At 38.9% G+C, this 72,089-nt stretch overlaps 1 pseudogene; it reads right to left on the bottom strand.

Annotated features, from left to right (window-relative positions):
- Window positions 1-33,693: 33,693 nt before the first annotated feature.
- Window positions 33,694-56,185, bottom strand: LOC127103635 (pentatricopeptide repeat-containing protein At5g27110-like; annotated as a pseudogene).
- Between the last annotated feature and the right edge of the window lie 15,904 nt (window positions 56,186-72,089).

Genomic DNA, 72,089 nt, shown 5'->3' with positions numbered 1-72,089 from the left:
CCACTCAATCACAACAGAAAAACATTTAACCAAAACTCACACAAATCTCACTGCTCCATCGAAATCTCAATTACCTCCTCAACGTGAACAACCAAACAACCGTGCCAAGTTCCATTTTCGTTGTTTACCATTTGTTTTCGTTTTCGGTACGGTTCATGTTTGAGTTTATTCTTTGTTTTTGGTTGTGTTGTTTGCTTTTTTTTATTGGTTTTGCACTTCTCATGTTGTGTTTATTGAGATTTACTTTTTAGTAAGAGGATGGAGTTTGATTTGCTCTAGTTTTGTTTTTTTGATTTAAGTGGAGAAGAAGATGAACAATAGTGTGTGAAGCTCATGTGAGCATGTTGGTTTTGATTCTTGGTTTTTTCATTTTTGTTTTTTCCCATTTGGTTTTTATTATATATTTTTCAATGTCACAAGTTGACAGATTGAGAGTCACGGGGGAGTGGTTGAAGCTTCATGCCTCCCGTCCCCATGTCTCATGTTCGAATCCTGCATACACCATTCCCTTATTATTTTCGTGTTTTATTTTTTTCTTTTCCATGTTCAACATTTCTTTTATATATTTATGGTTTCCTTGCCTTAGCATATGATTATGGAGGGCCATGAGGGAGTGGTTGAGGCTCATGCCTCCCACCCCCATGTCGTGAGTTTAACACCTTGCTGCCCCATTTCTCTTTTTTGAGCTATGTGTCCATTTTTTTCATTTATTTTTTTACTTTTACATTTTTTTACCAAATTAATTTCTATTTATTTGTAATTTTTTTAACATGTATTTATTGCCATTTAGTTCATTTTAAAATTTTATTTTTTATATTTATTTTTTCCATTATTTTATTTCAATTACAGTCATTGTAAATATGCCATATTAATGATTAATATAATGTGATACTTGTGGATTTTCGTTCCATTTTCTTTGAGCCATTTCTTTGCTAAACATCGGATTTTAGTCCTTGGATTCATCATTTCCCATGTCGTTATGCCACAGATTATTTTATTGATACATTGATTGTATTTTGCCGCGTTTTGACCCTTTGCATACGACGTCTCCTTTGTTGTCAATATGCATAAACCGGATTTGAGCACATTACCTAGGGTTTTGCTTGCACTTCTTAACTTCTATTTGCCTTGCACGTCCTTGCATTATGTGAATTTTGATGTTGAACACTTTTTCATTTGGAACTTGGATCATGGTGAATTTTGAGGTGGAAGTTTGGAAATTTCAACATGTTGAAATTTTTTCTAAGTGTCAAGCCATATATCTCAATATTCCACCTTACTTAACTTTTTATGGGAGCTTCAAATGAGAACAGTGTCTTCATAAAAGTTGTATCTATTTCAAAGACCTTCAAAATGGTCATAAATTTCATGTCATTTGGATTTATAATGATAGAGTTATGCATTTTTGAAGTTGGGAAAAATCACTTGTTCAATGGTATAGGTTAAAAATGACCTATAATGTATCCTCATATCACATGCTCATAAAATTTGAATTGGCTCTCACTCCAAACATCAAAGTTAAAGTATACATATTGAATTTGATTGTGCAACTTGTAAATCTTTCATCTCATAAAAATTGAGCAAGTTATGACCTTGGGAAGTTGACTTTGAAATTAGGGTTTAGACAAAATGACATATAATGTTTCAACATAGAAAGTGATTTTCCAAGCAAAACTAGATCTTGGTCTCAACATGAAAGTTGCTTGTAATGTCATTTAGAGTAACGTTTATCTTGGAATCATTTTCATATGGTGAAAATTGTAGGAGATAAGGTCTAGGGAGACCCAGTTTTGATCAGATGAATTCATCTGGCCAACCACCATCAACCAACTTGCTAACCTTCAATTATCTTGACTTTCTCGGCTCAATGTAGATCACATATGCATAATATGATGAAATTTGAAGTGTCCCTTGAGAAATTTGATAAATTGGTGAGATAGCTTGTTGGAGAAGTTACTCAAGATACTCCGACAGACTAGGGTTTCCAAGGCAAATCACCCCCAAACTCTTGAAGAATACTTGATCAATATTACATGTAGAGATCATGGGGATTCATATATGATGCTTGTAACCATTGTGGATCAATATTTAATTGTGCTCTTTTCCATGAGGGTCTCAAACCCTAGATATGAACTTGATAGATCAAAGGGGATCATGCCCTACCTACAAAAAGAGTTAGGCAAATACAAAGACATATTTTTGGTATTTTGGTTAGTAAAATGATAATGTACAAGTATGATACAATCATATAGTGCTTGGTGATCTCTCCCAAAACAAACCCAATGAACGAGGGGTAAGGAGGATGCCAAGATATGATCCCAATGCTAATGCTTATGATGAAATTGCATGAGGGATCTTAGGGTCAAAATTGGGGTCTTACAGCTGCCCCTATTTAAGGACATTCTAACTGAGGAGGTGAAGGTTAAAATCTTCATATCGACTCAGTAGAATGGGCTTAAATAACAACATATAGAAACAAATTTTGGTCCCTAAGAGACCTCATGATTCTTATGACATGAATGTAAAAGCAAATTCTCTGTGGGGAAAGGTTGCCACAAAGGAAAAGAAATTAGAGAGACCGAAATCCGCATGAGTATAATGCATTCCGTAAGGAAAACTCACTGGGGAGACAAAGACTCTGAAGGGATAAAAGGGTTATGCATAGGCCAGGCTACGATTTAAAAACTGCTAGGGGTACTAGAAGAATTCAATAAAAAATGGAAAAACTCAGCCAGGGAAACAACATCTGCAGGGGATTCGATTAAGTCATGATAAAATTGAAGTACTTCAATCATGCAGGAAAAGCGATTTCACTAAGGAAATGCGCACTCAACTCGACTGGAGAAGAAATAAACTTCAACACAGGAGGAGTAGAAATCTACTATCTACTACCTGTTACTGGGTAAGGAGATAATAAAGATCTGTCAGAGAGAACATCCGTCATCGGTTAGGATGAACATATCAAGAATGTCTCGCTGGGAACCGCCAGGAGGGAGTATTCATTACCGGTTACTGGGTAAGAATAGTCTTGCTGAGGAAACTGCAGAAAAATAGGATTTACAACTACCAGTTACTGGGTAGAAGACCAAGGATGAGAATATCCGTCATCGGTTAGGATGAACATATCAAGGATAGACTCAAAGGGAAGAAAATCCTTCATCGGTTATGATGAACATATCAAGGATTGACTTGCTTGGGATGTCAAGGAGGATATCCGTCATCGGTTAAGATGAACATATCAAGGATACACCAACTGAGCAAAAAGTAGGAATTATATCTATTGAATGCTGGATAGAAGACCATCAAAGAGAAAATCCGTCACCGGTTAGGATGAACATATCAAGGATAGACTCTGCGAGGAGAGAAAATTAGAATTACATCTATCAGTTATTGGATAGAATACCAAGAGAGAGTATCTGTCACTAGTTAAAGTGAACATATCAAGGATAAACTCTGCAGGGGAAAGTATGGTTTACAACTACCGGTTACTGGGTAGAATACCACAAAGAGAAGGAAATCCGTCATCGGTCGGGATGAACATATCAAGGATTAACTCTTTGGGGAACAAAAAAATGAATCCACCGGGGACTCCACTGAGGAGAAAAACAGGGGTACTTTCGCCGGGTATTGGGCGAGAAGTAACAAACTGCAAACTAAGAATAATATTACCAGTTACTGGGCAATAAACTCTTAGGAGACTCAAAGCATCTATCTAGGAAAGAGCTAGAAAGAAACGGTCAATCAAGACTCAACCCAATGAGGATATATCTCAAGGGGAGTGGTTCCATCCAGATAATCGACTTGGGAGGAAACTGAAACAATACTCATCCACGAGGATATAGCTTAGTGGGGAAAGGAGAAAGATTAAAGTCTTTCTGCTTAAAGGGCTGACGTTCTACAAATTGAGGGAGGACAGACACCAAATTTGTATGGGGGATAAAGTACCGCCATAACAGAGAATAAGAATCTCAAACAATGAATCAACAAATATGATGATGCAATTATGCAATTATGAAATTATATGAGTGTACATGTATATGTATATGTATATATGATGATTATGCTGACAAAATGATCTCAAAGGATACAAAGGTGTCGCAGAAATTTGAATCATCGGTACAATCCTTGGACAATCCATAAAAGAGGGAGACAACTGTCGGAGAACATAGAGAGATCAACTATCCAAAAGGCTCAACCCTAGTTGAGGAAGGGGGACATTTGCTGAGGAAAGTGAACATTATCGAATCTGTAGGGAATTTTAGGTCAACACCATATCAAATGGGAGATAACCATACAGAGGATAAACACAATGTTTGCTCAGAAACCAGGAGGAAACTCTGACTGGGAGCGAGTCAGATGGGTACTGGTGGGGAAGCCAACACGATATACTGGGGAAATCAACTTATTCTGCTGAGAATCCAACAGAAAATCAACCATGCTGAGGAAACACAAACTCCGTTGGGGACTACAGAAACTCTGTCGGGAATAAAGCAAAAACTCCGCAGAGTACTGAATCCACCAACTCAGCTGGGGTAAGGTAAGAAAGCTCCGCTGGGGATCAAACATTCCGCCGGGGAACTGGATCAACAAACTCGGCTAGGGATACCCGAAGGGTTAGCTGCCTAGGGAACCCTTATTTCTTCACACTTAAGGACTTGCTACTCTTCGAAGTGTTGTTGATACATCTTTTTAATTGCTTTGAAAAATTCTTGCTTTTATATGTTTAAGAAAATGATTTTTGATTAAAAATTTTAATTTCAAAAATGATCATAATAAAATTTAACACTATTCGGCTGAAGTAAATAAGAGTAGAAACAATTGGATAAAAGCTCAACTTTATTTAATAGAATGATAGTCTGTAAACGGCAAGACTCCATAGATCTTTACAAAGTTGAAAATGGTAATTTACATGGAAAAGGGTTACATTGAATACAAATGACTACTAATACTTCCAACAACTCTTGACATCCGTTGTGCTCTTGACCACTGTTGGGGATGACGACTCGACGTCAACCCTTGTGCTCAACAAAATCTTTCCAATGCTGGAAGATCAGCAGACTGCAGTTACTTGCCATAATCCCTAATTTTTGCATAAGTTTCCCCAAGGTGGGGTACTCAACTTATCGGGAAATTCTTTCTGTTTTATGTCTCTAATTTTTGCCTAGATCGCCCTTTTGGGTTTTCAATCCACCGAGACGCGCATTTTTTCCTAAGCCGCCCTTTCAGGTTTTCAACTTAGCGAGCTGTTCTTTCCCTTTTCTTTAGGCGAAGTATTTCTTGACTGCAACTGCATTCACAGGTCGAGTGAACTCTTCACCATCCATAGTTGTAAGAATCAAAGCATCGCCTGAAAAAGGCTCTTTTCACAACATATGAGCCTTCATAATTAGGAGTCCATTTCCCCCTTGAATCTGGTTTAAAAGATAAAATCTTCTTGAGCACAAGGTCACCTTCTCTGAATACCCGAGGTATGACCTTCTTGTCAAAAGCTTTCTTCATTCTTTGTTGATATAACTGACCATGACACATGGCAGTTAATCTCTTCTCTTCCATTAAATTCAAATGGTCAAACCTGGTCTGACACCATTCAGCCTCAGTCAACTTGGCTTCCATGAGCACACGTAATGAAGGAATCTCAACCTCTACGGGGAGCACTTCTTCCATACCATATACAAGAGAGAAAGGGGTTGTTCCTGTTGAAGTGCGGATGGGTGTACGATACCCGTGCAAAGCAAATGAGAGCATCTCATGCCAATCCTTATACTTCACAACCAACTTCTGAATAATCTTCTTGATGTTCTTATTTGCAGCTTCAACAACCTCAATTATCTTGGGTGTGTAGGGAGAAGAATTATGATATGCAATCTTGAAGTCTTTGCACAGAGCTTCCGCCATATTGTTATTCAAGTTCGATCCATTATCAGTAATGATCTTACTTGGCACACCATAACGGCATATGATCCGATTCTTGATAAACCTTACAATAACTTCCTTGGTTACATTTGCATACGATACCGCTTCAACCCATTTTGTGAAGTAGTCAATTGCCACCAAAATGAAACGATGTCCATTTGAAGCTTTGGGCTCAATCATGCCAATCATATCAATTCCCCACATGGAGAAAGGCCATGGGGATGAAAGAATATTCAACAGTGTCGGAGGAACATGAATCTTATCCGCATATATTTGACACTTGTGGCATTTCTGCACAAACTTGCAACAGTCAGATTCCATTGTCAGCTAATAGTAACCTGCTCGTAACATTTTCTTCGCCATTGCATGTCCATTGGAATGAGTACCAAAGGAACCTTCATGCACTTCGGTCATCAACAAGTCTGCTTCGTGTTTATCCACGCATCTGAGTAAAACCATGTCGAAATTTCTCTTGTAAACTATATCACCATTCAAGTAGAAATTTCCGGCTAATCTTCTCAAAGTTTTCTTATCTTTCAAAGATGCCCCAGACGAGTAAATATGACTTTGGAGGAAACATTTGATGTCATAATACCATAGCTTCTCGTCTTTGACTTCTTTAACAGCAAACACATGAGCTGGTCTATCAAGACACATTACAGACAAATTGGGAACCTCATTCCAATACTTCACTATAATCATTGATGCCAACGTTGCAAGACCATCTGCCGTCCGGTTTTAATCTCGAGGGATATGATGAAATTCAACCTTTGTAAAGAAAGTTGAAATCCTCCTCGCATAATCTCTATATGGTATCAAACCGAGTTGATTCGTCTCCCATTCACCTTTGATTTGATTCACAACCAAAGCTGAATCTCCAAAGACATCTAAATATTTGATTCTAAGATTCATGGCCTCTTCAAGCCCCATAATGCAAGCTTCATATTCGGCCATATTGTTTGTACACTTGAAAGTCAATCTAGGTATAAATGGTAGATGCGTGCCTTAAGGTGTAATAATCACTGCTCCAATGCCATTTCCATATTGATTAACAGCTCTATCAAATACCATGCCTCAACGGGAACCAGGTTCTGGCCCTTCTTCAAGCAACAGCTCATCACAATCTTTCATTTTCAAGTACAAGATCTCTTCATCAGGAAAATCATACTGCGCTGACTGATAATCTTCAATTGGTTGGTGAGCCAAGTGGTCAACCAAGATACTACCTTTGATCGCTTTCTAAGATCGGTATTCGATATCATACTCTAATAACAACATCTGCCAATGGGCAATTCTACCAGTTAAAGCAGGCTTCTCAAATATATACTTGATTGGATCCATTTTGGATATCAACCAAGTGGTATGATTCAACATATACTGACGCAGACGCTTAGCAGCCCAAGCCAATGCGCAACAAGTTTTCTCAAGCATAAAATACCGAGTCTCACAGTTGGTGAACTTCTTACTGAGGTAGTAAATTGCAAATTCTTTCTTTCCAGTCTCATCTTGCTGACCAAGAACACAACCCACACTATCTTCAAGCACAGTCAAATACATGATCAACAGTCTTCCTTCGACAGGCGGAGACAAAATCGGAGGTTCAAGCAGATATTCCTTGATACTGTCAAAAGCTTTCTGGCAATCTTCGGTCCAATCACAAGACTGATCTTTCCGAAGAAGCTTGAATATAGGCTCACATGTGGCAGTCATGTGTGAAATGGATATGGAAATATAAATCAAGCGGCCGAGAAAAGCTTTGACTTACTTCTCAGTTTTGGGCGCAAGCATCTCTTGTATTGCTTTGACCTTGGCAGGATCAACCTCAATACCCTTTTCGCTGACAATAAAGCCCAACAACTTACCAGAACGACCACCAAAAGTACACTTATTGGGATTCAAGCGGAGTTTATACTTCCTCAAACACTGGAATAGCTTCAACAAATGCTCAACATGTTCCTCTTCATCAATCGATTTAGCAATCATGTCATCGATATAAACTTCAATCTCTTTATGCATCATATCATGAAAAAGAGTAGTCATTGCTCTTTGGTAAGTTGCACCAGCATTCTTTAAACTGAAAGGCATCACTCTATAATAGAATGTTCCCTAAGGTGTAATGAATATGGTCTTCTCCATATCTTTGGGTGCCATCTTGAACTGATTATATCCGGAAAATCCTTCCATAAACGAAAAGACTTTGAATTTAGCAGTATTGTCTACCAACATATCAATGTGTGGCAGAGGGAAATCATCTTTCAGACTGGCTTTATTCAAATCTCTATAGTCGACACACATGCAGACTTTTCCATCTTTATTTGACACATGCACAATATTGGCCACCCATTGTGGATACTCGGCGGTCACAAGGAAGCCGACATTAATCTGCTTTTGCACTTCTTTCTTAATCTTCACAGCCATATCAGGATGCGTTCTTCTCAACTTGTGCTTGACTGGCTGGCATTCTGGCTTCAACGGAAATCTATGCTCCACAATCTCAGAATCCAAACCAGGCATGTCTTGACAGGACCAAGCAAACACATCTGAATACTCTCGAAGAAGATCAATCAACCCTTTCTTAACATCTGGACACAAGCGAGACCCAATCTTGACTTCCTTCACATCATCCTCGGAACCCATGTTGACTAGCTCAATCTGCTCTTCAAACGACTGAATGATTCTTTCATCATGCTCAAGAAGACGAGACAATTCATCACTCACTTCTTCATCACTTTCCTCCTCGGTCTCAAACGCAGGGAATTCAAAATTTGGAGAAGGAGAAGGGTCATTGTATTCAATGGGGTTAGAAACCAACATGCATAATGATTTGATATTTTGATTTTAGAGAAGTGAATTTGTGACCAAATATTATACAGATGGACAATTATATTGTTTATTTATGTTTTTTGTGATTACCATTTTTAGAATAAAGCAAAAAGTAAAAACAAAACATCATAGATGTGGATGAATAAAATTAATTTTATTAATGATCAATTTGAAAATGCCCAAACAATGTTCACTTCTCCCTTAGGCATAAGAGAAGGATTTTGAAAACATATAAAAACAATTACTTAGATCGATGCAAAATAACAGGAATATCAACAGCAGTCCAATTGTTGCAAGCCTTTCCATGCGTCACAAAATTGGTGTAATCTTCGTCTTCGTCATCCTCTAGCACAACAACTAGGTGTTGTTCATTACCATGAATGAACCTTCCTCTACGGAAGCTAAGTTGCATATTCTCAGATCTTGCAGTTGATGAACCTCGCTGAAAACCCAAACCGGTTCTGCCTTTGTTGTTGGAGACCTCAGCCATGCGCCCCCACTGATCAACATTGCCTTCTTCAACAATCTTCCTTGCATCTTTCAATGAGGACATAGGTGCCCCAACTCTCTTCTCAGCAGCAATAGATAAGGCTTGGATCAGAGTTCCAATCTCATCCTCAGCTTCAACGTAAGAGAAAGATGACAGGTGGCCAACCAACAACGCCTTTTCCCCGCCAACAATTACAAGCTTTCCATTCTTCACAAATTTAAGCTTCTGATGCAACGTGGACGTAACAGCTCCCACCTCATGGATCCATGGCCTTCCCATCAGACAACTGTAGGCCGGGTGGATATCCATTACTTGGAAAGTATTTTGAAAATCACTCAGACCTATCTTAACTAGAAGGTTTACTTCACCAATAACTATTTTGCGCGAATCGTCAAAAGCTTTGACGATTACACTTCTATACCTCATGGGTGCTCCTTGGTACGATAGCTTTGACAAAGTTGACTTTGGCAGCACATTCAGTGACGACCCGGTGTCAACAAAAACATTAGACAAAGCATCCTCTTTTCAATTCATGGAGATATGCAAAGCCAAATTATGATTCCTACCCTCCTCAGGGAGTTCTTTATCACAGAAGCTAAGATTGTTGCAGGAAGTGATGTTAGCTATAATATGATCGAATTGATCCACCGTAACACCGTGTTCTACAAACGCTTGTTCAAGAACTTTTTGTAGTGCTTCTCTGTGCGCTTCAGAATTCATGAGCAGAGACAACACTGAAATCTTTGAGGGGGTTTGGAGAAGCTGCTCCACCACATTGAACTCGCTCTTCTTGATCAGCCGGAGTACCTCATCATCATCATTAGCCTTCAAATCGCTGGATTCACCAGACTTACCTTTTGAAGCACTAATTGGATCTACAACGGGCACTTCCATATTCTTGCCAACAACTGATTCTTCTTTATCTTTTGGGAACACCGACCCAAACACACGACCAATGCGGGTCACCTTGGTAACATCAACAATGCTCACTACAGAGCTGGTCGTAGGCAATGGAACCTCTTAACCATCCTTCAACATTTTAGCATTATACTGATACGACACAACTCTATTATATGAATACGGGACTGGACCCGCTAACCGTATAACTAACGACGATACTGATCTGTTGCTGTTACTGTTACTGTTACTGCTGTCGTATCGAATCACCAATCTTTCTGGTTGTTTAAAAATGGGCACTATGACATTCACATCGTCACCTAAGTGATTGGATTGGAAGATTTGAATCATGCCTTCATCCATCAGCCGCTGGATGTCCCTTTTCACAATAACACAACCCCTCGGGTTAACACTACAAATAACACAACCATCATGGTCATGTTCACAATCACTCACCAAACAAATGTCCTTATGCATCTGCACTAAGGACATTCGGATAAAACGAACATCATACACCTTAAACTCATCAGGACAACCGTCCACCATATTCACAGAAGAATTCCCATGAGCGGGCAATGAATTCGCTTTCACATTCGGCGCACGGTCCTCAAAGGACACCATTCCACTCTTCATCAGCTTCTGAACCTCATATTTGAGCGGATATCAGTTCTCAATGTCATTTCCGGGTGCTCCTTGATGAAAAGCACAATGCAGTTCAGGCTTGTACCATCATGGAAGTGGTTATGGGATTTGTGGCGGGTTTCTTGGTTGGAGTTGTTCTTGAGAACCAAATACGGATAACGTTCTGCGCATGACATAGAAATTGGGTCGAAAGAGACCTTCATCCTCTCGAAGTTTTGTTGATGATGATTGTTGGTATTGTTGTTGTTGTAGGTGTTTGTTCGTTGTTGCGGTTGTTGATGTTGATGTTGTTGTTGTTGAACTGGTGTTGACTGATTATTCAAAAAATACTGGAATGACTGAAGATACTTGGTGGTGGTGTTTATGGGGTAGTTGATTCCTTCTGATCTGAGGCCTCCTCTGCCTCCCACTGGAAATTGCATTGACTTCACTGTCTTTCTTCTTCCCAAAACTGCTGCCATACCTCTTACTCGACGATGCTTCATCTTTTGACAATCGTCCTTCTCGGACACCTTCCTCAAGCCTCATCCCCATGTTTACCATTTCGGTAAAGTCACCGGGGGCAATAGAAATCATACATTCATAATAGAATGAACTCGGGGTCTTCAGAAAGATCTTTGTCATCTCTTTTTCCTCCAAGGGAGAAGTGATATGAGCAGCCAATTCTCTCCATCTTTGCGCGTACTCTTTGAATGTCTCTTTATCTTTCTGAGACATAGACCTTAGCTAGTCTCTATCCGGCTCCATATCTACGTTGTACTTATATTGTTTGACAAAAGCCTCTCCCAAGTCATTGAAAGTGCGAATGCTTGCACTGTCCAACCCCATGTACCAACGAAGCGCAGTACCGGTCAAACTGTCTTGGAAATAATGGATCAACAGTTGATCATTGTCAGTTTAGGTAGACATCTTGCGGGCATACATCACTAGATGACTGAGCGAACATGTGTTCCCTCTGTACTTTTCAAAGTCAGGCACTTTAAATTTCACCGGGATCTTCACAGTTGGCACTAGGCATAACTTGGCAGCACTCTTCCCAAAATAATCTTTACCCCTCAACGTTTTTAATTCCTTGCGCAACTCAAGAAACTGATCTTTCATCTCATCCATTTTCTCATAAACATCCGGACCCTCAAACGGCTCGGAATGATAAATGGTATCTTCTACACGAGGTAAGGTGTGCACAATGGGAGGTGGCACAAACATGACCGAGCTAGATGTCGGCATGGAAGCAAAGGTAGATGCAAAGCCTTCAAGGATGAAGTTTGGCGGTATTCCCCACGGTAATCTGGTAGGCATGGCGGGCGCGAAGTGAGCGGTAGTAGCAGGCATGGTAGAGGTAGCCACCTCTGAAATAACAGTCCTTTGAGGAGGAGGAGTTGCAGGTGTTGGAGAAGATTGACTCTGAGCAGCCAACACTGACTCCATCATAGCAGTCAGTCGAGCAATCTCGTCCTTCAGTTCTCAGTTCTCTTGCTCCAAATGGTCCATGATTCTCGAGTGATTGGCGCGAATGTTATACCGATGAGTCAGCTTGGCTGAAGCACAGAAGAAATACCAATGAGACATATGGCGAAAGAGAAACCTGTTTATGCAAATGATGCATGAAATGCAATGCTTGTTTATTTTTTTTATTTTCAAGGAACTTACTATATCGTTTGCAAATATATACATATTTAACAACAATTGTAACAATTTAATATGACCAAAAATCTCTTTTCATTTATATAATTGGAAGGATTACACTTAGTACAATTACAGAAACCAAATGAAAAATACAAGAGAAAATGAGACTAGTCATCCTAAGGATCCCTAACAACAATATCAGAAGATCTAGATGAAGGCGCGTACTTCCTTCGAATGCGTCGAATCTCGGTCTCAAAAGAAGCCTTCATCTGAGTCTTCTCGAGGACAAGCTGATAAATAATCTTCTTCCAAGCAACGGAAGGCTGAGGCATGCTAGAGGAAGATGAAACCTCCGACTCTCTCTGTCTCTTTGTCACCCGGTCTTCAAGTAGCTCAATAAGTGCATCTTTTTCCTTAGACTCCAATTGTAACTTGTAAGACCACAATTTTGACCCTAAGATCCCCCATGCAATTTCATCATAAGCATTAGCATTGGGATCATGCCTTGGCATCCTCCTTACCCCTCTTTCATTGGGTTTGTTTTAGGAGAGATCACCAAGCACTATGTGATTGTATCATACTTGTATATTATCATTTTACTAACCAAAATACCAAAAATATGTCTTTGCATTAGCTTAACTCTTTTGTAGGTAGGGCATGATCCCATTGATCTATCAAGTTCACATCTAGGGTTTGAGACCCTCATGAACAAAGAGCACAACCAAGGATTTATTGAAGAATGGTTATGAGCCCCAATGTTCTCTACGTGTTATATTTATCAAGCATTCTTCAATAGTTTGAGGGTGATTTGCATTGGAAACCCTAGTTTGACTAGGTATCTTGAGTAACTTCTCCAACAAGCTATCTCACCAATTGATCAAATTTCTCAAGGGACACTTAAAAATTCATCATCTTATGCATATATGATCTACCATAAGCCTAGAAAGTCAATATAATATAAGATTAGCAAGTTGGTTGATGGTGGTTGGCCAAATGGATTCATCTAATCAATATTGGGTCTCCCTAGACCCTATCTCCTACAATTTTCACCATATGAAAATGCTTCCAAGAGAAAACTTACTCTAAATGACATTCCAAACAACTTTCACATTGAGACCTAGAGCTAGTTTTTCTTGGAAAATCATTTTCTATGTTGAAACATTATAGGTCATTTTGTCTAAACCCTAATTTGAAAGTCAACTTCCTAAGGTCATAACTTGCTAAATTTTTATGAGATGAAATATTTCCAAGTTGAAAAATCAAATTTAAGATGTCTACTTCAACGTTTATGTTTGGAGTGGGAGATAACTCAACTTTTTTGAGCATGTGATATGAGGTTACATTATAGGTCACTTTTGACCTATACCATTGATCAAGTGATTTTTTCCAAACTTCAAAAATGCATAACTCTATCATTTCAAATCCAAATGTCATGAAATTTGTGACCATTTTGAATAAATTTGAAAGAGATACAACTTTTATGAAGACACGTTTCTTATTTGAAGCTCATATAAAAAGTTAAGCAAGGTGGAATATTGAGACATATGGCTTGACACTTAGAAAAATTTTGATATGTCAAAATTTCCAAACTTCCACCTCAAGTTTCTTCATGTTACAAGCTCCAAATGAAAAAGTTTTAAACATGAAAGTTGTTCCTCTTTGTAGCGGGGTTTTCGCTACCTTTAGGTTTATTGACTAAACCAAAAGTCAACATACAATTCGAGTCGCCACCGCACTTTTATTTGTCCAAAGGAAAGGCTAAAAAGCGAACAAAAGCCAAGTAAGAAGTTTTTCAAATCAAAAACTAATAAAAATGTCAGAGATCTAGGTAAGGGGGTTGGTTATGAAATGGCAAGGTTTTACGCACCCAAAACATCCTTAGTACTCTAAGGGAACCCTTTTTGCAAATATGTGTTGTAGGTTGGTATTTGTGAAAAGATTTATGCAAAGAGATTGGAGGGATGAGAAGAGAATAGATTATATTTACTAATTTTGTTGTTTGAATGGATGATCCCATTGCCTACGTACCATCACAAAGGAGGATCAAAACCTCGTAGTTCGTGGTAAAAATTTCAAAGATTGGTGAATTGATTTTAATCAAAATCGTTAAGGTATTTTGTTATCAAAGGGAGAAAGCTCAACCTAAACCAACAATCCACCATGTTAGAAAGGCTTCAACATGCTAGTGAGGGGTTAACCCTATAATAAGCATGGAAGGCTTATAATCCAACACTAAGGATGAGGTGAGATTTACATCAACCACTATGATAACTCAAACCTATGACTAATGTTTTTGAAAATATTTTAACAAGTGGCCATTGGAACCTAAAAACAAATTGAAATGGGTTATATTTAAAAGTTAAATTTATTTACGAAATGAGGTCAAAGTTGGATTAAAGTTTATTTACAATGAGTATTTATGAAAATGGTTTTGAAAAGTCAAAGGCCTAAGGCCTAGGTTTCTAATTTGAAATAAAGTCAAAGTTTTGAAAATGATTTTTTGGCTTTGTTAGAGTGGGGAGAAGAGAGAAGGGCTATTCCTAAATCATTACAAAGATAAAAGGGGAGAGACAACCCTTGGAGTTCCTTTTCTTGGGATCATAGAGATGACCCAAGATGCTCCTTTCCTTTGGATTTATCACATAAAACAAGCAATCATTAATTTGAATTCAAGCTCCTAGGATCTCCATTTGGCTTGGCTCATAACTTGGCTACTCATGACAATGGTCCTCTTTTTCCAATCTTAAGATGAGGTTCCTATCACACAGAAGCACACATCAAAAAGCTCACAACATAATAAAGGGAATGGACAAAGAATAAGTTTGAGGAGAAGTCCTTTGAGGTCAACTTTGAGTTTTTGAATTCTAAAGGCATGAGGCCTAGTTGCTCTTCAACACATTTTGCATTCTAAAGGCATGAGTCCTAGTTGCTCTTGAACTCCTTTAAGCATGGGTAAATCCTAATTCTAAGTCCTTTCTCCTTTTGTATTTTGGTTCACATCAAAACAAACACAAATACCACAAAATAGCAATATATTTTATATACAATAATAGGCTCAAATGAGCAAAAGAAAATGGCATAAACATAAAATATGTGCTCAAGTGAGCAAAGTAAAAATCAAGATGAATAATGAGCAAGAAATAAATTACATTAAAAGTAAATGACAAGAATTTAAAAGCTCAAATTAAACTTAGTAGTTAGTAGAGTTATGTTAGCTTGTCATAAGACAATGTAGCGCTATGTTAAGCAATCGTAAGTGGACTAATATAGTAGCCACACCTATCTGAGGCCGGTCAATAAGAATATGGGCAAAGAACACAAGTTAGAGATCATGACTAGTAAGCCAAGCTCCATAAACTTGCCATGCCAAACAAAAGGGGAAGGACCTTGTATTGACTTTTGGGTATTTTCTTGACCAAGAAGTAACCTATCTTTGACATAAAATAAGTCACTTGATCATGGATCAAGTTAAGTTTGGTTTGGATCAAAGAAGATTAAACTTCTATTTGTCAAGACCAACCTCAAGACTTTAACTCACTGGCCATTGAGGGAAAGAAAGGGATGAAGATGAAAGAGAGGGGTAAGAAGTCAACAACCAATCCCAATTGATCAAGGGATAACTCATCCTTTATCAAATTCATTCATCTTTCTAGGTGATGATCCTTAAGGATTCTCAAACCACAAGATCCAATGAATTTGATCAAAGTTGAATCAATTCAACCTTGATCAACACCAAACAGAAGAGAAATGAATATAACAAGTCAAGAAGTTAATAACATTTTTTTGGTATTTTTTGAATTAAAAGAAAATACAAATAAAAAATAAACAAACAAAGTTGAACCTCAAATTCAATTTAAAAAACTTCAATAAGTCCAATTAAATTTTCATAGGTTCTACATAGTCAAACAAACTTTGACTAATTTTCTCGCAAATTTTTAAAGTCAGAAAGTAATTAAAATCAATTTAAAACAAACAAAAATAGCATAATATGAATTAAAATCTCAAATAATCTCAAAACAAACAAGAAATTATTGAGACTATTTTTTATTGACTTATCATGACCCATAGATGCTATAAAAATATTTTTGTATTTTTTAAAAGTCAGAAGGCATTTCAAAATGAATTAAAATCATTAAAAACTAAATAATTCATAAAAAATATCAAATGAAGTCACAAAAATAATCAAAAATCATAATATGAAACTAGATTTTTCAAGAAAAATTTCAAAGTTGGTCTCAAATTTTTCTAACTTCATATGAATTTTTAATGAATTATTGAAAATAGAATGAATTAAAGGAAAATAGAAAGAAAATGAAATAAACGAAAAATGCTGAGCCACCAGATCCAATTTATTAATTGACGTGGCAGTGGTGCACGATCTGGATCTGAGGACACACGATACACTTAAGTCAACAACGCCACATAATGAATTAAAACAAGTAATTAAAACGGAAGCGTGAGATTAGATCGTGAGAGAGAGATCCAAAGGCCATGAGCAACACACGTGGTGGCGGCAGTGGAAACCACCGTCTTCTCTGGCCAGCCAAACAGATTCCGGCTAGAATTGCAGGAAAATGGATCTTATCAAAAATGAAAAACAAGGACATGAAAATGAAGCTCATGTGATGTAGATCATCACTGTACCAGTGGATTTCTTTCATTCTTCCTATATTGAGAGAAAGATGAAGGAGAAAATCATGGTGTCCACCCGGATTGTTCATGAAATGGAAAATTGAATGCACCAAAAGCTTGCCTCAAGTATGAGGACTTCAGAGAACCACCAAAACACAAGAAAACTACATTGAATTAAGAGTTTCAGATCCAAACAGTTTGAGTTGATACCTTCAAAATGATGAGTTTCTGGCCACAAATTCTTTAAGCTATTTGCTCCTCTTTGATCTTTGAATGTAGAGAAGATGATTGGCTAAGGAATCTGGCTTTGAAACTCAACTAATGTTGCTGAATTTCAAGCTCGAAAATATTGAAGAAAGTGAGTGATTCCTTTTGTGAGGGTTATGGTTTCAGTTCTGCAGCATAAGGGATCTCCAAAAGGTTCTCAAATGAAGGAGAAGAAGCCTCTATTTTTAGGTAAATGGATCTGAAATCACACTTTGCTCATGTGCATGGGATTTGAAATTTTGAGTGCATAGGCCTTTGTGGACGTATGAGAGGCCCATGAATGGCTGAAGAAGCTTGCTGAGGTCATAAGGAAGGCATGTGGTCATGCACTTGGAGTGAAGAATGCTTGCATTTCAAGTTTTAACATAAAATATCAAAATTGCACATAAATGAAAATAAATTTGAATATCCCAAATGGTAGATCCAAATGACCAATGTGAGTAATGGTTGGAAACCTTTTGAAATAAGGAACAAAAGTCATGTTGGGCAAAAAATCATTTGACATGTGCAAATTGATTAAAACTGGCTTGGAAAGTCCAAGTATAAAACATATTTAAATCACTTTGAAAAAGTCACCCAAAAGTAAGCTTGATCAAACCCCTTTGTCCTCATGATAATCGAGTCTGTAATCGAGTTTAGAGAACTTTGGAAGGAAGTTTAATCCTTCCGCCATTTTCATTTCTGTTTCGCACTTTATTCGACCCTCCAATTAGAGCAGGTTTTATTGCTTTACCTTTGTCTACTTTATTTTCCCACACTGCCTTTACTTTGTTTACTTTCCCGCACTGCCTTTACTTTGTTTACTTTCCCGCACTACCTTTATTTTGTTTACTTTTCTGCACTCGCACTTTACTTTGTTTATTTCTCGCACTGCAGTACTTTCCTTTATTTCTCACATTGCACTACTTTCCTTTATTTCTTGCACCATACTACTTTTATTTATTTCTTGCACCACACTATTTTTATTTACTTTTCGCACTTGCACTACTCTTATTTACTTTCTTGCACTCGCACTTATTACCTTTTTTATCCGTTTTTATGATAAAAATTAAAATGCATTTTTACTTTACCATGTCTAGCTAAACCTACAAAGGTTAGAATGTAAGGATCGTAATTGAACAGATAATTCGTACAACTGTTCGTAGAAACACTCAAGGGCTATTTTGACTTTCAACTTAAGTTTTCCCGCACTTAATTTTCGTTGGGTAAGATCGAAAGCCGTCTGACGTCTGTTTAAACTTAGTTGTTTTTAACTATTTCAAATACAGCGAAAGCGCTTTGTTTAGTTCATTAGGAGTTTTTAACTTAAAAGGAAAAGTGATTTTAAAACTATTTAGCGCATTGCGTTTATGAGTTTAGAGTCTAGTTCGTGAGAACCTCTTTTGGTTAAGAAATCCAGGTCAAAATACTTTTCAACTTAGTCAAGAAACTATATTTCTTAAAAATAGGTTTACTACTCTAACGCAATACGCGCCTTTTTATAAGTGAAAATAAGAGGGTTTGATTAGGGAGTACAACTCGGTTCTGAATACGCGAAAGCGACAGTTCCCGTTAAATTGATTCTTTTCAAAGTAAGAAACACTGCCCATAAGTAATTCTATTATCCAGTACTTGGATTATTAATTGATTATGTGAATTACATTTGAACCTGTCTTTATTAATTGAATTTAATTTAACACTTTATTTTTCATTATGCACTCTTAAAAACCCTATTTCGATTACCTTAGATAAACACCATAACAATAGATAACGATAGATTGACATTTGGTCTCTGTGGATTCGACAATCTTTTATATTACTCTGACGCGTTCGTACACTTGCGAAAAACAACGCATCAAATATCTTGACGTCTATGGAGATTCAGCTTTGGTTGTGAATCAAATCAAACGTGAATGGGAGACGAATCAACCCGGTTTAATATCATATATCGTCTATGCGAGGAGGATTTCAACTTTCTTTATATAGGTTGAGTTTCATCATATCCCACGAGATGAAAACCGGATGGAAGATTGTCTTGCAACGTTGGCTTCAATAATTGTGGTGAAATTTTGGAATGAAGTCCCTAACTTGACTATGATGTGTCTTGATAGGCCAAGTCATGTATTTACTATTGAAGAAGTCAAAGATGAAAAACAGTGGTATTATGATATCAAATGTGTCCTCCAAAGTCAGATTTACCCGCCCGGGGCATCTTTGAAAGATAAGAAGACTTTGAAAAGATTAGCTGGAAACTTCTACCTAAATGGCGATGTGCTTTACAAGAGAAATTTCGATATGGTTTTTCTCAGATGCATGGATAGACACAAAGCAGACTTATTGATGACTGAAGTCAATGAAGGTTCCTTTGGTACTCATTCCAATGGAAATGCTATGGCAAAAAAGATGTTAAGAGCAGGTTGCTATTGGATGACAATGGAATATGATTGTTGCAAGTTTGTGAAGAAGTGCCATAAGTGCCAAATTTATGCAAATAAAATTAATTTTCCTTCAAAACTGTTGAATGTCATTTCCTCTCCGTGTCCCTTCTCCACTTGGGAAATTGATATGATTGGCATGATTGAGCCCAAAGCTTCGACGAACATCGTTTTATTCTGGTGGCTATTGACTACTTCACAAAGTGGTTTGAAGCGGCATCGTATGTGAATGTAACCAAAGAAGTTATTGTAAGGTTTATCAAGAATCAGATTATATGCCATTATGGTGTGCCAAGTAAGATCATTACTAATAATGGATCAAACATGGATAATACTATGATGGAATCTCTTTGCAAAGACTTCAAGACTGCATATCATAATTCTTCTCCCTACAGACCAAAGATGAATGGGGTTGTTGAAGCTACAAATAGGAACATCAAGAAGATCATTTAGAAAATGGTGGAAACCTACAAAGATTGGAAGAAGATGCTCCCATTTGATTTGCATGGGTACCGTAGATCCGTCCATACTTCAATAGGGGAAACCCTTTTCTCATTTGTTTATGGCATGGAAGTTGTGCTCCCCGTAGAGGTTAAGATCCCATCATTGCATGTCTTGATGGAAGCCAAGTTGACAGAAGCTAAATGGTTCTAGACCAGATATGATCAACTGAATTTGATGGAAGAGAAGAGATTGACTTCCATGTGTCATGGTTAGTTATATCAGCCAAGAATGAAGAAAGCTTTTGATAAGAAGGTCAGGCCTCATATGTTTAGAAAAGGTGACCTTGTGCTGAAGAAGATTTTGTATTTCAAACCAGATGTCATGGGAAAATGGACTCCTAATTATGAAGGCCTATATGTTGTTAAGAGAGCCTTTTCAGGCGGTGCTTTGATTCTTACAGCTATGGATGGTGAAGAGTTCACTCGTCCTGTGAATGCCGATGCAATCAAGAAATACTTCGCCTAAAAAGAAAAAGAACAACCGGCTAAGTTGAAAACCCAAAAGGGCGGCTTAGGAAACAAATGAGCGTCTCGGTGGATTAAAAACCCGAAAGGGCGATCCAGGAAAAATTAGAGACATAAAACAGAAAACTTATCCCGACAGATTGATTACCCCACCTTGGGGCAATCTAGGCAAAAGTTAGGGATTATGGCAAGTAACTACATTCGCTTGGTTTTAGTCATTGGAGAAGTTTTGAGCGAGTAATTTGGTTATGATTCATCATTCTTAACCAAAGCCAGGTGCAAAGAGGATATTGAAGTTTGTAGGAAGAGTAGTGATCATTGTATTCGATGTAGCCTTGTCATTTACAAACTACCATCCTATTAAATAAAATTGAGCTTTTTATCCAATTGTTTCTACTCTTATTTATTTTCAGTTAAATAAAATTGAATTTTTATGATGATAATTTTTAAAGGAATTAATAAATTAAAATTAGTTTTTTCTTAAGAATATAAAAGCAATTACTTTAAAAACAATCGATTTCAGCAAGGAGTTTCAATAACAGTCTGAGAACAGGTAAGTCTTGACAATGCGAAACCTTGTTGGTCTTCCCCAAGCAGTTGCTTTGGTGATTGTTCCCAAATAATTCATCATTTATCCTCAGTAGAGTGGAGTTGGTGATCAGTCCCTTTTGCAAACCATTTCCACCAGTTGAGTAGCAGAGTTGAACCCTCAGCAAATGGCTCATACCCCGTACAGAGTTTTATCTCCTGTATTTCCCGGAGGATTTCATCTTCAGATATCAAAGATCTCTTGTTCCCGGCGGTATTTGGTTTTGGGCAACACTTGCTTCCCTTGCGAGATTATCTCCCATTTGATATGGTGTTGACCTAAAATTCCCGTAGAGTTGAATCCTCAACAGATCTTTTCTCTCTCTCCCCAGTCAGGATTGAGTTATTCAGAGTTGGATGATTTATTTTTTCATCCCCATCATTTTGCTCCAGTTGGTGTCTCCATCTTGTCGTGATCAGCCGAATGTTACAGCGGTGATTCAAATCTGGGATATTTGTATCCTTTGTGATTGTTTTGTCAGCATAATTATAATCATATACATGCATAATCATGCATAAAATAGAGCATCAGATATTTTCATGATGCATTTTATTGCATTTGATTTCTGGTTTCTGATCCCCTGCTACGGTGATATTATTTCCCCATACAGGATTGGTGTGTCTGTCATCCTTCATATGTAGAGTGTCAGCCCCTTAAGCATAAAGAGTTTAACCTTTATTATTTCCCCACTAAGTTATTTCCTCGTCGATGATTATTGCATCGGTTTCCTCCCCAGTTAACTATCTGGATAGAATCACCCCCCTTGAGTTATATCCTCATTGGGTCGAGTCTTTGTTTAACTGTTTCTTTCTAGTTACTACCTAGATGGATATTTTGGTCCCTTGAGAATATGTTACCAGTAACTGGTAATATTCCTCTCAATTTTTTATTATTTACGTTTGCCCAATACCTTGTAAAATGTAATCTACTTCCTTTGCTTTCTCTAGTGGATTCATTTTCATGTTTCCCCAAGTAGTCTATCCTTGATATGTTCATCCTAACCGGTGATGGGTGTTCTTCCTTTGTGGTTTTCTACCCAGTAAAAAGGTAGTTGTAATCCCTATTTCACGCCCTAGAGATTTAATCCTTGATATTTTCATCTTAACCGATGACGAATTTTCTTCTCTTTGCGGTCTTCTGCCTAGTAACAGGTAGTTGTAAATTCTGCTTTTCCCTTACCGAGTCTATCCTTGATATGTTCATCTTAATAGGTGATGGATATTCTCTCTTTGGTATTATATCTAGTAACTGATAGATATAATTCCTATATTTCCCCGGCAGTCTATCCTTGATATGTTCATCCTAACCGATGACGGATATTCTTCCTTTGAGTTTATCCTTGATATGCTAACTTTAACTAGTGACGAATATTCTCTCTTTCGTCTTCTGCTCAGTAACCGGTAGTTATAAAACCTATTTGATATTTTCCCCAATAGGTCATTCTTACTCACTAACCGGTAACAAAGACACCTCTTTTTCTTCAGTGAGTCATCATTGATATGTTTACCTAATCGGTAACGGATGTCGCTCTGTCAGAGTAGACTATCTTCCTACCCAGTAACCGGTAATAGATAATATACTTCTGGTACTCTTATGTTGAAGTTCACTCTTCCCCAGTTGAATTTGAGTGCGTATTTCCTCAGTGAAGTCGCCAATCCCCTGCCTGGTTCGAGTATTTCAGCCTTGTTCTGATTTACCCGTTTCCCCTATAGATTTTCCCTTATCCCCAAACGAGTCCTTCCATTGATTTATTTTTACAGAATTCCTCTCGTGTCTCCACCAATTTTCAAATCGTAGCCTGGCCTACGCACAACTATTTATCCCCAGAGTCTCTGTCTCCCCAGTGAGTGTTCCCTATGGAATGCATTATGCTCCTTTGGACTTTCAGTCTCTCCAGATTCTTTTCCTTAGTGGCAATACTTTCCCCACAAGTATTTTTTTTACATTTCATATCATATGCATCATGAGGTCTCTTAGGGACCAAAATTTGTTTCTATATGTTGTTATTTAAGTCAATTCTACTGAGTTGATACAAAGATTTTAACCTTCACATCCTCAGTTAGAATGTCCTTATATAGGGGAAGCTGTAAGACCCCAATTTTGACCCTAAGATCCCTCATGCTATCTCATCATATGCATTAGCTTTGGGATCACACCTTGGCATCCTCCTTACCCCTCATTCATTAGGTTTTCATTAGGAGATATCACCAAACACATTTTATTGTATTATACTTTGTTTTTCATAATTTACTAACAAAAATACCAAAAATATGTCAATGTATAGTTTTTTTTGTAGGTAGTGTGTGTGTTCTCCCATGCTCCATCAAGCTCATGTCTAGGATTTAAGACCCTCAATGCAAAGAGAATAATCAAGAGAGGGTTCAAAATGATTCTAGACATCATATATAGATCCCCATGGTCTTCACATATCATTTTGATCAAGAATTCATCAAGAGTTGGAAGCTTGTTTGCGCTGGAATCCCTAATTCATTTAGGTATTTTGTGTGACTTCCTCAACAAGTTTCTTCATCATTTGATAAAATATTTCAAGGGATACTTCATATTACATCATCTTATACATATACTATCCTCCATGAGTCCAAGAGATCAAGAGAATTTCAAGTTTGCAAGTTGGCTCATGATGGTTGACTAGAGAAAGTCAACGGGTCAAAACTGGGGTTCCCTAGAACCTATCTCCTACAATGTTTGTCATATGAAAATGATTCGAATAGAAAAGTTACTCCTTAGGACATTCCAAACAACTTTCATGTTTAAGTTCAGATCTAGTTTTGCTTGGAATGTCATTTTTTATGGTGAAAGATTATAGGTCATTTTGTCTGAACCCTAGTTAGGAGGTCAACTTCTAAGGACCATAAGTTACTAAATTTTGATGATATGAAAGCCATTCAAGTTTCATCATCAAATTCAAGATGTCCTCTCCAACTTTGATTTTTGGAAGAAATTAAAATTCAACTTTCAAATGAATATGCCAAGAGGAAACATTATAGGTCATTTTGGTCCGTTACCATTGAACAAGTGATTTTCCTCAACTTCTAAAATGCATAACTCCTTCATGAAAAATCCAAACGAGGTCAATTTTGTGACCAAGTAGAATAGTTTTGAAAGATATACAACTTTTTTGAAGGGAAGTTTTCCATTAGAAGCCCATAGCAAAAGTTATTGAAGTTGGAAAAAGTGAACATTCAACTTGGTACTTAGAAAATTTTCAAATATGTTTGATTTTCCAAACATCCACCTCATAATTTATCATGATCCAAGCTTCAAATGGAAAAGAGTTCAACATGAAAGTTGTTCCCCTTGATCTACCTTTCCAAAAAGTCCAAGATCATCTCATTTGGCCAAGGAATGAAGGACTTCGCATGGCTTCTTTATGGGATTTATTTTGGCAAGTTTTGGATTCAAATGATCATTCCTCTTTGCATGCTTTTGTGTGATGACCTTAATACTCTCTGTGCACGAATTGAAGTTGGATTGCATTATTATCTAGGCCCAAATCATTGCCCATGCATCCATGCATTATGGTTTCCAATTTTAGCAAATTTTCAAGTGGTGCAAGACCCCAATTTTGACCCTAAGATTCCTCATGCTATCTCATCATATGCATTGGCTTTGGGATCGCATCTTGGCATCATCCTTACCCCTCATTCAATGGGTTTTCATTGGGAGAGTTCACCAAGCACATTCGATTGTAGCTATGCTTATATCTAGGTGTAGCGGTAATTTCATGACCATTAAGTTATGGATAACTTAACGTCAATAAAACCAGAGTCGCCACCATACTTTTATTGTTTCTAAAGAAAAAAGGAAAAGTACGAACAAAACCCAAAGATAATAAGTTTTCAAATCAAAACTATTAAAATGCCAAAGATTACAGGTAAGGGGGTTGGTTACACAGAGGGAAGGTGTTAGTACCCAATGTGTCCTAGGTACTCCTAGGGAGCCCTTTTTTATGTGTGCATGTGTTTTCGTATAAAAGATGTTTGCAATAACTAGAGTGTGGGAATGAGAAAAGAATTCATTAACTATATTTTTGTGTTTGACAACATCTTCGGACTTGTGCTTACGTACCAGCATAAAAATGAGGGATCAAAACCTCGTAGTTCATGGTATCAATTTCAAAGTGAGTGAAATGCTTTTAACAAAAATTTAAATTTAAAATAGGCACAGAGGGCCTAAAAGAGTTTGAATGAGTGTTAGTTCTTTTTGTCTTTTAAAATTTTAAGTCAATTTGATTAGATTCATTTATAAGTTTGATCTAAGAAAAGATTTTAAAAATGCAATGGCATAAGGCCAAAGTTTCTAATTTGCAATAAACTCTACGTTTATAAATCATAAGCAAAGAAGATTTTGAAAAAAAAGGGGGAGAGATTTTGAAATTTAAGAAGATGGGAGGAGATGAAGAGACTAATCCTAAGCAAAAAGTAAAAGTTGAGAGTTGAAAAGATCTGACCAATGGGATGCAATCCAATACACAAGAATGTCATATAAAAACCCATTTTTCCTTTGAACTTTAGAATCAAGCAATATCAATAAGTAAGTAGCAATATTAAGAACAAGGCATCAAATAAAGATATCCAAATCCAAGCAAGAAACTTCATAGTCTTCTTTGTCTTTTCATGTATTAGATGACATGCTCATTGATTAGCTCAGAAGAAGGCATTAGACACAGGTTCAAAGTAACAATTGCATCAAGACCATGTAGCAGATGAGCTCAAGTGGATCATAATACTTGCATCAGATGGAAGCTCAAATCATAATAACTTGGTTTCAGAAATGTTGGCATTGGCCAAGTTCTCTTGCATAGGGAATGTTGCTTAATTCTAAGTCCAAAGCTCATATCAAAACCAACAGTCCACACAAACATTTTTTAGGGTTTTTGTTGTTTATTAAGTATTTTAAGGTCCTAAGACCACAAACACAAACAAGATACACAAACAAATATATACAATCACAATATATGGCTCAAGTGAGCAAAGTGAAAATGGCATAAACATAAATAAGTTAAATGATATGTAAATGACAAATGAAATGGTAAACGACTTAAATTTAAATTGCATAAAAGTAAATAACTTGAAATTAAAAGTAAGAATAATAAAAGTTAGTCAAATGTTAGCTGATTAGATGTTAGTGATGTTTTGCTTTTTAATTGATTAAGTCATTCTTTGAAGAACATAAAACCTTTATTCACAAGCATAGATCGTTGAACCAAGACATCTTCCAAAGGAAGTAAAAAAGGCCAAGTTTCCACACAATAACATGAAAGGGGGGAGACTTACAATCTCACTTACTAGAATGCTATGCCTTTGGGTCAAAAATTAGGAATATGTTAAGCAATTGTAATTGGACTTATATAGAAGTCACAACTATATGAGGTCGGGCAATAAATATTTTGGTGTTAATGCATGTTAGGGATATGGTATAATGAACCATACCCCTAAAACATACCACACACAAAAATAAAAATATCAAAGGGTGGACCTAATCTCATCCATACTTATATTGGTTCATCTAACACAAAGTTATTGATGAACCAATTAGCCTTAGGATGTTGAGACTTCATTGGTCAATGGAAGGGATGAGATAGAATGGGATTGAAGATGAAGAGGTAGGGGAAATAAGACAAACACAAATTGGTCATGGGAGGACTTTTATCAAATTAAAATCATTCATTCATTTTGGGAGATGAAATGTACATTTCATCAATCCCCTAAATTCAATGATTTTAATCCAACAAAAGTCAAATTAACCTTGACCAATGCCTAAACACATAGTCAAACTTCACAAGTCAATAAAAGTGGCTCAACATAATTTCTACACCATTAATCAATTAAAAATCAAACTAAAATGCATTTAAATTTAATTATGTTTGATCAAAAACCTAAAACCTCTTCAAAACACCAAATAAATGGCCAAGAGATTTATCATAGGTCAAACAAGGTCTAAGGACTTGAGAAAAAAAATTCATTATTTTTGAAAAGTCAGAAGTATTTTTAAACAATTAAAAATATGCACAAAAACAATTAAATCATGACAAATATAAAAATTAATCCAAAAAATAATTTTAATTCAGAAAATGAAAGAGGAAAATATTTGATTTTTTTTGGTGAAAGTCCCATATTTTTTGGATTAAAAATGAAATTAATCACAATGTGCATGATCTTCTTCAAAATAGCAGATGAATTCCACAAGTCACAGGTTCAAAATAACAGCTTAACAATGATCAATGTTGCAGATGAACTGGAGAGATCTTGAATGATGTATCAGATGAATTTCAAATTTCAAGCATTTGGTTCTTCGACAAATTGGCATTGGCCAAGTCCATTAGCAAAGGAATGTTGCCTAAGTTCTAAGTCCAATTGGTCCACTGATCAAGCCAACAGTCCACACAAAAGTTTTTTAGGGTTTTTGTTGTTATTATGTACATTAATGGTCAAATACCACACAAACAAGCAAAGGAACACAAAACAAAATATATCACACAATATGGTCCAAATGGACAAAGTGAAAATTACATTAACATAATCAATTAGAATGATATGTATAATGGCAAATGAAATAAAGTGCTAAAAGTAAATTGCATTAAAAGTAAAAGCTTGAAATTAAAAGTTAATAGTTAGTAAGTTAGAGGTTAGTTTTATTTTGCTTTTGATTTCAAGACATTCTTTGGAGAACACTCAACCCACTTGCCACAAGCATGGATCCTTGAACCAAAACATATTCCAAAGGAAGGAAAGAAGGCCAAGTTTCTACATAATACCATGGAAGAGGGGAGACTTACAATCTCACTAACTATAATGCTTATGCCTTTTATGACACAAATTTAGCGCTATATTAAGCAATCATAATTGGACTTATGTAGAAGTCACAACTATTTGAGGCCGGGCAATAGACTTTTGGTGTTAATGCATGTTGGAGACATAATATTATGAATTATGCTCATTAAACATACCATACACAAAAATATGCAAAAGGTGTGGCCTAATCTCATCCATACTCATGTTAATCTTTCAATCAACTAGCATTAGGTCTTTGAGATGTCATTGGCCAAATGAAAATGAATGGATGAAGAAGGGGAATTAGATGAAGGGTAAGGGGAAGAATGAGATCACAAATTGGTCAAAGGAGGATTTTTAACAAAATAATATCATTCATTCATTTTGGGAGATGGAATGTACATTCCATCAATCCCCTAAATCCAGTGATATTAATTTGACAAAGTCAAATCAACCATGACCAAGGCCCAACAACAAATAAGAAAATAATAAAATAATATATTAAATTCAAATATGTTTTGTCAAATTCCTAAAATCTCATTAAAACACCAAAGAAATAGCCATGAAATTTATCATAGGTCAAACAAGGTCAAAGGACCTTGGAGAAAAAATTTCATAATTTTTGGACATTTAAAAATATTTTTAAACAATTAAAAACAAATGCAAAATCAATTAATTCATGAAAAATATTAATAATGATCCAAAAAATAATTTTAATTCAGAATATGAAAGATAATTTTTTTTGAATTTTTTTGGTGAAAGTCCCATATTTTTTGGATCAATATTGAATATAATATGAAATATTGAAGAAAATGCAACTAAAACAAAATATCAAAAAATCAAAAATACGTGGACCATCAGATCTCCCTCATTAATTGAGGTGGCAGATTTGATGATCCAAAACGCGCGTTCCACATGAGTCCTAATCAACCGCGTGGCACAAATGGTAATCACAAGGGACGATCCAGATTAGAACTTGGAGGGTGGATCATATGGTTCAGAGGTTGTCCAGATCATCACCGAAGCCAGAGCTCCGATCATCTTCTTCGGTGGCACTTGTAGCGGGGTATTCGTTACCATTAGAGATATTGACTAAATCCAAGGTAAATCATACAAGTCGAGTCGCCACCGCACTTCTATTTATCCAAAGGAATGGTTAGAATGCGAACAAAAACCTAAAAGTTTTATCAAATCAAAAACTAGTAAAAAAGTCAGAGATCTGGGTAAGGGGGTTGGTTATGCAATGGGAAGGTTTTAAGCACCCAAAACATCCTAGGTACTCCTAGGGAGCCCTTTTCATACTTGTTGTAAGGTTGTTATTTTTGTGAAAATTTGTTTGAGCAAACATGATTGAAGAGATGGGAAGAGAATGTACAAGTTTATTTACATTTTGTGTTTGGATGGATAAACCCATTGCCTACGTACCATCTTCAAAAAGATTAGGATCAAAACCTCGTAGTTCGGGGTAAAAATCTCAAAATGAATTGGTGAATTGATTGGTCCAAAAGCCTTAAGGTCTTTTGTTATCCAAGGGAGAAAACTCAACCTAAAACCACAAATCCACCATGTGAGGATAGCTTCAACATGCTAGTGAGGGGTTAACCCTATAATAAGCATGGAAGACTCATTGTCCATCACTAAGGATATAGGTGAGTATTACATCTACCTTAAGGATAACTCAAACCTAATAGCTAAAGGTTATGAAAAATTTGATTAAGAAGGTGGCCATTGAAACCACAAAAAGAACATTTGAATGGGTTATATTTACCAATGAAAAGTATTTACAAAATATGGTCAAAGTTGACTTAAAAGTTCAATTCAAAATAAGTGTTATGAAAAGATAGTTGAAAAATCAAAAGCATAAGGCTTAGGTTTCTAATGTTTGAAAAGAAGTGTTAAATGTTTGCACAAAAAGTTTTGGCTTCTGTTAGAGTGAAGGGAAGAAGAAGAATGGCTAAGTCCTAAACATACAAGAGATAAGGGGTAAGAGAACAAAACCACACAAGGAGTTCCTCTCTTGAGATCATATTGATGATCCAAGTAGCTCTCATCCTTTGGAATATGCAAGCAAGATAATAGCAAGCTCAAGCAACAATCAAACAAGTCTCTTAAGGGATCCTCAATGCATCTTGTATCTCTCACTTTGGATGAACATGGCAATGGTTCTTCAATTTGAGCTCTCATAGAATTCCCTAGCACAAAACACACACATCAAAAGTTCCATGGAGTAAATCAAGAATGGACAAGAGTTATGTCGCACCTCGAAAAAATGGGGATACGACTTCAAAGCGAAGCGCGATCGCACGCTCGCAATGATGGACGAAACAGAGTCGCCACCGAACTTTATTTATTCCTAAAAAGGAAAGGGGAAATATAGATAAAACCCAAGACAAAAGGATAAGATATGGTCATCGCAACCAATATCAGGGTTCGGGAGTCGATTACGCAAGGGGAAGGTATTAGCACCCCCCACGTCCGTTGTACTCAACGGGAACCATTAGGTTAGTTGTGTGCGTTAGTGTTAGTTTGAAATGTTAGGCTTTTCAGTTTATTAGGTGGGAAAGAAAGAATAGAAGAGAGAAGAAATGTTTTTGGATTTTTGACGAAGGACTAAACGTAAGATTTTTATTAGTGGGCCTGACAAGATTTACGAATCCTGCTCCTACGTATCTCAAAAGAGAAATCAAGGCTTACGTAGTTCTGGGTAGAAAAATGTTTGTCTGTTGGTCGATTTTAGCGAAAGCGACTTTGTGTCAAATCGATGAAAACATTGTTGGACTACCCAAAACAGGTGGAAAAACATTGTCTTGCATTGTTTTGAAACAAAGTACCTTTCGTTTGTGAAAAGGTTTAAGAGTCAATCGCACGGCGGCGAGAAAAAGAATTGATTGGTTTGAGGTGTTTTAAATAATGGCGAGAACTTGGATGAGCGAGATATACATCTCGAATCCTAGTCTCAGGAGTGCGCGGTATACACCACGTTCCATTTCCATCTTATTTGAAAAAGTGTTTAATAAAGATTAGGTGTTTTGGAGTTTGAAAGACGAGCACTTATGACTTACAAGCTCTTACAGCTTGGGTCTAGTACTCGAGACTACGTCTGGACATTCCACCCAGGCAGTCTGTTTCTTTCCAATATTTGTTAAGAAAATAATTCGAATATTTACGAATGTTTTGGAGGGAAGACGGATATTTATGGCTTGCAAGCTCTTACAGCTTGAGCCTAATATTCGGGATTACGACTGGATATTCCCTCCAGGTAATCTTTTTCTTCCAACTTTATTAAGAAGAGGTTCTGAATCTTGGAGTGTGAAAGAGAAGACGAATATTTATGGCTTGCAAGCTCTTACAGCTTGAGCCTAATATTCGGGATTATGACTGGATATTCCCTCCAGGATAATCTTTTTCTTCACGTTTTATTTAGAAAAATGATTTGAATATTTGAGTGTTAAAGAGAAGACGAATATTAACGGCTTGCAAGCTCTTACAGCTTGAGCCTAATATTCGGGATTACAACTGGACATTCCATCCAGGTAATCTTTTTCTTCCAACTTTATTAAGAATATGGTTTAGATATTCATAACAATTTTGGAGAGAAGACAAATATTTATGGCTTACAAGCTCTTACAGCTTGAGCCTAATATTCGGGATTATGACTGGACATTCCATCCAGGTAATCTTTTTCTTCACGTTTTATTTAGAAAATGATTTGAATATTAGATTAAAACAATTAAAGTACCGAGGTTTGAAATTATTGAAAGTTAAGTTGATGTTGCTTAAGAGCTCATTGTAAGAAGGCCCAAGAGTAAGCCATGTGAGATTGATGGCGATGCTTAAAAGCAATCGACTTACAAGGGTATGGAAATGGGCTTGACATTGAATCGAGAAGCAGGTGATATTTATCATTATTATTTTTTGAATGGTTTTTCTTTTCATCAAGGAAAATGAGATGATTCATCATGATTGTAACATACCTCACACATAAAATCAATAATTCGTACAAATGAATGGACAAGCACAAATATAATAATTCTCATAAATCTCAAAAAAATAAATAATTGCCTAAATAATATTAAAAAGATAAAATAAAAATAAGAATAAATAAAATAAATGATAAGAAAAACATGTTAATTGGTTAAATAAGAAGACTATATAATTAAATATGAGTTATTAATAATAATAATAATAAAGATTTAATTGTTAAATAAAACTTCATTTAAATTAAATAGAATTTGTTTTTTTTTTAAAGAAAAGGAAAAGAAATAATAGAAATTGATAATCACATTCTGCTGGAGGACACGTGGGGAATCAACCCCTCCAATTCCAACGGTCACATGGGGTGACCGAAAAAATGGCCATTAATGCAGAAGGAAGGAGAAACAAAACGGTAGTCCTCCTTGGACAGTGGGAAAAGTGTCATCATCAATGGCCTTAAAGCCTTGATGAGATCCACATAAAACGCCAACAGACAGCGGAAGCGCTCACTTCCACCTTAAACTCACTCTTTCTCTGTTTGAGACATTCGTCTCCTCCCTCATTCAAAACAACAGCAAACTCACAGAGAAAAACTTAAACCATTACTCCTAACACAAACCAAACTCAGCGCTACAGACACGCACAGGCGAACAATCATCACCAAAATCAAAGAAAACTAAACAAACAGGGGTGACCGAGAAAACCGAAGAACAAGAAGGAACAATCACTTACAGAGAAGTGAATTAAGCATGGAAAAAAAAATTACACATACATTGTAATACATTCGGTGGCATCAACATGAATCCAAATATGACATGATAAAGAAGAGAAACAGAACTACCAACTCGAGATTCTTCAGAGGCAGATGAATAGGTATGTGTTTTCCACTCTTCTTGTTTCTTCAGATCCTATCCTTTCTGGTTTCTTTCTGGTTTTTAGCGTCTCGCCGTCAAAGGAGAGTCTTAGGGTTTTTGGCTAATGCTCTTTTTCGTATCAAAGGTTTTTAGGGTTTTTTTTGCTTTTGAACAGTAGCCGCCCTCTCCAGAAAATTAGGGTTTGTGTGCTCTTATATGCATGAACAACAGGGACCACAGGAGTGAACTCGTAGTCTCATAGTACGGAGTTGCCTGAGGAATTTTTGTCTTCTTTCAACAGGTGGTCCCTCCTTCAATCCTTTCCATCTCCAAACTTCACCACTGGTAACAGGTGCATTTACCACCGTAAACTCACTAAGACGAAAATAGGATGTGTTTTTGGCATTTGATTTTTTGTGTTGTGTTGTAGCAGGATCCTGAGTCAATAATGAAGCACTCTGTACGCTGGCAAGAAGATTGTGATAAAGACCTGGACTCCAACCTATATCGACCAAAAGGCAAAGGAAGATACAATCAAATGGTAGGCGACTCCATAACCTATCGCGTAATCAGAATATGGAGATAATAACTCTGCAGCACGTGCAGCTAGCCATGGGTCTGATTTCCTTGTGTATTCTTAAAAGAGCATTCATTAATTTTGTATTTCGGTGTTACTCCTTTGCTTCCTGTATTTTTTTGCAGAAGTGTAATCAGTAGCACAAGTGAAGGAAACAAGAGATCAACTATGCTTAGCTCACGATTGTGTTCCAATAGTAAGTCTGATGTAGCATTGCACTTGGTACCCTCGTCTACAAGGTAATCATAGTTGTTTGAGAACCTCTCAAGCGTAACTCGGAAGTTGACCAAATGGCATAAATAACTGGAACAACATGGCATTCTTTGTCTTCATAATGAAGTCTTGGAGTAACCTCATCAGTTGTTGCATTCTCTAACTCGGAATTCATCCACAGCCTGCAAAATTGCATAGGAATGTGAAGACGTTTCATTTGCACGAGTTGGTTCTGTGGTTTGGTTTTGATTTCCTTGCTGTAGCAATATCATCACCTCATCTGCAGAAGAAGCTCTATATTGTGTAAGACCTGCTGTCTTCACTTCTCCCCTTGATTAGCTTGAATCTCCATAAACTTACCAAACTGACTTGAATTATTGTAGCGTAGGCTCACATTTCCCAAAACTATGTTAAATGCAGAACACACATGACATAGGAAAGATTCTTTTCCAGCGATCTTGAGGGTCAGCAGATATGAGTGGTTTAAGCTTCAACACTTTAATTACCATGTATGCTCCAATGGTCGAGCATATAAAGTGGATACAGGATACTGATAGGGGAAACTTGAAAATCTAGTTTTTTTTTGAAAGATCCACTTGTTGATAATAATGACAGTGACATTGAAAGCCCATCATTGAAGAATTGCCAAAAGAGATCTAATAACGGTCCACTGGAAAACTAGGCCTTCTTCCGTATCACCTTCTTATTACTTGTTTCTCACTCTAAAATGCGATTCAGAATCGCAATTGAGATGTGAGAGTTTTCTTTCTATTTTGTTGCTATTTCTTTGCTTCCACTGTAAGAACTTCTGCCTCTATCTTGATGCATAGCTTTATTCAAGCAAGCTGACAGTTGATTTCTTGCAGGGTTCTTGTGTATCAACAATATTGACTGGTTAATTCCATCATTTATCATGAGCCCATAAGCTGCATCGGCAACCGCAAAGGGATATGGACTGAAGCACCAAAAGCAGCAATGTGAGTAATAATTTCATGACCAAATTGGCTTTGGTAGGTAGCAGTTTGTCGCAGATTTCCCATTTGTTATCATTGACATGGTTGGAGCTTGCTTGGTATGTGTTGCACTGGCCTCTTTTCTTTTATGAAATATCAACGAGTTTGAATCGTTGTATATTCCCGGTGTAACCTTGTTGTTGTAGCTTACAGCTCATGAATGAGATTCCTTTCATTAGTTTTGAATTTCATTGCAAGTTTGGTTTATTGGCTGACTTCCGGTTGTTCTTTTGTATGCTGCAGGAATGTTTGGATTGATATTGTTCCATCACCATTTTGAGGGAAGCTAAGGATCGAACAGTTCATGAATTAATTCCCGAAGAATTCCGCCATGACCTTTTCATGCAGGAAGTTGGTTTGCTGTCATTGCTATTCATGAACTGGCGTGCTAATATGCTATTGATGCTATTACATTGCTGCTAGTTGCAAACAAGCTGCTAAAACTCTAGTGAAAGGAATAGCATCTGGTTCAATTGATGATTGTCTCATTTCACTAAAAAGGCCCAGTGCTTCAAGAAGTTTCCCTTTGGTTACATATCCGGAAATCATAACATTCCAAGAAACCGCTGTTGTCTTCGGTATCAATTTAAAGATGTTTTCAGCTGACTCAACCTTTCCACATTTGAAGTATAAATCCATGAGGGAGATGTTAATAAAAATATCAGGTTGTATTCTGTTGCATATTATATATCCATTATATATCCATGAACAAACATTCCTCTAGTAGTTGCATTATTATACTGCTTAATGTAGTCAAAGTTGGTTTGACTCCTTCATTGTATATTCTCTTAAAAAGTTGAATGCATGAAAAGATGTCACCTTTGAAACCATATCCCGCAATCATGGAATTCCAAGCAACAACAGACTTTTTAGGCATTTGCTCAAAAACTTTTATAGCCATTTCTAAGTGACCGTATTTTCCATACATGTCAACAAGAGCAGAGCTAACGAAAAAGTCCAGCTGAAACCCACTATTAATCAGCTCCATATAAATTTCCCTCCCTCTTTCTAAATCCAAAAAGCCTATCTCACGATGAAATAGCAGTGGTGATTGTAACCGAATCCGGCTCAAATCCATATCTTCTCATCATGCCAAAGTATCTTAGAGCTTCATCAAACTTCCTGCCTTAATAATAACAAGAAATAAACCGTATTCCAGCATGCCATATCCTTATCAGGCATTTCATCAGACAAGCTGTATAGCATACTCAAACAAATTACATTTGGCGTACATATAGACAAGAGAACTTCCAACTACAATATCCACCATCAAACCAGTTTTTATCAACCAAATATGTACCATTTGTCCCAAGACAACTCTATAAAGCCCGTCGCAGACTATAACTATCAAGTTTCAGATAAGGATAACACATCAACCTATCAAAAAGTCCTAAGGCTTCCACGTACATGTAATTCTTAGTGTAATCTGCCATAAAGCCATTCCATAAAGATATCTCACCAGGGTTTTCAACAACATGAAACACACGCTATGCATAATCAAGCAAATGGCAGGAGACATATAAGTTAATCAAGTTCTTGCTCACAAGCCCAACAAACATAACGGGAACGTAACATCTTCATGCAAAGCCAAAATCCAACGGATAGGCCTGCTAAACGTCACCTGTGAGTTCCAACGCATTGTCTTCGGAAATGAAATTTTGCAATAGTAGCAGGCAAATCTTCAGATAAGACCTCCATGGCATGTCTGGAAGACTCTTTTATTCGAGCATACACATATTCTGTTTTTCCATCAACCTTTCTGTATACCAAATCCAGTGGAACGGCATATTTACGGGAAAAAACCCCAACAACCTTTGTTGGATTTCCTTCCTGATCGAATGCTTTTGAAACAGGAGGACCTCGAACCTCAATCTCCTGCTCTGTTTGTTTCGTGAAAAGGTTTTCAATAGAAACCCCTAGTCTCTGTGCAGTGCCAAAAACTTTAATACGTAAATGTTTCTCTAAAACTTTGAAACTTCCAGCCGTGTCCGAAGGATAGTTGCAAAACGAAGGATAAATGAAGTTGTTTTCTAAAGGGAAGAATCTTCATCAGGCAACTTTTACATATCTTCCAAGCTTTTTCGAGAAGACCTTTCATGAAGTAAGGAGAATTACTTCCTTGTTTTAATCAATGTCCCATCCATGCAATAATTGATCATGCTTTTGAGGGCATCAACATCAAGTAAGCGGGCATCAAAAGTTGTTCCATCCCCAGACATCACATTCGATGAGGTAGAAAGAGTCGATAATTCCATAGCACTTCAAGTAGCACTTCAGGAAAAACTTCTTGAACATGAATGAAGTAATCGAGACAGGAACAAATAGGCGGGAATTCTTGAATATGCATGAAAAATTTCTCAATGTGAATGAAGAAACATGAATGCAAATTTAAAAATGTGACAAATGTAAAAATATGAAATAGTAAGATATGTACATGAATGAAGGAGTATGCATGGCAATTATTTGAATGAGAAAATGAATATGAATGGAGAAATATGGATGGAATCTCCGAACTTCGAATATATGAGAAAAAGAAAAATAAATGATGGATGGGAAAAATTTTCAGGACCAAAATCGGGGTATGACAGTTGCCCCTATTTAAACATCCTCCACCAGAGGAAAATGAAACAACACTTTTCATCAGATCACAGTGGGGGATGGTTAAATACCATGGAGACCCAGATTTTGAACCTGAAAATGAAAATGCTATGATATGATATGCATGGATGCATGACTCTTTATTTTTTTATTTTTTTGAATTGATCTGTTAGGGACACGGTGAACCCTTAACAGGAGATGCTACTAGACAGACCAATTTGTGGGGAATATTGATGGTCCACAGGGATACAGACAAATGGTAAAAACCAACTCGCTAGGGAAAACAATCTTGCTGGAGAATCAGACACACACTAGAGAGTACTCAAAGTGAAATTCGATGAACGACACTTAGAGTACAAGAGATTTCGGCAGTAAGTTCACACATGACTTACTAAACCCGAATAAGAAAAAAAAAACTACAACAGGTTCATACATGACCTGATAACACCGAAACAATCATAGAGAAAAATTCTTCAAAACAGGTTCATACATGACCTGGTAATACTGGAATGAAAGCTCAACAACAGGTTCATACATGACCTGACAATGTTGGGGAATATCAAGAATTTCTGACAGCAAGTTCAAACATGACCTAACAAACTCAGAAAAATCAAAAAGAGTGTATCAACAAGTTCATACATGACCTGATGACAAACTTGAACATTTTGAGAAAATTGCCACAACAAGTTCATACATGACTTGCCGACACTGGAATAAAAGGTTCAGCCACAGGTTCATACATGACCTGGTAATACTGGAATAAAGGCTCAACAGCAATGGGTTCATACATGACCTGACAATGCTGGGTAATATCAAGAAGTTCTGACAGCAGGTTCAGACATGACCTAACAAACTCAGAAAAATTCAAAGAGAGTATATCAACAGGTTCATACATGACCTGATGACAAACCTGAACATTTTGAGAAAATTTCCACAACAAGTTCATACATGACTTGACAACATTGGAACAAAAAGTTCAGCAACAGGTTCATACATGACCTGGTAAAACGGGAATAGAGGCTCAACAACAAAGGGTTCATACATGACCTGACAATGCTGGAACATTCAAAGAATTTTCAACAACAAATTCATACATGACTTGACAACATTGGAAAGATTCTTCAAAAACAGGTTCAGACATGACCTGGGAATATTGGAATAAAAGCTCAACAGCAACAGGTTCATACATGACCTAACAATGCTGGAACATCCGAAGAATTTTTAACAGGCAGGTTCATACATGACCTGACGACACTTGATTATTCAAAGATTGCTCAAATAAAAGGTTCATACATGACCTGACATCACTTGGGAAAAATCAAAAGGAGTTTTATCAATAGGTTCATACATGACCTGAGAATATTGGAAAACATACAAAGCAAGTTTCAACAATAGGTTCATACATGACCTGACACTTTAGAATATGTCTGATGGTTCTGGAGATTTCTCACAAGGAATTCATCCAATCACAGATTTTGGAGATTCCTAACAGGGAATTTATACAATAAAGATAAACGGGAGTCTTCTTATAAGTAGATCATCCACGCAAAAGGCTAACATGATTCTTTATAGAGAAAATCAAACAAGACCTCCAAGCTTCTGGGAACTCCTCAAGATGGTGAGTCATACATGACTTTCACGGAACCATCAGGAAAGACAAGGTATTCAAACTCTCTGTACGTGCCAACAACAATTGGACTTTGACTGTAAGCAATGGATTACAAACAGATTCTTTAACGGATTTTGCCAATAACAATTGGACTTGACGGAAGTCAATAGTAAACAATTACCGGCTACAATGGAGTTTGCCAGCAACAACTGGACTTGAAATGATGTTGGCGACAACCAAACTTCAGATATCAATCACAAACATTTTTACAAACAGACTGACAGTGATGCCAACGACAATTGGGTTTAAAATAAATGTTGGTTACAACCAGACCTTAAAGGATACCAATTACAACTGGATTTGGTCAAAGACACTGGTGACAACCAGACTTAACAGACGATGCCAGTAACAACTGGTCTCAGAGGTCAAGGGATATAATCAACAACGAGACCTGAGATTATGCAAATGAACGCGAAGCACTTCGGGCTATGCATGATTTGGATTTTGCTTATATGCATGATGTATGAATGATCATGAAATGCAAATGCTGACAATATACAGGATCAAAGGAGGATCTATCAAGCTGAACAGTTACAACTGGCCCAATAATCCTTCCAGAGAATGATAAATTTGTGCTCTCTGGAGATAGATGTTGATCATCCAAGGGGAGTCTTGCAACTTGAGACTTGCGGGGAAAGACGAAAGATCGGAGAAAAACAGCAAATGATAGAATTTGATGGGCAAACTTGTATTTATTCAAGAATGGTAGCACGCAAATGGCGTAGCTCCATGGAATGTTACAAATTTGAAAATGGCAATAGGGAAAGGTTTACATTGAATCACAATGACTACTACCATCCCTAATAACAATGACTCCACGAGACCTCGCTTCTGAAGGGAGTAATTAGATTCATCTTCCATTTTTAGCTCTTCTATATTGATCAGTGACGAACTGATGCAGTCTATGCCTTTTGTCCCTAATTTTTTCCTGGATCGCCCTTTCGGGTTTTCAATCCACCGGGACGCTCCTTTTTGCCTAAGTCGCCCTTTCAGGTTTTCAACTTAGCGAGCTACCATTTTTTTTATCCCTAAGTTTTGCCTGGACCGCCCTTTCGGGTTTTCAGTCCACCGGGATTTGTCAGGCATAGTATCTTTTGACTGCATCAGAGTTCACAGGGTGACTGAGCTCTTCGCCATCCATAGTTGTGAGAAATAGAGCACCTCCAGAGTATGCTCTCTTTACAACGTATGGGCCTTCATAGTTGGGAGTCCACTTCCCACGTGAATCTTTGTGTACCGGCAAGATCTTATTGAGCACGAGATCTCCTTCCTTGAACTCTTGAGGACAGACCTTTTTGTCAAATGCCTTCTTGATTCGTTGCTGGTACAATTGTCCATGGCACAGAGCGGTCATACGCTTCTCATCAATGAGATTAAGTTGATCATAGTTGTTCTGGATCCATTCAGCTTCATCCAGCTTGGCTTCCATCAATATTCTCGTGGAAGGTATCTCTACTTCGATTGGGAGGACTGCATCCATCCCATATACTAAGGAGAATGGGTTTGCCCCTGTTGAAGTGCGGACTGAGGTCCGGTATCCATGCAAAGCAAAGGGTAGCATCTCGTGCCAATCCTTATAAGTTTTCACCATCTTTTGCAGGATCTTCTTGATATTTTTATTGGCAGCTTCAACAACACCGTTCATCTTTGGACGGTATGGAGAAGAATTATGGTGGTCAATCTTGAAACTCTCACATAACTCTGTCATTGTCTTATTGTTCAAGTTTGAACCGTTGTCGGTGATGATCTTGCTTGGGATTCCATAGCGGCAGATAATCTCCTTCTTGATAAAGCGAGCAACCACATGTCTCGTCACATAGGTGTAGGAAGCAGCCTCTACCCATTTAGTAAAGTAATCGATGGCAACCAGGATGAAGCGGTGACCATTGGAAGCCTTAGGTTCTATAGCACCAATCATGTCGATGCCCCACATTGAGAAAGGCCAAGGTGATGTCAAAACATTCAACAGTGTTGGCGGTACATGCACCTTATCAGTATAAATTTGGCATTTATGACATTTTCTTGCATAGCTGAAACAATCGGACTCCATGGTCAACCAATAATAACCAGCTCTCAAAATCTTCTTGGCCATGGCATGCCCATTGGCATGGGTCCCAAAGGATCCTTCATGAATCTCCTTGATTAACATGTCTGCTTCGTGTCTATCCACGCATCTGAGCAGAACCATGTCATGGTTTCTCTTGTAAAGCACATCATTGCTCAAAAAGAATTTGGACGATAACCTCCTCAGAGTTTTCTTATCCAACAATGTAGCATCTTCTGGATACTCTTGACTTAAAAGATATCGCTTGATGTCACGAAACCATGGTTTACCATCAGTTTCTTCTTCAATTAGCTGACAGTAAGCAGGCTCGTCCCTTCGCTCGATTCGAATAAGTGGAGCTTCATTATGGAATCTGACTTGATACATTGATGCTAATGTTACCAAAGCGTCAGCCACTTGATTTTCTACCCTTGGGATGTGATGGAAAGTGATATCGTCGAAGTATTCTATCATCTTCACAACATGAGCGCGATACGGGATCAGCTTCGCATCGCGAGTTTCCCATTCTCCTTTGACTTGGTAGATCACTAAGGTTGAATCTCCATACACCTCAAGGATCTTGATTCGGAGATCAATTGCGGCTTCAAGACCAAGGATACATGCTTCAAATTTTGCGACATTATTCGTACAATCAAAGCACAACCTCGTTGTGAAAGGGGTAAAACCACCATTTGGATTCATCAAAACAGCTCCCACACCATGACCACTGTAATTAGAGGAACCATCGAACGCAAGCTTCCATCGAGACCCTGGTTCTGGTCCTTCATCTGGGCCTGGGATCTCACAATCCTTTACCACCATTATATCCTCATCGGGGAAATCAAACTTCAATGGCTGATAGTCTTCAACTGGTTGGTGAGCAAGATACTCTGCTAACACACTTCCCTTGATTGCCTTCTGGGTTACGTACTGGATGTCGTACTCTGACAAAAGCATCTGCCAACGGGCAAGTCTTCCAGTCAAGGCAGGTTTCTCAAAGATATACTTTATTGGATCCATCTTCGAGATCAACAAAGTAGTATGGCAAATCATGTATTGCCTCAAACGACGAGCGGCCCATGCTAGCGCGCAACAAGTTTTCTCCAAAAGCGAATATCGACTTTCACAATCGGTAAACTTTTTACTCAGATAGTAAATAGCATGTTCTTTCCGACCAGTTTCGTCATGTTGTCCCAACACACATCCCATTGACTTTTCAAGCACAGTCATATACATGATTAATGGCTTTCCCGGGACAGGTGGAATCAAAATAGGAGGCTCTTGCAAGTATTGACGGATCTTCTCAAAAGCATTTTGACAATCAGAATTCCATTCAACATCTTGGTCTTTTCGAAACAATTTGAAGATAGGCTCACACGTGGCCGTCATGTGTGAGATAAACCTTGAGATGTAATTCAAACGTCCAAGGAAACCTCTGACTTCTCGCTCGGTACGTGGAGCAGGCATTTCTTGTATAGCTCGGACCTTGTCAGGGTCCACCTCTATTCCTCGTTGACTAACGATGAAACCAAGCAACTTCCCTGAACGGACACCAAATGTGCATTTTGCAGGGTTTAATCGTAATCTAAACCTTCTGAGACGTTCAAACAGCTTCTTCAGATGGCTCATATGATCTTCTTCATTCTGAGATTTGGCGATCATGTCGTCAACATAGACCTCTATCTCCTTATGCATCATATCATGGAAGAGAGTGACCATAGCTCTTTGGTAAGTTGCCCCAACATATTTGAGACCGAAAGGCATTACCTTGTAGCAAAACGTGCCCCAAGGGGTAATAAAAGTGGTCTTCTCCATGTCATCTGAAGCCATCTTGATTTGATTGTATCCCGAAAAACCGTCCATAAAGGAGAAGACAACAAATCTGGCAGTGTTGTCTACCAAAGTATCAATGTGTGGTAGAGGGAAATCATCTTTTGGACTAGCTCTATTTAGATCCCTATAGTCAACAGACATCCTCACCATACCATCCTTTTGGGGCACAGGTACAATATTAGCTACCCATTGTGGGTACTTCGCCACTGCGAGAAAACCAGCGTCAAATTGTCGTTTGACTTCTTCACGAATCTTCAGAGCCATATCTGGTCTTGTTCTTCGGAGTTTTTGTTTTACTGGCGGGCATTCTGGCTGAAGCGGGAGCTTCTGCTCAACGATGTCGGTGTCTAGACCTGGCATATCCTGGTATGACCATGCAAATACATCCACATATTCTTGTAGCAGCTTAACCAATCTCTCTTTGATGCTTGCTTCAAGCGTGGTGCCAATTTTGACTTCTTTCTTCTCTTCCTCTGTGCCAAGGTTGATTGTTTCCACCGGTTCTTCATGTGGCTGAAGGGCTTTGGACTCGTGCTCGAGCAACCTTGCCAATTCGTCGGGGATGTAACAATCTTCTTCACCCTCTTCTTCCGCTTGGTAGATAGGGGAGTCAAAGTTATGAGAGGTAGTAAAGTCATTGGATTCAACGGGGCTATCATTTATTCTGCATGTTTGAATGATTGATTTCTTTTAGAAAAGTAAAAAAATAAAAGATGCATAAATGAAAAGTTTTTTTTTTGTTTTTTTGTTTTTTGAAAAGATTGTCATTTTCTTAAGAGAAAGCTGAGTAAATGAATAAGAATTTAACAAAATGTCTTTTATTCACTGATAATGATTATTTGAAAATGAAAAGGGCCCCTACAACATGATCCATTAGCCTTGGGCAGAGCTAAGGATTTGAAAGGAAAAAACAACAATTATTACTTTGACAAAGGAAAAATTTTGGGGATCTCAACCGCCTTCCAGTTGTTCAAAGCTGTCTCACACCGGTAAACCAAACCTGGCTCATCTTCATTTGCGGTGCTATCTTCAATTGCATTGACTTGATCTCCATGGATGAATCCTGTGCTGAGGAATACTTCCTGGATGCTTCGGGTGTTGTCCTTTGTAGGGACTCAGGCTCCTTTCGCAGCGGAAGGCACATATCCCAGACCAAAGAGATCATGCTTCTCACGAATATCAATAAGTTGACCCCAACCTTCAGGGTTTCCTCCTTCAATACTAGACTTTGCGCTTTTCAGAGAAGCGAAAGATGAACAAGCTTTCCCAACAGGGCCCTTCATTTCCACAAAAGTGGCATTGGCTATTTCAAGAGCTTGGAAAGAAGTTTCCAAAGCGTCCTCATCAGCCTCGATATATCTGAAGGATGAAAGGTGACTGACCACAAAGTCTTCTTCTCCAGAAATGATGATTAGTTGATTGTCCACCACAAACTTCATCTTTTGGTGTAAGGTGGAGGTAACTGCCCCTGCAGCATGAATCCAGGGACGCCCTAATAAGCAGCTATATGCTGGATTAATATCCATGACTTAGAAATTAATCGGGAATACATGAGGGCCAATCAATATGGGCAATTCAACCTCTCCAATCACTGTTCTCCTAGAACCATCAAAAGCTTTCACTACCAAGGCACTAGGCTTCATAGCTGGTCCTTGATAAGATAATTTGGCGAGTGTTCTCTTTGGCATAACATTCAGCGAAGATCCAGTATCACCAACACTCTCGCCAAAGCATCATCTTTGCATTTCACCGAGATATGGAGAGCACGGTTGTGATTTTGTCCATCCTCAGGTAATTCTTCTCCACTGAAGCTCAAAGTATTGCAGGCTGTGATATTTGCAACTACTCCATCAAATTGGTCTACTGTTATGCTTTGTGTTACATGAGCTTGAGCAAGCACCTTCAACAAAGCTTCCCTATGGGCTTGGGAGTTCAATAGAAGAGACAAAATAGAGATCTTAGATGGTGTTTGATGCAACTGGTCCACAACCTTGTAGTCACTTTTCTTGATCTACTTCAAGAATTCAACAGCATCTTCGGATTGGACCACTTCGGGTTCTTTAGTGGGAGCTGCAACCGTTGATTCCTTATTTGGCCCTTGAGGAGTCACATTGAATTCAGGCGTATAGATTCGACCACTACGGGTCATTTTGCTCATTCCTGCAATATTTGTGACGTCTTCACTTACAGCTTCTGTCACCTCAGCGTCTGAACTTCCTTTAACAACCTTATCCACAACAGTAATCTCATATTTCTAAGGCACAACCTTGGTGCTCTCGTAGGGAAAAGGCGTGGGCATACATATCTCGACAGGTGATGGCTTACTGTTCACCGGGACCACTCCACCACTATAATATGGGATTTCGACTGGTTCAGGTAAATTGAAACAAGGTTCAATCACTAACACATCTTCGTTCTTCACAACACTGGATATTTGAAGCATTCCTTCATCCATCAAGCCTTGAATATTGTCTCGCACCATCTGACACCCTTTTGGATGTGTGGCACACTCTTCACAATTTTCATGATTTACATTAATCAGGCCAGCTTCCACCAATCGGGCATGGAATGCCACCAAAGGAGTCTTCACATCATCCACCTTATCAACCGTAACACCAGCAGAGGCATCTTCAATGGCATTTACCGTGGGATCTCCATGGGGAGGAAGAGGATTATTCTTCACATTTGGTCCCATGTCCTTAAAAGACAAGATCTTGCTTTCAATGAGCTCACGAACCCTATGCTTCAGAGCGTAACAACCCTCTAGGTCATGCCCGGGGGCACCTTCATGAAAAGGGCAGTGTGCATTAGGGTTGTACCACGGAGGAAGACGATCAGGTGGAGGTCCCATAGGTCTGGGAACCACCAAACCCTTTTGCAACAAGGAGGGATAAAGCTCAGTGTATGACATTGGGATTGGTTTGAAGGTCGCCCTCTCCCCTTGTCTCCTATTTTGGTTTTGAGCATTCTGCCTTGGCGCTTGAGCTCTCGGTTGTTGATAAACAGGAGCTGCTAGTGCTTGTTGATAAGCTGGCGGAGCCGCAACACGTTGTTGAACTGGAGCTGGTCGATAAGCTGAAGGCGCTTGATAAGCCTGAGCAGGTTGTTGATTGAACGCAGGTGTCACAGTAGCTACGTATGGTTGCGGGGCATACTGGACGGAATACATGGGTTGCTGATAGGGAATTGGTTGTTGAACATATTGCTGAGGTGGATATTGTTATGGTCTCCTTCTTGGAGGAGCTCTTCCTTGGCCAGCAGTCACAGCATTTGTTTCCCCTTCCTTCTTTCTAGGAAACCCTCCAGAGAACTTCTTTGGATTAGCATTTGAAGTTCCAGCTACAGCCGCCAGTTTTCCATTCCTTACACCATATTCAACACGAGCTCCTATAGCAACAAGCTCGGAGAATCCTAAAGAAGCACTTCCAACCATCTTCTCGTAGAATTGAGGCTGGACAGTGTCGATAAACAGTTCAGCCAATTCTTTCTCAGCAAGAGGTGGTTCAACCTGAGAAGCCAGTTCCCTCCATCTTTGAGCATACTCCTTGAAGGACTCCTTGTCATGTTGGAACATGCTCTGCAACTGTCTTCTGTCAGGCGCCATGTCCATATTATATTTGTAATGTTTTATGAACGCGTCTGACAGGTCTTGGAAACACCTGATCCTGTTCTGATCCAGACTCAAATACCACTTGGAAGGAGCCCCACTCAAACTGTCTTGAAAGCAATGGATCATCAGCTTGTCGTCTTCCACGTGTGCAGCCATTTTTCGATAATACATGATGAGATGGCTCTTTGGACAAGTATGCCCCTTGTATTTGTCGAAGTCCGGGGTTTTGAATTTTGCTGGAATCACCAACCCGGATACAAGGCACATTTCTTTGGCAGCAGATCCAAAGACGTGGTCACCCTCTAAATCCCGGAACTTCTTCTCAAGGAGCTGCATGTTCTCCTTTACTTCTCTGAAATCCTCAAACCTTACTTCGTCACCAGCAACAGTTGAGTCGACAGTCTGATACATGTGGTTTTGATCTTCATAATGAGGAACATGCCTAGCATAGGCGGCTGGTGGAACCACAGTATGGATGACTAGACGTGCCTCAGTGTAAACCGGTAATGGCACGGCTTGTTGGACAGATTGCCCCATGTCGTGCACCACCTCCGCTCGGGGGACGAAGTCATAAGGTAGCCCATATGGAGGAAGGGTTGAGGGTAACGTCCTCTGAGGTGGGACTTCTACTGCTGGGCCCGTGGTCTCTGAAATCACGGTCGCTTGTGGAATCTCAAACCTGAAGGTTAAAGCTTGCAGCATCTCTCGCATCTGGGACATGCCTCCTTTGATTTCGTCTAGTTCAGCTCTAACTCGGGCACTCTCTTGTTCTTGTTCAGCCATTCTCTGTCTTGCTATGGCGCGAGTATTATACTGGTGTTAAAAATTCAGCGTGAAACTAGTGGAAGAAAGGGCGGAGTGAGACTCTTTTTTTTTGAAAATGTATGAATGCATGTATGGATGCATTTGTTTGCAAAACTCTTAGTTATCTTTATTATTTATTCAAGCAATGTTAGAATATAAGAACAACATGTAATAATTGAGACCCAAAATGACAACTTCCATTAATTAAAATTAGATTCGAATACAAAGGGATTTAACTTCAAGTACACATGATTCGAATACAAAAAGATTTAAACACCAACAATTCAAATTCAAGTACAAGTAAACTTAAGTTCTGTCTCAGCTCTTATGATCGTAGCCAGATCTGTGGTGAGCTCATTCATCATTTTCTTGATAAACTTGATGAAGTTGAAAACTTGAGGAGGCGTGTTTTCTGGACACATACACCAATCCGCTTCCTGGAGTTTTTCTGGGAGTTCCAACATATTGAGGTTAACAAACCTAGCCAAGTTGCGGAACTTGCCATTCCATTCAACATAGAGCTCTTGGAGTTTCTGGATGACCTTTTGTTCTTCATCTAAGGTTGCTCTAGCCTCTCTATACAACCTCTTCCAGTACACACAATCATTCTTCAGGAGTAAGTAGCCTGCATCACCTTCTTGGCTCTCCAAAACTGCAAACCTCCTAGTAGCTTCTTCCAACTGGTACTTGAGATGGTGACAGTTTCTTTCAACTTCTTCCTTTTGGAGTATCTCGCGAGACAATTTTTCCTCGCATTTCTTCAGAGCGTCCCTCAAGTCACGGATCTGTGCCTCAAAGTCAAGCTTAATTTCTTTTTTATCCATAAGAGATTTATCCAACATTCTCCCTAACTCACAGATCCTATACTCAGCTTTCTTGAGCTCTTCCTTCCTGGTTCGGATCACTGATGTGGAACCTAATAGGATATGATCAAGATCATCTTTCTGGTCTTCCAATAGCCGGGCTCTCTTGTTGCTATCCTCAAGTTCTTGGGCTTTTCCCTTACGTTCCTCTTTCAAATTCTGATTTTCCAAGATAACTCGGTTCATCTGAATTCGTAATTCAGTATTCTCCACTTCGAGCTCCTTAACCTTAGTAGCGAGTTTCTCCATGTCCTTAGGGAGTATGGGCTCGGGCTCAGGAGTTTTAGGAAAAGCTGGAGCCTTTAAGATAAATGGCAATTGGATTTCCTCGACTCTTTTTTTCACCCATTGAGTGTAAGGTTCTTTGGCGAGAATGTTTCTTTTTCCAAACTCTTTACCCTTTCTTACAACCTTTAACCAAGCCTTTCGTACTGCTCTTACATCAGGATTGCTTGCTTGGATGTCAGAGAGCACAAATGGCTGTAAGTCCTTTGCGTCAGGAGGACCATCCATGGAGTAACCGTGTTGTAATCGAGATAACATAGGGTTATAGTTGATGCAACCCTTGGTACCCAACAATGGTACATTAGGAAATTCCCCACAGCTGACTATAATGTCTGGGGTTTCCCACTCTCGGATATACCATCTGATGGAACTCGCGGTGAGAGAAGCTAATTTTTGAGTAGACTTAAGTTCTTTTGCCACAAAAGGACCTTCTTCGGGCATGTGTTGCATGAACCAAGTGTAAAGCAACGGAGCACAACACAACAACATTCCACCCCTCTTTTCATGTCGAGCGTGAAGGGCATAGTAAATGTCATCTAAGAGAAATGGTACTGGATTGCCAGAGAGAAAGACTTCTATGGCCACTTGATCGACAAATTTTTCAACATTTAGGAATAGCACAATCCCATGGATCAATAAAGCCAACACAACATAGAATGCATTCCAATTTCCACTTTTCTTGAACTTTAGAGCTAAATCCTCCACTTTTCTCGAACAGTCGGGACATTGATACTTAGGGCCGAAGCTATCTTCTTTGGGCCCATATCTTCTTCGAGCTTTGGAAACGGATTAAAATCTTTCAACTTGAGACCCACGATCCTCTCAACTTCTTCCAAAGTAGGAGCTAGCTGGAAATCAGCGAATGTGAAACAGCGTAGAGGTGGATCATAATATTGTGCCAAAGAGCCGATAATTCCATAGTCAACTTTCTTAGTTAGAAGGCTCAAAATTTTCCCATAGTTTTTTCCGAACTCATCACGTCTGCTGAGAGACAAATCAGAGATCAAACCCTTCAGACTGTCCAAATTAGGTTCCTTGTACTTAAGCGTGAAAGTGTGTCTTATTGAAGTTGTCATTTTCACGTTCTCAATTCCTGAAACAAATAAGAGACAACTAAGAGCTTGCTTTTTTATGATGTTGATGCCATGTATGAATGTGATGCATTTTTTTTGTATAGGTTCAATAGGCTTAAGGCATGGATAAGTCTGATTGCTTTGTATCGAACATGGTTCTCACCAGGTATGGTCTAAGGTTTTTTCTTTTCAAGGTTCTTAGAGTCATGGATCCATTAGACTGTTTGCTACCTGCGGCAACTTACTTGCCGGGCATCAACTCCATCTAAAGAATCTACTCTAAGTGAGGTTCTCGCATCGATCCAACGAGAAATACATCTCGCAGACCCACACTACGCAACCATCCTTCCTAGTTGGGCAAAGAACTAAGGTTCTACAAATGGTTCTCAGAGTCATGGATCCTAAAGAAAATATCGAAGCTTACGACAACTTACTTGCCGAGCGACAACATCCTCTCAAGAATCTACTCTAAGTAAGGTTCTCGTACCGATCCAACGAGAAATACATCTCGCGGACCCGCACTACTCAACCTCGTCCTATCATATGTTTTTACTCGAGACTCGGGTAAAAAGTCTTTCCCACAAGGTTTGCAATCAGAGTATCCAAGTACCAAACCATAATCGAACCAATACAACAGATTCATATCGATATGACAATAGAGATAGTAAAAACAATAAAGAAGAGCCACATAGGTAAACAAACAAAGGCACACAAACGACCTAACTAGGCTTGACTCACTTAGGGATCTTTGATTTCCCCAGCAGGGTCGCCATCTGTCGCACCTCGAAAAAATGGGGATACGACTTCAAAGCGAAGCGCGATCGCACGCTCGCAATGATGGACTGAACAGAGTCGCCACCGAACTTTATTTATTCCTAAAAAGGAAAGGGGAAATATCGATAAAACCCAAGACAAAAGGATAAGATATGGTCATCGCAACCAATATCAGGGTTCGGGAGTCGATTACGCAAGGGGAAGGTAATAGCACCCCTCACGTCAGTTGTACTCAACGGGAACCATTAGGCTAGTTGTGTGCGTTAGTGTTAGTTTGAAATGTTAGGCTTTTCAGTTTATTAGGTGGGAAAGAAAGAATAGAAGAAAGAAGAAATGTTTTTGGATTTTTGACGAAGGACTAAACCTAAGTTTTTTATTAGTGGGCCTGACAAGATTTACGAATCCTGCTCCTACGTATCTCAAAAGAGAAATCAAGGCTTACGTAGTTCTGGGTAGAAAAATGTTTATCTGTTGGTCGATTTTAGCGAAAGCTACTTTGTGTCAAATCGATGAAAACATTGTTGGACTACCCAAAACAGGTGGAAAAACATTGACTTGCATTGTTTTGAAACAAAGTACCTTTCGTTTGTGAAAAGGTTTAAGAGTCAATCGCACGGCGGCGAGAAAAAGAATTGATTGGTTTGAGGTGTTTTAAATAATGGCGAGAACTTGGATGAGCGAGATATACATCTCGAATCCTAGTCTCAGGAGTGCGCGGTATACACCACGTTCCATTTCCATCTTATTTGAAAAAGTGTTTAATAAAGATTAGGTGTTTTGGAGTTTGAAAGACGAGCACTTATGACTTACAAGCTCTTACAACTTGGGTCTAGTACTCGAGACTACGTCTGGACATTCCACCCAGGCAGTCTGTTTCATTCCAATATTTGTTAAGAAAATAATTCGAATATTTACGAATGTTTTGGAGGGAAGACGTATATTTATGGCTTGCAAGCTCTTACAGCTTGAGCCTAATATTCGGGATTACGACTGGATATTCCCTCCAGGTAATCTTTTTCTTCCAACTTTATTAAGAAGAGGTTTTGAATCTTGGAGTGTTAAAGAGAAGACGAATATTTATGGCTTGCAAGCTCTTACAGCTTGAGCCTAATATTCGGGATTATGACTGGATATTCCCTCCAGGATAATCTTTTTCTTCACGTTTTATTTAGAAAAATGATTTGAATATTTGAGTGTTAAAGAGAAGACGAATATTAACGGCTTGCAAGCTCTTACAGCTTGAGCCTAATATTCGGGATTACAACTGGACATTCCATCCAGGTAACCTTTTTCTTCCAACTTTATTAAGAAAATGGTTTAGATATTCATAACTATTTTGGAGAGAAGACGAATATTTATGGCTTACAAGCTCTTACAGCTTGAGCCTAATATTCGGGATTATGACTGGACATTCCATCCAGGTAATCTTTTTCTTCACGTTTTATTTAGAAAATGATTTGAATATTAGATTAAAACAATTAAAGTACCGAGGTTTGAAATTATTGAAAGTTAAGTTGATGTTGCTTAAGAGCTCATTGTAAGAAGGCCCAAGAGTAAGCCATGTGAGATTGATGGCGATGCTTAAAAGCAATCGACTTACAAGGGTATGGAAATGGGCTCGACATTGAATCGAGAATCAGGTGATATTTATCATTATTATTTTTTGAATGGTTTTTCTTTTCATCAAGGAAAATGAGATGATTCATCATAATTGTAACATACCTCACACATAAAATCAATAATTCGTACAAATGAATGGACAAGCACAAATATAATAATTCTCATAAATCCCAAAAAAATAAATAATTGCCTAAATAATATTAAAAAGATAAAATAAAAATAAGAATAAATAAAATATATGATAAGAAAAACGTAATTGATTAAATAAGAAGACTATATAATTAAATATGAGTTATTAATAATAATAATAATAATAATAATAATAAAGATTTAATTCTTAAATAAAACTTCATTTAAATTAAATAGAATTTGTTTTTTTTAAAGAAAAGGAAAAGAAATAATAGAATTTGATAATCACATTCTGCTGGAGGACACGTGGGGAATCAACCCCTCCAATTCCAACGGTCACATGGGGTGACCGAAAAAATGGCCATTAATGCAGAAGGAAGGAGAAACAAAACGGTAGTCCTCCTTGGACAGTGGGAAAAGTGTCATCATCAATGGCCTTAAAGCCTTGATGAGATCCACATAAAACGCCAACAGACAGCGGAAGCGCTCACTTCCACCTTAAACTCACTCTTTCTCTGTTTGAGACATTCGTCTCCATCCTCATTCAAAACAACAGCAAACTCACAGAGAAAAACTTAAACCATTACTCCTAACACAAACCAAACTCAGCACTACAGACACGCAAAGGAGAACAATCATCACCAAAATCAAAGAAAACTAAACAAACAGGGGTGACCGAGAAAACCGAAGAACAAGAAGGAACAATCACTTACAGAGAAGTGAATGAAGCATGGAAAAAAAAATTACACATACATTGTAATACATTCGGTGGCATCAACATGAATCCAAATATGACATGATAAAGAAGAGAAACAGAACTACCAACTCGAGATTCTTCAGAGGCAGATGAATAGGTATGTGTTTTCCATTCTTCTTGTTTCTTCAGATCCTATCCTTTCTGGTTTCTTTCTGGTTTTTAGCGTCTCGCCGTCAAAGGAGAGTCTTAGGGTTTTTGGCTAATGCTCTTTTTCGTATCAAAGGTTTTTAGGGTTTTTTTGCTTTTGAACAGTAGCCGCCCTCTCCAGAAAATTAGGGTTTGTGTGCTCTTATATGCATGAACAACAGGGACCACAGGAGTGAACTCGTAGTCTCATAGTACGGAGTTGCCTGAGGAATTTTTGTCTTCTTTCAACAGGTGGTCCCTCCTTCAATCCTTTCCATCTCCAAACTTCACCACTGGTAACAGGTGCATTTACCACCGTAAACTCACTAAGACGAAAATAGGATGTGTTTTTGGCATTTGATTTTTTGTGTTGTGTTGTAGCAGGATCCTGAGTCAATAATGAAGCACTCTGTACGCTGGCAAGAAGATTGTGATAAAGACCTGGACTCCAACCATATATCGACCAAAAGGCAAAGGAAGATGCAATCAAATGGTAGGCGACTCCATAACCTATCGCGTAATCAGAATATGGAGATAATAACTCTGCAGCACGTGCAGCTAGCCATGGGTCTGATTTCCTTGTGTATTCTTAAAAGAGCATTCATTAATTTTGTATTTCGATGTTACTCCTTTGCTTCCTGTATTTTTTTGCAGAAGTGTAATCAGTAGCACAAGTGAAGGAAACAAGAGATCAACTATGCTTAGCTCACGATTGTGTTCCAATAGTAAGTCTGATGTAGCATTGCACTTGGTACCCTCGTCTACAAGGTAATCATAGTTGTTTGAGAACCTCTCAAGCGTAACTCGGCAGTTGACCAAATGGCATAAATAACTGGAACAACATGGCATTCTTTGTCGTCATAATGAAGTCTTGGAGTAACCTCATCAGTTGTTGCATTCTCTAACTCGGAATTCATCCACAGCCTGCAAAATTGCATAGGAATGTGAAGACGTTTCATTTGCACGAGTTGGTTCTGTGGTTTGGTTTTGATTTCCTTGCTGTAGCAATATCATCACCTCATCTGCAGAAGAAGCTCTATATTGTGTAAGACCTGCTGTCTTCACTTCTCCCCTTGATTAGCTTGAATCTCCATAAACTTACCAAACTGACTTGAATTATTGTAGCGTAGGCTCACATTTCCCAAAACTATGTTAAATGCAGAACACACATGACATAGGAAAGATTCTTTTCCAGCGATCTTGAGGGTCAGTAGATATGAGTGGTTTAAGCTTCAACACTTTAATTACCATGTATGCTCCAATGGTCGAGCAGATAAAGTGGATACAGGATACTGATAGGGGAAACTTGAAAATCTAGTTTATTTTTGAAAGATCCACTTGTTGATAATAATGTCAGTGACATTGAAAGCCCACCATTGAAGAATTGCCAAAAGAGATCTAATAACGGTCCACTGGAAAACTAGGCCTTCTTCCGTATCACCTTCTTATTACATGTTTCTCACTCTAAAATGCGATTCAGAATCGCAATTGAGATGTGAGAGTTTTCTTTCTATTTTTTTGCTATTTCTTTGCTTCCACTGTAAGAACTTCTGCCTCTATCTTGATGCATAGCTTTATTCAAGCAAGCTGACAGTTGATTTCTTGCAGGGTTCTTGTGTATCAACAATATTGACTGGTTAATTCCATCATTTATCATGAGCCCATAAGCTGCATCGGCAACCGCAAAGGGATATGGACTGAAGCACCAAAAGCATCAATGTGAGTAATAATTTCATGACCAAATTGGCTTTGGCAGGTAGCAGTTTGTCGCAGATTTCCCATTTGTTATCATTGACATGGTTGGAGCTTGCTTGGTATGTGTTGCACTGGCCTCTTTTCTTTTATGAAATAGCAACGAGTTTGAATCGTTGTATATTCCCGGTGTAACCTTGTTGTTGTGGCTTACAGCTCATGAATGAGATTCCTTTCATTAGTTTTGAATTTCATTGCAAGTTTGGTTTATTGGCTGACTTCCGGTTGTTCTTTTATATGCTGCAGGAATGTTTGGATTGATATTGTTCCATCACCATTTTGAGGGAAGCTAAGGATCGAACAGTTCATGAATTAATTCCCGAAGAATTCCGCCATGACCTTTTCATGCAGGAAGTTGGTTTGCTGTCATTGCTATTCATGAACTGGCGTGCTAATATGCTATTGATGCTATTACATTGCTGCTAGTTGCAAACAAGCTGCTAAAACACTGGTGAAAGGAATAGCATCTGGTTCAACTGATGATTGTCTCATTTCACTGAAAAGGCCCAGTGCTTCAAGAAGTTTCCCTTTGGTTAAATATCCGGAAATCATAACATTCCAAGAAACCGTTGTTGTCTTTGTTATCAATTTAAAGATGTTTTTAGCTGACTCAACCTTTCCACATTTGAAGTATAGATCCATGAGGGAGATGTTAATAAAAATATCAGGTTGTATTCTGTTGCATATTATATATCCATTATATATCCATGAACAAACTTTCCTCTAGTAGTTGCATTATTATACTGCTTAATGTAGTCAAAGTTGGTTTGACTCCTTCATTGTATATTCTCTTAAAAAGTTGAATGCATGAAAAGCTGTCACCTTTGAAACCATATCCCGCAATCATGGAATTCCAAGCAAAAACAGACTTTTTAGGCATTTGGTCAAAAACTTTTATAGCCATTTCTAAGTGACCGTATTTCCCATACATGTCAACAAGAGCAGAGCTAACGAAAAAGTCCAGCTGAAACCCAATATTAATCAGCTCCATATGAATTTCCCTCCCTCTTTCTAAATCCAAAAAGCCTAGCTCACGATGAAATAGCAGTGGTGATTGTAACCGAATCCGGCTCAAATCCATATCTTCTCATCATGCCAAAGTATCTTAGAGCTTCATCAAACTTCCTGCTTTAATAATAACAAGAAATAAACCGTATTCCAGCAGCCACATCCTTATCAGGCATTTCATCAGACAAGCTGTATAGCATACTCAAACAAATTACATTTGGCGTACATATACACAAGAGAACTTCCAACAACAATATCCACCATCAAACTAGTTTTTATCAACCAAATATGTACCATTTGTCCCAAGACAACTCTATAAAGCCCGTCGCAGACTATAACTATCATGTTTCAGATAAGGATAACACATCAACCTATCAAAAAGTCCTAAGGCTTCCACGTACATGTAATTCTTAGTGTAATCTGCCATAAAGCCATTCCATAAAGATATCTCACCAGGGTTTTCAACAACATGAAACACACGCTGTGCATAATCAAGCAAATGGCAGGAGACATATAAGTTAATCAAGTTCTTGCTCACAAGCCCAACAAACATAACGGGAACGTAACATCTTCATGCAAAGCCAAAATCCAACGGATAGGCCTGCTAAACGTCACCTGTGAATTCCAACGCATTGTCTTCGGAAATGAAATTTTGCAATAGTAGCAGGCAAATCTTCAGATAAGACCTCCATGGCATGTCTGGAAGACTCTTTTATTCGAGCATACACATATTCTGTTTTTCCATCAACCTTTCTGTATACCAAATCCAGTGGAACGGCATATTTACGGGAAAAAACCCCAACAACCTTTGTTGGATTTCCTTCCTGATCGAATGCTTTTGAAACAGGAGGACCTCGAACCTCAATCTCCTGCTCTGTTTGTTTCGTGAAAAGGTTTTCAATAGAAACCACTAGTCTCTGTGCAGTGCCAAAAACTTGAATACGTAAATGTTTCTCTAAAACTTTGAAACTTCCAGCCGTGTCCGAAGGATAGTTGCAAAACGAAGGATAGATGAAGTTGTTTTCTAAAGGGAAGAATCTTCATCAGGCAACTTTTACATATCTTCCAAGCTTTTTCGAGAAGACCTTTCATGAAGTAAGGAGAATTAATTCCTTGTTTTAATCAATGTCCCATCCATGCAATAATTGATCATGCTTTTGAGGGCATCAACATCAAGTAAGCGGGCATCAAAAGTTGTTCCATCCCCAGACATCACATTCGATGAGGTAGAAAGAGTCGATAATTCCATAGCACTTCAAGTAGCACTTCAGGAAAAACTTCTTGAACATGAATGAAGTAATCGAGACAGGAACAAATAGGCGGGAATTCTTAAATATGCATGAAAAATTTCTCAATGTGAATGAAGAAACATGAATGCAAATTTAAAAATGTGACAAATGTAAAAATATGAAATAGTAAGATATGCACATGAATGAAGGAGTATGCATGGCAATTATTTGAATGAGAAAATGAATATGAATGGAGAAATATGGATGGAATCTCCGAACCTCGAATATATGAGAAAAAGAAAAATAAATGACGGATGGGAAAAATTTTCAGGACCAAAATCGGGGTATGACAAGTTAGTTTAGAGGTTTGGTCCTTCTAATCCATCTTAAACAATAAGATCCTTTTACTCCAATTTGCATAGGGAAAGTCCTAGAAACTAAGTCCATTTGTCCATTTCTTTGCATTTGGTCCACAATCATCAAAACACAAGCACAAGAGTATATACAAAATTATGTGCTCAAGTGAGCAAAAGGCAAATTGCATTAACATAAACATGTTCCCCAATGAGCAAAGGAAAAAGCAAATGAATAATATGTACAAGAATAATAAATTGCATAAATGTAAAGTGCAAAAAGTAAATGTTAAGGGTTAATGGTTAGTGTTAGTAGTTAGTGTGCCATAAGGCAAATTTAGCGCTATGTTAAGCAATCGTAATTGGACTTATGTAGAAGTTACAACTATCTGAGGCCGGTCAATAATAATGTAGGCAACAACACAAGTTAGAAGTCTTGATTAGTGAACCAAGTTCCAACAACTTGCCATGCCAAAAAGAAGGTGAGAAATGATCTTGTATTGGTTTAAGCCATTTACATGATTTAGAAAGCAACCTATCCTTAATGCAAATCCATTCACTTGATCATTTGATCAAGATGAATTAGATTTGAATCAAGGAAGGTTAAACCTTCCTAATCAATGCTAACTTATCAACCTTTAACTCATTGATCAAGAAGAAAAGAAGAAGAAGAAGATAAAGATGGATAATGGTCATGGAGAATATAAAGTGCATTAAGTAAAATGGAATGTACCAATCCATGAATGTTGACCAAAGATAGGAAAAATCAAGGTCTAAGGTTTTTTCTTTTCAAGGTTCCTAGAGTCATGGATCCATTAGACTGTTTGCTACCTGCGGCAACTTACTTGCCGGGCATCAACTCCATCTAAAAAATCTACTCTAAGTGAGGTTCTCGCATCGATCCAACGAGAAATACATCTCGCAGACCCACACTACGCAACCATCTTTCCTAGTTGGGCAAAGAACTAAGGTTCTACAAATGGTTCTCAGAGTCATGGATCCTAAAGAAAATATCGAAGCTTACGGCAACTTACTTGCCGAGCGACAACATCCTCTCAAGAATCTACTCTAAATAAGGTTCTCGTACCGACCCAACGAGAAATACATCTCGCGGACCCGCACTACTCAACGTCGTCCTATCTTATGTTTTTACTCGAGACTCGGGTAAAAAGTCTTTCCCACAAGGTTTGCAATCAGAGTATCCAAGTACCAAACCATAATCGAACCAATACAACAGATTCATATCGATATGACAATAGAGATAGTAAAAACAATAAAGAAGAGCCACATAGGTAAACAAACAAAGGCACACAAACGACCTAACTAGGCTTGACTCACTTAGGGATCTTTGATTTCCCCAGCAGGGTCGCCATCTGTCGCACCTCGAAAAAATGGGGATACGACTTCAAAGCGAAGCGCGATTGCACGCTCGCAATGATGGACTGAACAGAGTCGCCACCGAACTTTATTTATTCCTAAAAAGGAAAGGGGAAATATCGATAAAACCCAAGACAAAAGGATAAGATATGGTCATCGCAACCAATATCAGGGTTCGGGAGTCGATTACGCAATGGGAAGGTATTAGCACCCCTCACGTCCGTTGTACTCAACGGGAACCATTAGGTTAGTTGTGTGCGTTAGTGTTAGTTTGAAATGTTAGGCTTTTCAGTTTATTAGGTGGGAAAGAAAGAATAGAAGAGAGAAGAAATGTTTTTGGATTTTTGACGAAGGACTAAACCTAAGTTTTTTATTAGTGGGCCTGACAAGATTTACGAATCCTGCTCCTACGTATCTCAAAAGAGAAATCAAGGCTTACGTAGTTCTGGGTAGAAAAATGTTTGTCTGTTGGTCGATTTTAGCGAAAGCTACTTTGTGTCAAATCGATGAAAACATTGTTGGACTACCCAAAACAGGTGGAAAAACATTGCCTTGCATTGTTTTGAAACAAAGTACCTTTCGTTTGTGAAAAGGTTTAAGAGTCAATCGCACGGCGGCGAGAAAAAGAATTGATTGGTTTGAGGTGTTTTAAATAATGGCGAGAACTTGGATGAGCGAGATATACATCTCGAATCCTAGTCTCAGGAGTGCGCGGTATACACCACGTTCCATTTCCATCTTATTTGAAAAAGTGTTTAATAAAGATTAGGTGTTTTGGAGTTTGAAAGACGAGCACTTATGACTTACAAGCTCTTACAGCTTGGGTCTAGTACTCGAGACTACGTCTGGACATTCCACCCAGGCAGTCTGTTTCTTTCCAATATTTGTTAAGAAAATAATTCGAATATTTACGAATGTTTTGGAGGGAAGACGGATATTTATTGCTTGCAAGCTCTTACAGCTTGAGCCTAATATTCGGGATTACGACTGGATATTCCCTCCAGGTAATCTTTTTCTTCCAACTTTATTAAGAAGAGGTTTTGAATCTTGGAGTGTGAAAGAGAAGACGAATATTTATGGCTTGCAAGCTCTTACAGCTTGAGTCTAATATTCGGGATTATGACTGGATATTCCCTCAAGGATAATCTTTTTCTTCACGTTTTATTTAGAAAAATGATTTGAATATTTGAGTGTTAAAGAGAAGACGAATATTAACGGCTTGCAAGCTCTTACAGCTTGAGCCTAATATTCGGGATTACAACTGGAAATTCCATCCAGGTAATCTTTTTCTTCCAACTTTATTAAGAAAATGGTTTAGATATTCATAACTATTTTGGAGAGAAGACGAATATTTATGGCTTACAAGCTCTTACAGCTTGAGCCTAATATTCGGGATTATGACTGGACATTCCATCCAGGTAATCTTTTTCTTCACGTTTTATTTAGAAAATGATTTGAATATTAGATTAAAACAATTAAAGTACCGAGGTTTGAAATTATTGAAAGTTAAGTTGATGTTGCTTAAGAGCTCATTGTAAGAAAGCCCAAGAGTAAGCCATCTGAGATTGATGGTGATGCTTAAAAGCAATCGACTTACAAGGGTATGGAAATGGGCTCGACATTGAATCGAGAATCAGGTGATATTTATCATTATTATTTTTTGAATGGTTTTTCTTTTTATCAAGGAAAATGAGATGATTCATCATGATTGTAACATACCTCACACATAAAATCAATAATTTGTACAAATGAATGGACAAGCACAAATATAATAATTCTCATAAATCCCAAAAAAATAAATAATTGCCTAAATAATATTAAAAAGATAAAATAAAAATAAGAATAAATAAAATAAATGATAAGAAAAACATGTTAATTGATTAAATAAGAAGACTATATAATTAAATATGAGTTATTAATAATAATAATAATAAAGATTTAATTGTTAAATAAAACTTCATTTAAATTAAGTAGAGTTTGTTTTTTTTTAAAGAAAAGGAAAAGAAATAATAGAATTTGATAATCACATGCTTGGTGTAACACCTCAAAATTTGCCCTCCTCTCTTGGGACTAGCTTAGCATATTGCATTTCATTTTTTAGGACATTAGGCATTACATCTTTGCATATCATGTGGAAACAATAAGCAAGTCATCCTCCTAAGTCTTGTTTAGAAGATAAAGAGGTTAAAAGATTCAAGCTTAAGGGTTTCATGAATTGATCACCAATTTGAGGGTTTGTGCTTCAATTAGGGTTTCTTGGTTCTTCAAGGAGATTGGGTATTATCTTGGTTGAAATGGTACATCATCATCATCATCATCATGGTCTTATCATCACCAAGAGGTTCATTGTGCCTGATCAGATTCCTTGGGATTAGGGTTTTGACCTCTGGTCAACCCTAATCAGTTGTATTATGCCAGTCAGGGTTTTTCAAGGAGATGAGGTCTTCATTGAGTTGGGGATCATCACATGGTTTTATTGAGCTTGTATAAGCTAGGGTTTCATCTGGGAGCCATTTCATCAGGAGATTGAGGCTCAAGTTCATCTGTGCATGACCAAGTCATCTATCAACTGAAAAAGTCAACCAAAAGTCAACTATTGGATTTGGAGGTGGGAAGTGGTTAGAAATACTTCATTCATGTTCAAACAAGTCTCATTTGACATTTCAAACATCAACAATGAAGAATTTGAAGTCAGGACAAAACTTTCCAAAAATAGAAAGTGACCTGTAATTTGAAATTGCCAAAAATGGAAAGGTTTTCAACTCAAGATTACATCATCAAGAAAGCTTCAAATGAAACTTTGTTGAACATGAAAGTTGTAGATCTTGTTCTCCCATTTCCAAAAAGTCCAAGATCATGAATTTCAAATGTGTGGTTAAGGAGATATGGATCAAACTTGGTCAAGTGAACGTGGAGCTTCAAATGTGCATAACTTTCAAACCATAAGTCCAAATGAGATGGCTCTTTTTGCATTGTTCTTGTCTTAACCTCTAGTTTCCAAATGTGGCATTACATGGCATGCATTACATTCCCATAAATATTTGAAAATTCAATTAATTTTTGGAGGGAAAAATGAAATTCAAAATTGGTGAATTATTTGCACATGTGACTATCATTATTGGCTTTAAAATAATATTTTGAGTGAAATCAAGGCCAAATTCGTACTGTTCATCCATGCATTTTCATGCATAAGGTGAAAAGTTCAATTTTGCAAAACACCTCCAAACTTAATTAATTTTCATTAGCACTTGGTTTAGGTTAATTAAACATGATTAGTGAGGCATATATAACACAAATCATAACAGAATTCATCACATTTCCCAATTCTAGATCTAGAATTCTCAAAGTCTCTCAAAATTCTCTCTCATTTTTTCTCCAAATTTCTTCACATCTCATGCATTTTTCTTGATCAATTCATCATCTAGTATCATTATGGAGCAAGATTGAACCAAGATTCAAGTGATTTCGTGCAGTTTAAAGCATATTCAAAGCTTGAGTTCATCGATGGTAGAATCAAAATTCTGTTGAATCAAGACCAATTGGACCTCAAACATTCTTCCAAACACTTGTACAAGCTTGCTAGAGGAAGATTGAAGCATTGCAAGGCCAGAAACACACGAATTACAAAGCTGCTCATCAAGAGGTACATAAGTTGCTTAAGTTCAATTTGAACTTGCTTTTGCTTGGTTGCTTAACCACATAGGTATAGCTCTCTGACTTCATGTAGCCTGGAAGACCTGTCCTGTTACTTGGGCAGGCACCTGTCTGAAGCCCTCCTTAAGAGGCAATGCTTGTGTATGTTTACTTTTGTGCCAAGCAGGAAAAGTCCTTTGATAAGGCAATTGGCAGATAAAAGAGATGTGCAATCCATCTCCTGCTATTCAGTGTGTCTGCCACTTTGCTCACACACCTTGTGTTGATGCATTGTGGATATTAACCCCAAGATCTTTGTTGAGTCAGTCATATGTGGAGAAGAGTTCCAACTTTCTGAACTCCCACACTTTCATTTGTCTGAAGCTCTCCCAGGCCAGGGATAAGAGCTGTGAGGTCTTACTCTCACTTCCCATTTCATCTGCTTCACCCTAACTCTCAATGTTAGGGTTAAGAGCTAACTACACCCGATTCCAGTTGGCTTGTGTTTCACAGCCTAACCTTGTGTGAGCCCACTTTGTTTGTATATAGTGTGTGCTAATCGTGTGTATGTTTGCTTTGTTTGTGCTGTTTAGGATAGCTTGCTGCCTGTGCAAGTTAGATAGAAACCTCAACCTAGGACCATTGTGGATTACATGATAACTATTAGGCTCGAGTCAGTCTCCCTTCTAGTTTGTCATTTCCCAGTCTCTGGTTAGGAGAAAGTTTCTCCCCTGTTAAGGGGAACTACGTTGCCCTGATCCTCATACCAGATGAGGTACGTAGGTAGGAGATCGTATGAGATCTCTCCGGGCACCCTTTTTCTTTTTGTGTGTGTTTGCTTGACAGTTATTAGGCTCGAGTTCCAGACTCCCTATTAACTTGTTTGGTTGTTATCCTTCTCTTGTGTGTTAGGATATGGATGTAAGACCAGCGATTGGCTGTCCGTATCCTATTGGTGTTTGTTGGTGTGGAGTCTGACGTAAGCCCAGCGATTGGCAGTTGGTTTCCAGTGTGTGTTTGTTGGTTCGGAGTCTGATGTAAGTCCAGCGATTGGCATTCGGTTTCCATGTTTGCCGGTTTGTGTGGAGTCTGACATAAGTCCAGCGATTGGCAGTCGGTTTCCTGCGTGTGTTTTGTTTGGCGTGCGTGAGCCAAACTACGGTAGCTCTGATTCTCATTCCAGATGAGATACGTAGGCATATGATGCGATATCCTAGCGAGCCCTTTCCCCTCTTCTCCCACCTGTGTTGTTTCCAGTGTGTGTGTGTGCATTGTTTGTGAGCAGTTTTAGCAACCTTATTCTATTCTTTCTGAGCGTGGATCCCGTCGAGTACGACGGACGTGAGGGGTGCTAATACCTTCCTCTTGCGTAACCGACTCCCGATCCCATCTCCCTTTGGTCGCGAGACCATGTCTTTTCCAGGTTTACTTTGAGCGTTTCCTTTCCCTCCTTTGGGATAAATAACGCACGGTGGCGGCTCTGTTTGTTTTGTTTTAGCCCGCCGGTTGTTTTTCGCGGATGCGACAGCTGGCGACTCTGCTGGGGACTATAGAAGTTGACCTCTTGCTGGTCCATCTTCCCTAAGCGAGTGTCTCCTAGCGCTCTCTAGGATAGTTTAGGTTGCTTGTGTTGTTTTATTTATTGCATTTATGATTATTATGTTGTGTATATATTTGCATAAATATTTGCATGCATCATACTATCATGTTGCTGTCCTCTGTACAGGTGGTTTCTCTGATTTGGGGGGGTGTTCTGAGTGGGGCTAAAACCCAGGCCCGAGTATACACCTAGGATTAGCATGGTCTCATGTTCCTCACTTGCTTTATCAGCATGTTGTTGCAACGTGACATACCCCAAGTCGGACGAGGTTCTTTTGAGGGAGCTTTTCCTTTGTGGAGTTTCCACTTTGGTCGGGTTACCTCTTTTGAGCTGTTGACTTCGGTGACCGTTCTTTCTCGGATCTTTGGTTTAGATGATCTTAAGAGAGCTGCAACGGCACACCCGAAAGGGCAAACCCGTTGAGTATCTTTGCCCGATTGTCGAGACCATTATCCGCCTTAGGATGACCTGATTAGAATTCACCTGTGAGGGGAGGGTTGATTCTTACAGATGCATGTTTTGATGGTGACTTTGTTGGTGACTAATGGTTCAGTTATTGATCAGAGTTCTATTTATAAGTCGGATTTATGGGCATTTATTTCCGAGACGCCGGAGTGCTGTCCGTGGTATTTATCAGTGGGGATCCGTTTATTTCAGGATTCCCCGGGCTGGTTCAGAGGGTCTTATGGTTATCTGTTCAGAGAATCTCTGGTGATGATGGTGATGTATATTTCAGTTCCGTTTATTTCGGAACCCTGAGTGGGATTTGTGGTTACATATTCATTCAGATGGTGGTGATCAGTTCAGAGACTGTAACTCAGTGCAACAGATGTTCAGATGACTTGGAGGATGGCACAGTGCATTGCATTCATGCATCAGCATCATTCACATTTTATATTTATCTGCATCTAACTCGTGTTTATCCATATGCAGGGACATTCTTGATCGAGATCCTGGTTGAGAGACTTCTTTGTTCCAGACATGAGGACCGGTTTGAAGGACGATGTTGTCTACAGTTTCTTCGACCCAGAGATCAGTGTGCTGAGAGATATGATAGCATTGATTACACCCGACCATGTGGGGATGTTCCGTGAGACATACGTGGTATTCTGAAGTTGGTTTTCAGGCTCACAGACAGTGATAGGAGCGCCCTCCATACTTTTCTCCAGTTCTATGACCCGGGCTTGAGATGTTTCGTGTTCCCGGATTACTTGTTAGGGCCCTTGATGGAGGATTATGCCAACATCCTGGGTATTCAGATTCGAGATCAGATTCCTTTCTATGCCACTAGGGGGGAACCTGATGTTGCTGAGATTTCTCGTGCTCTTTATTTGAGCCCAGAGGTGACAAAGGGGGGTTTGAAGGAAAAGGGGAAATTACCTGGTTTTCATCTGAGTTTCTTGGAGGCTAAAGCCAAGGAACATGCTGTTGCGGGTAATTGGAAGACTGTCTGTGCTTTGTTTGCTGTGAGCATTTATGGGACCATCTTGTTTCCTAATCAGAAGAGCTTTGTGGACATTAATGCTATCAGGTTGTTCATGCAGAGGAATCCTGTTCCTACTCTGGTTGGAGATGTATATTACTCGGTCCATAATCGGAACGAGAAGCGGCGTGGGGGATTGATTCGGTGTTGTGCTCAGCTGCTATACAAGTGGTTTATGGGGTATTTTCCTTCCAGAGGTGCCTTTATCGCTCTTGATCCTACTGTCAAGTGGTCAGTCAGGTTGATGGGTTTGCGGGCCAAGGACATAGCTTGGACTCACAACGGTATGGCTGGACGAGATTTCATATGCAGTTGTGGGAGCTTTCCCAATGTGCCTCTTATAGGAGTTCAGGGTTGCATTAATTATAACCCGACGCTTCTTAGGAGACAAATGGGGTTTGCTATGGAGGTTCCTCCTCTCGAGTGTGAGATTCAGGAGTCTTTCTACTTCCCAGCTGAGGGTAACTTGTTACAGTTGAGGCAAGTGTTTGGGGCATGGCGAAATATTCAGAGGAAGGGCAAGGTTCCTTTTGGCAAGATCAACAACAGGTCTTTTCCTCCATTTGATGATTGGCTTCGGAAGAGGATTGAGTTCACACATCTACCATTTCCTGGAGGTGATCCTTGGCGTCCTTTGATTGAGGGGCCACGTTATTCTGTCAGTAGGGAAGAGTTCCTCGAGATGAAGAAAGCCAGAGATCAGTTGCAAGCGGAGAAGAATGAATTGGAGATGAGTGTCGCCAGGATTCAGATGGCCAATCAGGAGATCAGAGTGAGGATGGAGGATCAGGACAAGCAACACGCCATGGAAGCAAAGCGCTTTGAGATAGACACTGCCTATTACCGCAAGATCAACCAAGCATTAGAGTCGTCTACAAAAGAGCATGACATCACCAAGGAGAGGTTGTCTAGAGCTTCGAAGGTCATTGAAGATGAGAAGAGGAGGCAAATCCTTGTGAGAGATCAGAGGGAAGACAGAGTCAGAATCCTCGTCGCCGAATGGGAAGCAAAGCTGAAGACTAAGGAAGCGGAGAACGTGAAGATCATTGCTGAGAGAGATCATTATCTTGCTGAGAGAGATCATTACTTCAGATAGATGGAGATTTGCCAGAAGGAGGTGGGGAGATTGCACCAGGAGAACACTGAGCTTAGGTTTGCGGTGAAGTTTACCAAGATGGTAGACGATGCGGAACCCTCGGTGGGGCCTTCTTCAGTGTAGTCTTTCGTTATCATTAGTGTTGGATTACCGTCAGGCCTGTTGACGGAATTCACTTGTTTGTATTTCCTTTCTGATTCTGGAGAATTGTATATGATCTGTATCAACCTGGTGTATGACTGTGGCACTATTTGTGCACTTTTGGTATACAATGGTTATTTTCATTCAGTGATCGATCTTCAAGCTTTATTTGCTTTCCTGTATGCACTCACATGGCACACACGTGGTTGGGGGGTATCTTTGCTAAATCATATATCTCTGATCTGTGTGATGAAATCATTTGATGAATGTCAGAATATTGCTGCCGGATTATTATCTGTCTCGATGAAGCCAGGATCGAAAGACAGAGTTTTCCTCATATGGATAGACATTGCATTCATGCATAATCATAATAACTTGTCTTCTATTTTGCAGGTGTCAGTCTCTAACGTGCTTGGTTGTTTCAGGAATCATTGCTCGTGCGCGTAGAGTCATTCCCTTGCACACAACTCGTTCGCACAAATATTTCACCAGACGCAATACACCTAGACTGATGGATCTACCCAATACAGATGTTCTCGAGCTGAAGGAGAAGATGAATGAGCTGATTAATATCATGCAAGGGTTTGCCGTAGGGCAGAAAGCACTTGCTGATAAAGTAGAGAAGCTCGAGCGGGTTTCAGCTGCCAACAGTGGTGTCAATCTGGATGGTGTCTCTAACCATGGTCTTGGTGGATCTAGGGACGGTGGAAAGAGGACAATGGTGGGTGTAGCGACTAACAATGCCGGTGGTTTTGGTGCTGCCACAGGTGGTGGACCCGATCAGATGGGCAATAATCTGAAGGACAGTCTGTTTCCTCCTTTCTTTGGGGCTGGAGAGGATAGGGAGGAAGACAGAGAAGCAGATCAATTCTCTATGCTTAATGAACCGTTTGGGCAATATGGTGTCCAACCGCCAAATAAAGAAATTCAGTTGTTGGCGGAGAAGATTGTAACACCCCAAAATTTGCCCTCCTCATTCATGCATTCATTTAGCATTTCATATTGCATTTCATCATGTCAATCAGAATTAGATCCGAAAAAAATAAAAAAATAAAAATAAAAATAAAATAAATAAATAAATAAAAATAATAATAAAAAAATAAATAAAATATAATAAAAAATTTTGGACTTGGGTCTCTCTCGTTTGAGCCCACAAAAACCATGAAATTCAGTCTATAAATACCAAGGCTTCACTTGAGAAAAAGGGAGAGAAGCAAAATACTCTGAGGTTTCCTCGGAACAAAACCCTGGACAAAACCTGAAGAGAAACCTAACAGAGAACTCAGAGCAGCCTCCAAACCCTGAAGGGCCTCACGGGTGCAACTCAATTTCAATCAAGCTCTCCAATCAGGTTTGCCCTATTCCCATTATTTTACGCCTTCAATTTGAATGTTCTAAATGTGTGATGTATTATGAATGGGTGAAACCTATGCCTTGAATGTTTAATCACATGATTTCTGAAGTGTATGCCACAGGGTTTGAGGTTTCTGAAACCATACTGTTATCCATGAAAAAAATGCTTATGGTGTTTCACTAACCCTTTTGTTGAGTTTTTGTGAGGGCTCACATGACTTTTGCAGGGATAACTTGCGTGGTTTCCCACTTTATTTGTGGGATAACCCCTGGAGGTTCATTCCGATTACCTGTACTAACCTACTTTCTTTGATGATGTTAGCTTGGAAGGATCTCAGGGTTTCCCATTCCTCTAATTGCTGTTACTTCGGATCTTTATCCGCGTGGTACTTTTACATTTTTCCCGCATTTTACTGCTTTCCTAGCTGGAAGACCTCGATAGGAGGCAATGTTTTTGTGTTTACTTTATGCAGGTTCCTTTGTCCAGGGTTAAGAGCTATGAGGTCTTATCCTCATTACCCTTTTGCATGCGCGTTCCTACAATGCAAACAAACCCTTCATTGATTTTTCTTCTCCATAACACACGTTTACTCCTTCTACTACAGGAGAGTAAGTCTCCAAAGGTCGTGCATCCGGTAGATTGCGTAGTGACGTCGTTCGTCCAAAACCCAATCCACAACCCCGTAGTTAGCCGAACTACGGCTTGCTCTGATTCTCATTCCAGATGAGATACGTAGGCATAAGACGTGATGTCTTAGCGAGCACACATCCCCCAACCCATAGGTCAGCCGAGCTACGAAGACTCTGATTCTCATATTCAGATGAGATACGTATGCAGTGGATGCGACATCCGCGCGAGTCATTTTCATTTAACCCTTTTTTTTTTGGTAAACAGCACAAGATAAACTCACACCCTTTAGACGAAAACTACAAAAGTGGATCCCGTAGAGTACTACGGATGCGTAGGGGTGCTAATACCTTCCCTTCGCATAACCGACTCCCGAACCCAAGATTTGGTTGCGAGACCCCGTCTTGTCCTTTCCTTTTTCAGGTTTACTTCGAGCGTTTCCTTTCCCTCCTTTGGGATGAATAACGCACGGTGGCGACTCTTCTGTCTTTTTCTTTCGCCGGTTGTTTTTTTTTGCGCACTGTATTTTTCAGGTTACGACAGCTGGCGACTCTGCTGGGGACTAAGAAGTTGACCTCTTGCTGGTCCATCTTCCCTAAGCGAGTCCCTCCTAGCTTGTGTGATTTCTTGTTTATTGGGTGTTTATGCTTTTGTACATTTATTTGCTTACCTGCTTGCATGCATCTGTTGTATCTATTGGATCTGTTTGTTTGTTTGTTGGGATGGGATGTTCTATGAGAGATAAGCCCATTACCCAGGCTTGAGTGTACACACAGGTTTTAGAGTGGATGATCATGAGGCTTGCGTGGCATGTTGCTACGTTAAATCGTTCGTGAAGAACCACACCCAGACAAGGTTTCTTTTGGATATATTATGTCCTACGGATGTTCCGTAACGACATGGTGTTCCTTTAGAAATCGTCGACTCTGGTGACCATTTCCCGAGAACTCATTCGAGGCCTCTCCTCCGAGACGTGATTATGTTAGCTCTGGTGGGCGCATTCTCGCTGATCAATCCGAGGACCCCGAGACTGGGAACTTGCTTTAGGATGTCCTATTGAGGGGACTCAGTGGAGGTCTTTTATCCCGTAATAATGCCAAACCTTCAGTGGTAAACGTATTATTTGCGACTGAAGGGCTGAAGCTGACGAACTTCTGTTCTTAGAACCTACCAGTGAGGGGTGGGCTAAATTCAGGAAACCTTAACCTCCAACCAACCCGGTTTTCTGGAGCAGAGTTTTGGTCTTGTATTATATTCCTCAGTGAATTTCTCTCCAGGAAGTGCAACCTGACAGATGTTCAAGTGGATCCATCAATTCTGATTGACATGCCTTTGCATTGCATAACATCATCTGCATATTTGCATCCAACATCTCATGCTTATTCATTTGCAGGGTATTCCCTTTCAAAACAGGGGTGCCTTAAAACTGAACAAGCAGTGCATCGCATACCATGCATATTAACCCTTGTCTGTTTTGCAGGTGTCACCGCAGTGTCTAATGTTTGTTCCCTGTATCAGGCAGTTATTGGTCCCAAGCGAGTTCACAGATACCCGACAAAGGAAAACCGTCCACGACTAGCGATGGACCAAGTACAGAAAGAGCTGGCTGATATGCGTGAAAGGATGGATCAGTTCATGACATTGATGACTGGTATGGCAGCAGGTCAAGAAAAGCTAAGGGAGTTGGTTGGGGAACCGAGGCCTGATCCGGAGGTGGAGATACTAAATGCTGAGGGAAACCCTGGTAACCCTGGGAACGCTGATAACCCTGTGAACACTGGTAACGCGGGTAACGCAAATGCTGATGGAAACCCGGGTAATGTTGGCAACACAGGGAATGTTGGAAATGGTATTGGCGGAAGGTACAATGTGAATCAAGGAATTCGGATTAACGGGCACCCCGTTACTGAAGATTATCAGTATGATCAATTTTCTTTGCACGACGAGGCCCTCGAGACCACTCGCCGTATGGATGAGCTTGCTGAGAAGCTCAAATCTTTGGAGTCTCAAAATTCCTTAGGCTTTGATGTCACAAATCTTGGTCTGGTTCAGGGAGTAAGGATTCCTCACAAGTTCAAACCCCCTACTTTTGAGAAATACAACGGGGCTTCTTGCCCACGCACTCATCTCCAATCTTATTTGGGAAGGTTGGGAGCTCACACGGAAGATGAAAAGCTGTGGATGTACTATTTTGAAGACAGTCTAACTGGAGCTTCTCGTGAATGGTATTCTCATTTGTCTCGTACTACCATCAAGAGCTGGAAAGACTTGGCAGAGGCTTTTATCAAGCAATATCAATACAACTTGGACATGGCTCCAAATCGGACCTTGTTGCAAGGTATGTCTCAGACTGCCAAGGAGACCTTTAGAGAATATGCTCAGTGTTGGAGACAGATTGTTGCGTCCGTCCAACCCCCTATGTCTGAAAGGGAGATGGCAGACATGTTCATGAACACTCTTCAAGGCAATTATATTGAGAGATTGGCTGCTTGCCCGTCAATCAGCTTTGCAGAGATAGTAATTGCTGGAGAAAGAATCGAGAGTCTGTTGAAGATGGGCCGAATTCAAGACAATAGTGTTTCCAACCCATCAGGTCCCAAGAGACCGTTTGCTGGTAACGGTCAGCGAAGAAAAGAAGGCGAGGCAAGCGTTGTGTATGCCGGCAGAGGCAGGAGTAAAGGACGCCCTAATTATTATCAAGATCAAGTGGCCACAGTCACTATTCCAACACCTGTTCCTCAACCGCAATATCATCCGCAACAACAACCCAGGTACAAAAATCAACAACAAAGAGGTAATCCGGGTCAGCAAAGACACTATCAACAACGTCCAAGGCAGACGGACCGGGTCATCGAGCCAATCCCAATGCCTTATTCAGTATTACTTCCCAAGCTGATTGACATGAATCTGGTTACATTGAGAACTCTGGCCCCACCAATCGATCCCAATAATTTGCCTAGAGGTTATGATGTCAACGCCAGATGTGCTTTTCACTCCAACGCACCTGGCCATACTACAGATAATTGCAAGGCTCTCCAGTTAAAGGTACAAGATTTGAGAGATGCCCAGGCTATCAATTTTGCTCCGGTGCCTAATGTTATCCAGAACCCGATGCCGGCTCACGGCGGGCAGAGGATTAATGTTGTTGATAGTGGGGAAACTTTGAATTTGGTTTCTGATGTGACTAAGGTGAAGACTTCGCTATCGGTGGTTAAAAACTGACTTCTGAAAGGACAGATTTTCCCGGGCTGTGGGGAAGAATGCAGAAATTGTCAAGCTGCCGAAAACGGATGTGACAGTTTGAGAAGGGGTATTCAGCAACTGATAGATGAAGGTTGTCTTCAGTTCGATCAGGCCCGTCCACTGAAGAATGATGTATCGACGGTGACGTTTTATTTCACTCCTGAAGAAATATATGTTCCCGAGAGACTCGCTCCGACAACAATATATTTCCCAGAAAGTACAGAACCAGCAGCGGTGAACATCGAAAGTTCAGCACCAGTCGCAATTTACTCTGACAGCCCTCAACCGACTTTGGTTGGTCCAATCACCATCACAATACCA

The sequence above is a fragment of the Lathyrus oleraceus genome, chromosome 7 (genome assembly GCF_024323335.1).
Source record: "Lathyrus oleraceus cultivar Zhongwan6 chromosome 7, CAAS_Psat_ZW6_1.0, whole genome shotgun sequence".
Classification (NCBI taxonomy): domain Eukaryota; kingdom Viridiplantae; phylum Streptophyta; class Magnoliopsida; order Fabales; family Fabaceae; genus Lathyrus; species Lathyrus oleraceus.
This window is presented reverse-complemented; position numbering and strand designations above follow the sequence as displayed.